Below are 72,089 nucleotides of genomic sequence, written 5' to 3' on the forward strand. Positions count from 1 at the left end.
GAGAGTATACCAGGCACTGCAGAGGACAGGGTCAGGCTGCTGGAAGTTTGTAGGCATTTAGGTCATGCCAACGAAAGGAGATCATGGGGAGGCAGCAGTTACTTATCCAGAAAAGCCTCTCATTGACAAGGAGTTGATTGTTGAAAAAAAAAAAAAAAAAAAAAAAAAAAAGCAAAAAACCCCCAAACTTTAATTTCAGTGCTCTAAACTCTGATCCTCAAGAGTGTTGACAGTGAGAAACCTGAAAGGTAGCACTCCAGTCCTGGCCCTGCGTGCTTAGGCAGGTATGTACTTAACGGCAGGGGTGCAGCGGGTACCTACAGGCAATGCAGAGGGAGGCTGGCGTAGGTGCAGCAAAGGGTGAGACGGATGCCAGTTTCTCATCTGGATGCAAGCGCCAGAGCACCGGGGTGCAGCATGGGTGCGGGAGCTGCTGGAGCAGAGCAGCAAGCCACCAGAAACGGACGGCTTCAGGTGCCAGCAGCATGCCGTGGCCGAGACTTGCGGTGCCACTGCTGGAAAGTCGTCTGCATCCGTGCAGCACAGACGTGCAGGATGGCTGCTCGGCAGTGGCACCGCTGCCTCACATGGTAAGCAGGTCTTAAACTCCAGACTTTGCCTCCAACGTGATACCTGGTCATTGGGATTTAACTACTGAGAAGGCAAAAATGAAATGGGATTGGAGAAAAAGAAAACAAGAGGTGTGGGTATGCATCACTCAGCTGTGCTACAGCAGTTAAATTTGATGCTAAGAAGTACTAAAAAGGATTTAGGGTCTTCCTTAACCCTCTGTGGGAGTCGATGCTGCCACACCCGATTGCCACCAAAAGCAAGTCTGCTGTCACACGCAGGACGGCATAAGCAGGGCCAACAGAAACACGGGGAGAGCGAAGCGGTAGAGAGGTACAGGGAGGAGGAGAGGGTAAAACTGCCAGGGAGGTCTGAGACTTGGACCCAGCTCACAGGAAAGAGAGGGAGACCAAAATAATTTCCTGTTTATCGTGAAATAACGTGGAAAAGGGCTGGGGAGGGCACGCTTCCAGTAGATGTGAAACAGCCAAGGGACGGCGGGGCTCTTCCCCCTTCCCTCCCAGCACCCAGAGAGGGGACACGGCTCCAGGCCCCACGACACGGTGGCCACCCGTCGCGTGGCAGCGGTGGGCGAGGGAAGAGGGCGGCACGCACCGGTGGTGCCGTGGGGTCGAGGGCGGCTGAGGCCCAGGGGCTGGTGGCGGGAGAGGCAGCGAGAGAAGAAGCTGAGGCAGAGACCTGGGTGGGAGCCGAGTGCTGCCGGCGGGCTAGGCAGGCTCAGGGCTGCCACGGCACCCTGGCCGTGTGAGGTGGTGGCCTCCGCCATCCCGCCGGGGCAGCTCGTGGGCCACCAGCAGGGCGCGAGGCTCAGTGCTGGCTGCAAAATGGCGGCAGCTGTGTGGGACAAGGAGGAGGCCGAGAGCTGCGGCCCTGGCCCGTGGCAGCCCCCGGGGTTGGGGCAGCGCAGGGGATGTGCGTTTGGGACCAGAGGGTGAAACGCGGCTTTGTCTTGCTGAGGCTTTTGTGGCTCGTGTGGTTTTTTTCTTTTTCATGCTGCTCATGCGAGCCTGAGTCCCTGAAACGCTTTCTGTGGGGTTTTTATGGCACCATGGTGGTGGCACCATAGTGGTGGCCATTGTTGGTGTACCCAGGGGTAAACACCAGTTGTTCAGTCTTTTGAAAGCTCTTTATCAGTGATAACGTTTAGTAGATTTAGCAGTGCATCAGCTATGTTATCAAGTGCATTTTGTATGTGTGCAATGTGTCTGTTTTCCTCAAGGAAAAATGCAGCCGTTAATAATCTGTTGATGGTGAAATAGCAGAAACAGGGTTTCCTTGATCAGTGGATGCCAGCATATCACTTACAGCAATGGGAGATGAACAATTACTGGCTTTGTAATTAATTAGATCTGTTGAAATATTATCTTTCTGTTCTGAATCTCCAATGAGAATAAACCAACATTGCTTTGAGGGAATGGTAGTCCTGGGTGGTTTTAGTTAACTTTTGGAAAGTCAAATCATTGCCTCAGATAGCTAATGAAGTTCATTTCATAACTTTTTTTGTTCACAAAACACTTGTTTCTGCCTAGCAGCATCTTTAGTCATTTTTACACATTCTATAGATATCTGGCATTAAGAACAACAAAACAAGTCTGATGAATTGCTTCAAACAATTTCTATTTACTCCATATAACAAATGAGCAATTTTAGATAATTTCTTCTGAAATACAGTCACTTTTAAATTATATTCTTATAATATGATTGTGTGGACTACATCAAATGTTGCCTACGTTCCCTTCAAGGTACTACCATTGGGTGGTGTATGTCTTGCTAACATGGAGGTGCAATGTACAATAGGATTCAGGTCACACTTTGCGCAATTACACACATGCTTAATAATCTACCTCCGTGTTTATGTAGAGTCACAGGTAAATATTCAAATATATCATGCAGAAATACCAATGGCAAGGTATCTAAACATAGTTTTGGAAAATCAGGTGTTCTAAGCTTACACTGGATATAAGACCTGCAACATTTATTGATTATATTCATTATAGTTACTGTTAATACAACACCTGTTTGACTGAAAGTAGCTTTGAGACCAGCAATTAAAAATCCAAAGTCTGTCAAAACCACAAAACTCTGCATATAAGGCTATTGTGAAACATTAGTGATGCACTCCCCCTTTTTATCATAAATGATTCAGGACATTCGGGCTGCATCACAATGCCGGCTTTTGTGCTTCTGACATTGAATTTACAGTTCAATTGTAAATAATCTGTAACAACTCTGCTGTGTTAAAGTGCCTCTCCCTTGTTCCAGCTGAACGCAAACACATCCACGAGGTTAATGTAGTAGATCTCATATCTAAACAAGGACTTTAGAATTTATGATAAAAACCTCTAAACTCCAAATATGAGCGAAGAAGGAATGTTTCAAGCCTGGAAGAAGACATATAATGAAGGCAAAATTGCTGTGAGGAGGTAAAACAATATTTTAATGATTATATCAAATTAAACTGAGTGGTTAATATCATAGCCATCCAGCCAGGCTGAACAGGTGAGAGCAATGCATGCAAAGACATGTTAGTACTCTGTGGAATTAAATATCAACAGGTAATTATCAGCTTATATCTTTTCTAATTGGAGCGCTCAAAGGGCTTTTATTAATTGATGTAACATTTGTTTTCATTACAGTTAAGGCAGGACACTTGGGAGGTAACAAACAGTAGGTTCAAGTAAAAGCCTTTAGTCTCTTCCAGAGCATGTTATTTTGCACTATAGTTACACCCTGAGGATGCTTGTAGATATGTAAGTATCCAATTCATTAACTCCATTATTAGTGTAATTTCTTCAACATATTTTTTGTATTCTCTGTCTGATGCTGGTTTTCATTATTAAAGGAGTAGTATACAGTAGAGAGGGGGATTTTTGTTTGGCTGCTTTTCTTTTCTTGGTACTGATCTTTCTCTTCCAATTTAGTTAAGACTCTAGAACTGTAACAACCACATCAGTACTTTCGATTACAAACAGCATTTCTTATGCACCATATTTTCTAATGTATAGAAAATGTTTATGCAGATTGAAAACTTCAACCTGAACTTTGAATAATTCACTTACCTTGTTTTCTCTAAATGTAGATATAAATAAACTGATGGTATTTCAGGTCGTATCCTTCATGATAGTATATGTTGACCTTAATTAACCTTTTGTGATGTGTGGCGTTTTGTATTTTTCAACCAGTAAAATATCTATTGCAAATGTATTTTTTATCTGGCATTTTAGATGAAAGTAGCATAACTAATCTTACACATATGAAACAAGGAATTCTTTACCTATTGATATGAAGGTTAATTTAAAAATCTGGAAAGGATTTGCATAGACAAAAAGAAATTTAGAAATTAAAGTACTTACGGAAATTCTGTGGAGTTTGTAACAACATACCTAAAAGAAGATAAAAAATCTGTAAGTTGTTACAATTTGCATTGATTGAAGGGCTATTTTTGCTGTCTCACAGCACTGTATTGTTCTTTTTGACATTTGAAGTGATTAAATTTGAGTGAAGTTTTTTAAAATTTTTTTAAAACAGTATCTGAGCAACAAAAGGGCAGAAGCTAATGTCTGATCATGTTGTTCCATTAGCCCTGATCTTCTAAATAGGTGTGACTTGACCTTTCTTTTATGATGGACAGAATGCTAAGTTTTTTTATCAAGGTCTACTATTGTTCAAGGAGAAGTAGCAGAAGGTACAGTTAAGTACATGAAGTTAGTGGAGAGAGTTTCTTGGAAATCTCCTCCCTACTCTGCAGTAATAAAACAGAACAAAACATAGTCTGTATTTGTCAAGGACAAACAATATCAAACTGATTTAATTTCCTTCATTAGTGTGACTGGCTTGGTGTATAAGTGAACAGCAGTGAATGTAATTTAATGTTTAGTAAGGTATTTGTGCTGTTCTGCTATGCAGCTGCTGTAAACTATTCCAGGAAATGTGATCTAGATTAAATCACAATTGTAGAGTTGTAGAATTGACTGAAACACTTGACTAAGCAGTAGTCATCAGGTTATCAAAGTGAGAGGGCATAGACTGGGACCTGACAGGAGTTTATTCTGGTGTTGCTTTTGCTCAGTGTGTTCATGAATTAGTTGGATCTCAGAAGAGAGCATTATATTATAAAATATGTGGCTAACACCAAGTTTCAAGGTCATCTTGGTGAGTTGGATAGTTCATGATTGCCAGGCTGAATTTCAATAGAGAAGCACCTTTCCACTCATACTACTACTGCTGAATTTTCTTTTGATGATTATACTGATGATTAGATTTTCTTCTAGTGATGCTGAAATTAGATATTTGAAGAACTGACATAATTGCTCTAAAATGGTAACCTCAGAAATATTTCAATAGTGATTATCTTCCTTAAGTACATTAGTTTGAAATTTAGTTCTCACTAAGCTACCCATCAAGGGAGAACAAATTCTGCCACATAGGTAAGAACCCAAAATACATGCAAAACCACCTCTGTTAAGCACTTCCCTTTCCCAAGCCCTTCACTTCCTTCATAGTTCTTCATGTCTGAGAATGTGCTCTTCCTCTGTGCTTGTTGGAAAAGAGAGAAAGGTGAGACTAATGGGGTAGAGTGGGGAATTGTCCCAAATTTTGCTACTCCGTGCTGTAGCTAGGAGAGAGCACACTGCTAACTTTTTGAAGGGTTTTTCATATGCTTTTGCAAGCTTTTTGTAAACTATATATTTCAAAAGATTTAGGAAGAATCTCTGTGAGATTGCACTTTCCATTACAGGACATTCCTGTAGCAGTTGTGCCATCTGTGCCATAGGAAATCAGGAAAACAGTTAAAATATGCTTGATTGTCTCTACTGGGAGTCAGCTGGAAACTAGGAGAACCGTGATTGTGGCTTCTGCGAATCTCTCCTTCCCTACTCCATAAAACGCTGTGGAAGTCCAATGGCTTAAGCAGTGCTCAGCAAAGGCAGATTATATTTTACTTCTGTGATGGATTGTAAACCAAGAAACAATTTAAACTTTTTTAAACTCCTTTTACTTGGATTTCATGCAAAATCAGCTTAAAAGAAACAAGTTTCCTTTGTGCCTTTCCAGCTTCATTTCCTTTTACCATTCCTATTGCAGATAAACACCTTGATATCACTTTATTTTCTTCTTCTGGGCAGTATCTTAACACAGATGTTCATCACAGGGCAGTAGGCTTCTCCTGGTTATGGGGACAAAGGAGTTTCAGGCTAGAATACTTTCTAAAACAAAACCAGGCTGCTCTGGTTTTTGTTATTTTTGCTCAGTATCTAGCTGTGTTAGGGCACTTTGGATAGTTTTAATTCGTAACGTTGTAACACATACTCTGAACAAGACTCTGCTTTGCCACAGTAAGATTTCTTTCATGGAGGGTCAGCTGGAAAGTAACAGGGAAACCTAGAAGGTGATACATTGGTGGTAGTTTGTTATCTGTTTTGATGTCTTCGTCTATGCTGATGTTTGATTTGTCCTGTAATTGGTGTATCAGAAAAGCAAAAACATGTACTGTGCTGTGAATCCAGCAGGAACAGTACAGAAAAGGCCCTCTGCCTCCCCCAGCCTCCCCCTGGCCTGAGGAGCATAAGAAGCTAAACTGGGTGTGCGCCTTCTTGTGGGAGTCTGGAAGAAAGAAACTTAGAAGTCTGTTACACAGGATTGGTTTCAGTCTTTGGGGCTGAACATGGCTCATGTAGACTACAAGAATGAATGTTCCTTTTGGGAACACTCATATTCATGTAGAAGATAAAGAACACAGGATAACTTTTTTAAAAAAATAAAATTCACATTATATTTTTTTGACAGTAGAATGGATGAGTTGCAAGTTCAATATGCAACACCCTGAAAAGAAAAACAGAAGATAGGTAACTCAGCATGATGTTCAGCTTTTGATATTTTAATAAAAATAGAAATCTTGCATTTGTACTTAAGTGAGGGAAGCAGAGTTGATTTTTAGTTGCTTGTAGGCATTGAAAACCAGTCTGAGCTGTTAGTCGACATTTATTATATTCTTAAATCAAAAGAGCAGCAAATTCCAGATAAATCTAGTGGAGTACTGCTTTCCTTCTTATGACACGGAATATTGGCAGCTGCACCCTTAGCATCCAGAGTACAATGAAGGCCAAGGTCTTTACTGGATTCACCAGGGCCACTATTTCACCTCTAGTATATTTTCTTCCTCTAAATGAAACCTCCAGTTTATTTCTGTCTTTTTTCCTTCCTCAGACACACCAGTAAGCCTCTGGTGGGAACTCCAGCTCACATGATAGTTCTTAAACTTCTTTGCTGCTAATCATGCAGTGGGAGATAATGTGAATGAATACTAAACAGCACCTTATACTGATCTTCAGCAGACACCAATAGTAATCTGCTGGACAAAAGGAGACTGGCATATTTTTTCAACACTAGAATTGAAGCTGTTATTTCTGACTTTGAGCCTGCTACTGAGTGTAGTATTGAAGATACCCTCTCTGTTTCCAAACGTAGTTTTGAGTTACAAAATGGTAACACAGAGGGCAGTCTTTCAGTGGAAGAAAATAATGTTTCTGCGAATGAAAAGATAAATGCTGGTTTACCTAAATATTTCAAAAGCATGGATTTGAAGTTAAAGCCATAAGCAATAGTAAACAACTTAGGAACTAATATCCAGACATGAAAACAAAATATTCCTCTCTCCTCCCTTCCCCACCATTCATTAGTCTTTACAAAAGATAGTCTTCTCAAAAGAGGATAACCACAAGTTAGGTTTTGATCTGTCCCCAGAAGGCTCTGACGTGAAACTTTTCTCTCATCCACTGGAAATGGAAGGAATGCAGCATCTGTCTACATTCCAGGAGAAGACCGAGACCTCACAGCTTCTCCCCTGATGGTTTTCAGCAATTGACCTATTTCTTCAAAGTCCATGCATCCGTCAGCCAGGGCTATCTCATTCTCCCTGTCTTCAGACAGCTTTTAATCAAGAAAAAATTCCAGTTGCGGTACATGTGAGCCGATCTGTTCAAAACCTGTTTGCCAGCGCTGTGGGTCAGGCAGGTGTGCAGTGGAACACCCGCTGCCGTCAGTTCAGCCACGAGGGAAGCTGGAGCATCACGCGATGCTCCCGAGAGCTCTGAGACGCCCACAACATTAAACTCAAACCATATGCCCGTGAGGAGAGCTTCCTCTTGCTCTGTTGCTGAACCAAGCTTTCATTTGGCTGTTCTAGCAACTTCAAAGTTACAGTCATGGAATACAGCTACCACCTATTCTTTCTATACCATTGTATATGAATAATATAGGACCAAAACCTCTTCAGAAAGAACTCAACAATGAGTCTTGTCAGAAAGGTCTAATCTCCATTGTGCTATGGCAAAGCTGAAATACACTTGAATTCCTACTTGTTGTGAGTGAGTCTCAGCACTGCTGGTTTAGTGTAGTTTATAAATTAAGTCAGTAAGTGTTTTCTTACTGTTTAGAAGTGATAGCTAATACCTCATCAGAATTGAATACAACTGTGTTATAAAAAAAAAAAATTAAATCAAATTTCATTCATTTTATGTGCCAGGATCTTGAGACATTTTTTAAGACTTCTTTATAAAACAAGCTGGCAGGTAACTGTCTTCCAAAGGGCTTATCCTTGCTACAATTACAGCTTTTTTCAACTATTTGTAAAGCAGTAATAAAATGTAGCATACAGACTGCATGTTAATTACAGTTGTATGACTTGGCATAAGTACATTGAGACAGTGTAGAAGTGGTGATATGTCTTAGATATACCACCTCTGGACCACATTCCAACTGCCTGAAACTGGTGTGGCCTGAAAGCATTTCAGACTCTAGTGGAATTACTCGTATTTACCTTGGTACAAATAGAATAATCTGTAGAATAGCTTACTAATAGCTTCAGTGTTGCCTAAGACGAAATAATGGGTGGCCTTGTAAATCAAATACATGTGTGATTTAAGTAAATACATTTACCCCTCTCACAGAATCTAGGACTAGAACATGTTCCTGTGGACTCTTGTGTTTTGGAGGACTATGACGACTATTCCAAGAAAACGTCCTTAAAGTTTTACGAGTAAAAGACATCACACTTTATTTAATCTTTTTGTCTATAAGAGGGTTGTTTCCATTAAATATATGTTTACGCTGCATTCATTTCTCTGTCTGTGTACAGAAGCTTCCCACGCATTAATTTTGCTAGTTTTTGTCACTTTAAAATTCAGCTGTTGCTTCAGGTATGCAGATCGACTGTGAGATGTCTTAAATTGCTCTTGATTGCATATATGCAACTACTGTGTAATTTACCACATGGTAAGAGAATTTCTGGATTATTTTTAAGGAAGAAAAACGTAAAGAAAAAAGCATGTTGATCTAGGCATTATTTGGGATTCTCATGTAAACATAGGTGAATTTTTTATTAAGCCTTTATGAACAGAAATAGATTAAGTACTTGCAAATAAGAATGGACTTGGTATATTAGCTTTAATGAGCTAGCAGAGCAATTTGGGTCGGGTTGTGAAATTACCCGTTTCCTATCCTGTCAGTACCTGGATGTTCTGTAAAAGAGACGGGGAACTCTACACCTAAATTTGCTCTGCCAGATCTCTTTAATTTAAGCCTCCTAGGGGAGGAAAATGGCTAAGCATTGTGCATGTTTTAGATTTAACTTAAAAACTCCCAGAAAGACTGACTAAGCTGCCATTTTCCTGTGTGTAGGAGACCATTCAAAGGACGAGTGGTTGCAGGTCCTCTTGTTCAGCCATGGTGAGAAGTATTCATTCAAGAGGCTAAAGGGAAGGTGCCTTTACCAGATTCAGCCAGCTGGCTTAATCTGTCTGGATATTGAATCCAGAGTAAATTTTGTAAAATTGTGTATGGAACTCTGTGTGTTATCTTTCTGGATGTCTAGTAGACACACAAGTAAGCATGGTATGAAGGTCAGCTTGGCTTCAGGTGAGCAGAAGTTTGTTCTTGCCCATGGAAAGACTGCAGCCCAAATGTAGGGCTGTTCTATACTGAGTATCTATCTCATCTGGGTAATGTTTTTAGGACGAGCTTTATGTTAACAAAGCAGATGATATATTTGTAGAATGTCTGAGCTTTAGGTGTATTTAGATAAGTGTCCTGGTTTCAGCTGGGATAGAGTTAATTTTCTTTCTAGTAGCTGGTACAGTGTTATGTCTTGGATTCAGTATGAGAAGAATGTTGATAACACACTGATGTTTTCAGTTGTTGCTACGCAGTGCTTAGACCAAGTCAAAGACTTTTCAGCTTCTCATGCCCAGCCAGCAAGAAGGCTGGAGGGGCACAAGAAGTTGGGAGGGGACACAGCCAGGGCAGCTGACCCAAACTGGCCAAAGGGGTATTCCATACCATGGGATGTCATGCCCAGTATATAAACTGGGGGGATTTGGCCTGGGGGGGATCGCTGCTCAGGAACTAACTGGGCATCGGTTGGTGAGTCGTGAGCAATTGCATTGTGCATCAACTGTTTTGTATATTCCAATTCTTTTATTATTATTGTCATTTTATTATTGTTGCTATTATCATTTTCTTCCTTTCTGTCCTATTAAACTGTTCTTATCTCAACCCACAAGTTTTACTTTTTTTCCTCCAATTCTCTCCCCCATCCCACTGGGTGGGGGGGAAGTGAGTGAGCAGCTGCGTGGTCCTTAATTGCTGGCTGGGGTTAAACCATGACAATAACGTAAAGCTCCTTTTATAGATAGCATGTGAAGTTCAGCTTCCTCATTTGAGAAGAGGGTTTAGGAGCAGAATACAGGTAAATTCACAGACTGGCAAGTGTGACAGCTCAAAGCCAGTCAAGAGTATTTGCAGGAGAAACTTGTTTTTGTCAAAAATCATGAATATTAGTTCTGCTGCTCCTGCTTGTAATGTGTTCAGTGCTATTCTTACTCTTTGCTAGAGTTCAGCTCAAATTCAATAAACTACAGGAAGAATATTCTCCCATGTATTCTAATTGAGGGGTTTTATACATTGGGTGAGAATTATGGCAACAGTGAGGTATGGGACTTATGAAAGGATAAGACTTAAACATTTTTATTACTTTAGAACCAAAGCCTCATTCATTGCAAGGAACTTAGTGTAAAAATCAATGCTGCTAGTAAATGAGCCTTTACATATGACAGAAAATAACCCCAAATCATAGCAGTCCTCTCCAAGCTATAGGTCATCTGGTCTTGCCACACGCTTAAAGCAGGGCAAACTGTGGAGGTAAATCAGGTTGCTTGGCATCGCATCTTGTTCAGTGCTGCCTGCCTCCAAGGATGGAAATTTCACAGCCTGAGTAACCTGTTCCATACATGCTGCTGGCCTCCCATTACCTCACCATAATTTCCAGCAGCCTACAAGACAGGCTACTTTCCTGAGTATTTTCCTTCCGTTGTTAATCTGCAGAAGCTGCACCAATCCATTTTTAGACCCTTACATTCCAGTCAGGATGCAAGGAATGAAGGGGCTGTATTTCCAGCTTGTGCTAACTAAAAAAGTCACATTAAGCCAGGGAGTTTTCGAAGTGGCAGAGTTAAGAGCAGCTATGGAACTGTTAGAAAAGTGGATATGCAGAACGTCAAAACCAGACTATTACCGTTTATTCTGCTTAGACAGCAGATGTCCTAAGGTGGTTACTAGTCTTTCCATGAATGCAGAAATTCACCTGCAACCTCTCTCTAAGAAATAGTACTTCTGCCCAATAGTGTACCAGATTCTGTGATAAATCTACTTACCCAAAGGGACAGGTCTATTGTAGCTGCAGATCTAAATAGGCTTTCAAAGACTTGTAGAACATGTCAAAGAGACAGTTTAACTAACAGTCTATGAAAAATCCATTTCCTGTAACAATACAGGACTAGGGTTTTTGACATGTTACTGGAAATCAGTGCTCTCTTCTGAAGAGGATTGGTTTGCCCCTTGTGAATGCAGAGAAGGTTTGGTGGAGGGTACGACAGGCTCCAGGTGCTGGCAGTCTGCCTTTGCTCTTAACAGGAGCCCTTGGAGAGAAAGCAGCCCCCCAGAAACACCAGGCACCTTGCCCGTGCAGCTGGTGGCAGGGCAGAAGAGTCAGAAGTTTTCTTCATTCCAGCATGATGGAAGGCAGATGCCTTCTTGTGCCCAATAACCAACTCCATGTTTCTTCTTAAAGCCATATGGGCTTTCTTTGTTTATTATTCTTGGTAGCGGCTATCAGTCCCATTATTTTAATAGGGTGTACTTTAATTGTCCTCAGTTACCCCCTCCTAGTTTCTTTTTACAAGAACACAAAGCCACGTTTGGTGCACTCTCACTTGAGAAGTAACGCTTTTGAGACTGAACCATGAACAGTTGTAAGTAGACAGTAACTGTATCAGGATCTACTTTCTGGGTTGTGACTTATTTATTTCTACCTGCCTGTAAGTAGCTTTACATTGTTTCTCATTAACTTAAACTGAACATTGAATCTTTGTAAATATTCTTCATGTGTTTTCACAATTTCACAAATAATTAGCATGGCTACTTTATAGAAAGATCTGGGCCACAATCATCAAAATCTGTGTTTATGAGGAAATAATTGAGACAATGAAGAATTCAAAAGGTGTATCATGGAAGGAAGGGCCAAGTTTTTCATTTAGAGAAAGTAATTATTTGTCACAAGTTTAAATTAAGTTTTAGTTATTTAAGTATTTAGATGAACAAAACTAAGAAGCCTGGGAGACATGTTTGGTAGTTTTGCTTCTGTACCCACATAATGAGTCTAACAAATATACTTACATTAATAATTTGATACATAGTTTACAAGTTAAGAAATGAAAATATACACTCCATCCCACTTCACCATGCTGCTTCTCCCATGTGACTAGCGTCAATTTTTTTCTTATAAAGATTAACTTATAAATATATCTGGCTTCCCTTCAACTGTAATACAATGTAATTCTTTCAACCCCTAACTCATACAGGCTAGTACCTCTCTATAAAGGATAAAAAAAAAGCACGGGGAAAATCAAAGTGAAATCCACATGAATTCTTTGGTGCTGATGGAGCTTCCAAAACCAGGAGAGAGCCAACTTAAGAAAAGACAACAGCTCCATTTTACACATATTCAGGAAGACTTTTTCACAGATTCTTTAAGACCTCTGATACCTAAGGAGACAACCCCATTCAAAGAACTATACTTTGGTTTTAGCGTATTAAAAATTTTTCCTATATTTAGCAGCTTTGCAGTATGACATTTGCAACACAACAGAAGACAGGATGCAATAAGTTTTAAGCGTACTTTATTAATTTCAAGCAATTGCCACTTCCCAACATCCTCCGCCCGAGTTACAATTTTACACATACTGTAGAAGATCGCTCTATCTCCAGCGGTATCACAGACTGGTCTGCCTTCTGTGTACGGGTCAATATACACATAAAGTTTCTTCAGAGGTTTAATGCCACTTACCCTATGTATGGAGATAAAGTATTATTAAAAAGTTTTTAAAGGAATCATTATATTCTATCAAAAACTCTCAAACAGTTTTTAATTTTTATCGTAGTATACACCAAGGTAATAAAATCACATTCTAACTGCACAGGGCTGGTATCTTAGTTTGCCACACATTCAGAAAAACAAGTATGTTAAACGGGAAGCTCCTTGTCACCATGAAGGAGAAGGAAACATGGTAGATTTAGCCAAACTTTCTATATGTGGGACCTCAGGTGAAGACACAAATTACATCTTCATGTACAGGAGGAAAAGATAAATTATCCTCCCTCTTAGATCAGCTGAGAAATAGTTCCAACACGAAAACTCTGCTGCACAGCTGTTCTGTTTGCACCAAGCTGCAACCATTGGAATTCAGCTGACTGCAGTGGCACTAGCAGCTGCTCTGCTCTCCTCAGAGAGCACAGGCTACTGGGACAGGTATTGCCTAAAACTGGAGACGTTTCTTAACAGCACCAAAAAGTCACCAACTGCAGAGGCTTTTGAAGCCAGAACTAAAGATTTTCTATTGTTGCCAACAACAAGTACCAGCTGAAGCCGATACTGGATGGAGGACTAAAATCCACTTGTTTTGAGTAACCCCTGTCAGCTAGTCTCTGTATCAACAATAAAGTTTGACAGAATAAAACAAATAATGAACCTGCTGAAGTTAAAGAAAAAAGTGCATCATCTGCTTAAATATTTACTAGTTAAAACACATATATTTTAACCAAATATAATGGCAGATTTTTTCCTAAATTTTGTAGGTTTTGTACTGATCATTCTATCATTTTAAGAAAACTGGATTTAAACAGTAATTTGCCTACATTTAATCGCAATTAAAAAATCTCTTCAACCAGAAATGAAACAAACACATCTATGTAACAAATTCTAATACAGTAAGTATGTTTCAGGAATTATCAGTACTGCAGCAGTGTTAATCAATTCTAAATTGGAATGCTGGAAACCAAAAGATTAAGACAGAACTACACAAAGAGTACTTTTCATATCTTTTATAGGACAGAAACCTTTGTTCATGTCTTCTGGTAGCCGTCATCTTCTTTTGAGCTGCACCTACAACACAAAGAACAAGTAAACGAGCAACTTTATGCTTCTCCAGAATAGTTTAAAACAGTTCTGTAGGCATTAAGGGGCATCTTTTCTACTGCTTTGTTTCTGTATCACCAACTCATTTCATTGTTTTATATTCCTATTTTAAGAATAAAGTACAAAGCAACAGAAAGAATAAGCTATTACTACATCTGTGTAAAACTGCCCTCAGAAGTGCTGCCTGAAAAATTGCCAGAAGTGCAAGTTATTTTCTGTATTTAACTAGCAAGCAACTAGTACTTCATTAAACGTGAAAGCTAATTTTTTTATTTCCTGTATGAACAAGATACCTTAATATGTGGAAATAAGGAGAGACTATTTTTCATTAAGAATATTACAATATAAATTGAGAAGAGACAGGCTGAAGGTTCCAAATAGGCATACAAAACCACCCATCTCCTGCTTGTTTTCGTAGTTAGTTCATTACATCTCCTTGGTGGGGTATTCCCCACCAGCAGAATGACTGCTTTGTGTCATTTTTCCATTCTTGAGTGCACTAAGAGTGCATGATTGTTGCCATTATGTACCTAGATGGATACAAAAACCCTTCTTAGTTCAAAGAAGTAGTATAAAGTACGTGAAACCAGTGGGGTTTTCACAACTTGTCAGAATATATTAATAAAAATGAAAAGACGAACTTCTTAACATTGTCAAAGAGAATATTAAAGCAGCAGTATGAACCTGAAAAGTTTGATTCTGTTGTCCTCACCCTGTATAACCAATTCAAATGTTTCAAGCTCTTTTAACTTGTTGCTAAATGTTTATCTACACATGCTGTCAGAAATAACCTTGTTAGGAAGGTGAAGTTGGTGTCTCAGCAAATCAGACCCATGGAGTAGGCGTTGAGTGGCCTGTGACTCGCTTTCCTTTTTCTCTTTCAGCACCATCAAAAGGAAAAGTGAGAAAAACAGCACAAACATTAGTTAAAGCCTGAATTTAATCCCATGTCCTACAGGAATAATTTCATTACAATGAAAGCAGACAGACAGTATCTGTAGGGTTTTTTGCTTTGTTTTTGTTTAAGCAGTGATAATTATATATCTAATTAACATAGCCTATAGCTCTCCCAAAGATCATAATGTTTAATAATCCCTTTAATTAAATGATTAATAGGAAATGCAGGGGTGGTTCTTACGAATTACCTGATTTACCATCACTGAAGACAGATTCTTTTAAAAATGGCTACAAATGCCTTGTTCACAAAAGACTTTATTATCTAATGATGCATACTGAAAACATACAGAAACCTGCATGGTCCACTTTACATGCAGCAGAACAATCTTCACTTTACAATAAGTAAGTGTCAACTGTTTTATGCAAGAGACAACACTTTAAAGTCACATTTCTTAAAGAAAAGCTTCATTTACAAAAGAAATAAAAGGTAAAGAAGCAATTACCGCTTTTAAAAAGCAGCTGCTTTGTTCAAGAGTGGAAGGTTTATGCCTGTATTGAAAGACAACATGATCACAAATAATGAAAACAATGAACAAATGAAACACTTTTAGCATAAAGCAGTACACTTTCAAAATGACATACAAATAGTTAAAAATTTCATTATGTTGTCTATCTATCCTTTAGATATAAGGTCTTTCGAATGAGATCCCAACATACGTAATTACTAAATGAAAACTCTTCTGTAAGTATTGGTTCTATGTCATAGTGAACTGTATTTAACAAAACGTATACAAAGTCTATAGCAAGTTGATTAAAAAAATTAAAGTAATAAGAAACAGTACACTGAAGGCGCTCTATCCATCAAGTGCGCACTCTCAAAGTTTTAAATGTGATGAACAGAACAGAAGTTGTAACTATGCCACGGTTGCAATGCCAGAAAATAAAACAAGATCATTTATCAAACATGCAGGGAATTCTGCCACAATGCTATTGTCTCTCATTTGTCAGTTGTTCCAGAAAAATAACAGCTTAAACACCGGTGATGTTGATGGGTTAGCTTACCTTCAGTGTACTGAAAGTTGTACACAACCTGCTTTAAAAGAGGAGACCATCCCTGCGGGCAGGCTCAAGAAGGAACAGACCCCCTTCGGCACTGACTACACCAAGGGCATGCTGCTGTGGCCTGCACACACACACCTAGGAAAATGTGAATATAAACAGCATTTATGCTGGCCATTTTTTAAAGACAAAAATGAAGCCAAGTCTGCTAAAAACAAATCAACCACCCAGTATTACTGCTCTTTTTTTTTCCTTTTTTTTTTTTTTTTATAACAGATGCTTTTTTCTTTTTATAATATATACGAACTGCAACCATATACATTAGCATTGTACTTCTGTGCAGTCTTGGCAATTAAAACAGTTCTACAGTGAAAATTTTCACATAAGACACAAAACAGAATTACTCTAACATTTCTAAAAGAAATATCAGCCTTGATGTTAATTCAAATGTATCATTTCTTCCTCAACTTTGCAGGGGAAATATTTATGTTTATATACATTAATAACTGCTGTGAAATTTCTTCAGTCTTTGTATCTTAATTACTCAAACCCTTTGAACTTCTTCATCTGGTTTAAATTTTTTCCTGGATGAAGGCGTGCTGCAGAGCCTGGTTGATGCTAATCCGTTTAGCTGGGTCTAACATTAGAATCTGGTCCAACAAGTCCTTTAGCTGGTGTACTTTTTTACGCTGGTCTTCAGGGAGTCGTTGGCACCCAATCAAGTCTGCTAACAGGTCCTTGGTTGGATTAATGGTGCTCATAACAGTAACCTTCTCCTACAAATACAAAAATGGCAACCTTGTAGAACAGAAGGCACAAAACCCCTATCCCTTTTAGAGAGCTTCAGCAGCAACTTTCCTGCAGGGTTCTCTTGTATCTGATCAGCAATGCCCTTTGTCATCACGTGGCCTCACAAATCCTCATGCAGACAAAGGAAAAGAGTGGAAACAACGCTGTCAGGGGTAGGCCCAGGCTGCATCTTTCACCAACAGCAGGTGTATACATGAACTTAACATCCCAGATAACTGAGAACATCAAAATTCCACGTGGAAAGTTCCTATATCTGACCACCAATTCTGTGATTCTTGATAAATATACTATGTTAAAATGGTGCAGAAAGTAATAGTGACCTCCTACAATATAAGCACATCATACTGAAGTTGGACATCCTTCTCTAAAATGAAGTAATTTAAGCATAGATTATGTGGAGATAACCTGTATACCTACCAAGATTAAACTTAAGATTTCTCTTAAACACATTCCTATATCATAAGAAAAATATCAGTTGCCAGTTTGTAACTATGTAACCTGTCCATACTGCTGCAAAAGGACATTCTAATAGCTTATAAAAACTTATTTTTAATTAAGATATCAAGATATGTTTGAAAGACGTAGTAGGAAAGCTTGGAAAAAAGTAATAGGCTAGTCGACACATTGAGGACTTACCCTTTCGGTCACTTTATCTACTTCTATATACATAAAGTTGAGATTTTGATCAAAGTGCTGATCTTTGAACACACCTTTTCGAATCATCTGGAAAATGAGGGAGAGGCAAGAGTTTCAGGCAAGTCTCTGTGTCTTACAAATTCCACAATTAGCATCAATGTCTACTAACTTATCGCAACATGAATAATTTAATACTAATGAAAAAATATCAAAAGGACAGAAAGAAATGTCTAGACTGAGTAAAAAATACAGTTCAAGCCAGTTGAAAAAGGACACAGTATCTTCCATTGACTTACGTATTTTTTTTCAGGTCAGTGCTTAGAAGGTTTCTGCTTTCACTTTATACTTAGTCTATGAAAAAGAAGCTGTATACTTTCACATCATAAGATTTTAAATCAATATAAATTATACAGTCAGAGCGATGTCTGATATTTACTTGCTGTTAAGAGAAGATGTATATTATAAGAAACAGAATTCAGGGAGAAAAAAGAAAGTATGTTCTACTGTTCATTATAGTAGCTTCAGATATTAATTACAAATCATATACTTATTTTTCTTACCTTGTTTGGCATCTTTCCTTTGAGATCCATAGCTAGTTTCAACATATGGTTATTGGTTTTGCCAGGAAAGAGTATTTTTCCTGTATAAAGTTCATATAATGTGCAGCCTACAGACCACATATCTATACCATAGTCATAGATTTTTCCTATAACTGAAACAGAGCAATTCCAGTTAATTCCATAAAGGTAGCCTTAAACGATATAGTATCACAAAACCAGACAGATGAAAAAATGCTGATTTGTAAACTATATTGGTGCTCCTCCTCTTAGGAATAAGAATTCACCATAAAAGAAGGATGCAAACCTTTTAACTTTTACAGTATTCCTATTTTAGAAAGGGAGGTTTTTACCTAACAGCAAAACTAATCAGCATGAATTAAGTTAGTAAAAACAAAGAAGTCAGAAGAATACCTCTGAATTAAAACATAACTATAACCAATCAGAAAGACTTCTCCCTGTCCTCACTGAGCTGACCACCAACATACATGAAGAGTCACCCAAGCATGCTTTCAAAGTCTGAATTTTTGACTGCCATATTTCCAGAGTGATGTTTTGCTAAGACCAAGCACAGAGTAAATTCAAGTCAAATTCTCATTTGCTAGTACTGGTATCCTGCTAGTACTATATGGTACTATAGTACCGTATCCTACTACTGCTTATGTGACATGTAGCCAATCCAAATGTACTTACTGATTTCTGGAGCTCGATAAAATCTACTAACTAGATACGGTGTGATGTCATTATCTGCAACATGTGAAGCTGATCCAAAATCGCAAAGCTTTAATATTGTTTTAGACTCATTCACCTGAAAGTTAAGCATAAATATCTGTTAGCACTATTTGTAGACAGAATTGCCAACAGCACTGTGCAAGTGACGATACATTTAAGTCAGAGATAAGAAAAACGTTCAGCCTTTAAATTGGAAGTTCTTCCCATATTTCAATCCTTCCTTTCTGTATTCTAAGGAAATTCTAAAACTTTCTTAAATTTAAAGTGACACTTAATGCCTTCAGATCCTACAAAATACAAAAAAAAGGTCAGTTTCCCAAACTTTTCCCTTACCAAAATATCCTTGGTGGACCCGGATTTCATTCCAGATACTGTAACTGTACCAGTTTAGACTTCCAACTCTAGTATCCAGACTACCACTCATAAAACAGCGTATTATTCACGTATCTCATGCTTACATAGTAAATTTTACTGTTGTGATGGCAAGAAGAGAACATTTTAAATAAAATAAAAAACTGAGTTTGTCACAGGGATGACCACCAAGAAAACAGAAGGAAACACGTTTGATTCCTCTGATGTAGCTCTCATGCCCTGTTAACCAGGATGTTTAATGGAAACAGAAAAGACACATTAAGGGTTTTTCCCCATTATCTCATTCACGTAAACAAAATCTTCACCCAGACTCAACCAGCCTACTTCCATTTGGCAGAAAACAAGAACATTTTTCAACTACTGATGGAAAAAGTCCCAAGATTTCTCCTAAGAAAGGATACTGTCTTTCTTTGGAAGATCTGCTTTCTATAAAGACACAAGTAGATGCAGGTTTGTTTGAAAAAGACTGTACTAAAGAAAAGATTTTATTTAGATGCTGTATTATATTTATTTCTTACTTACTATTTACACCACGGTAGCATTTTATATCAAAATGTGAACCCTTTTCAGTTAAAGTAAATTTTGACTTCACCTAAATTAACAGAATGGTATTTATTTCAAATACTTAATTTTACACTATAGACTGTGCAAAACAAGTTTCGATTATTTCTTACTTACCAAAATATTATCTGGTTTAATATCTGCATGTAGGATATTGCATCTTTTAAGAAGCTTTAAAGCCAGGAACAACTGCTGGCTATAGGAACGCACAGCTTTAATATGGAGTCCAACATCTTTCCCATACTTCTTCAACACCTCTCGTAAATTCATACTATTAAAAGAAAGAAAGTGAAAGAAAGAATAGAAAAGAGCTTAACAAAGAAAAATATAGTGGCCTCCTAAACTGTAAGACAAACTTGAACAATCCATTTAGCTTTAGACATTTTTGGAGAAATGCAGCATTCAACTTAACATACATACTGCTCTGTTATCTACAGCAATGAAACGAAAATGCTCATCTATCCTATAGTGTATAATTACTTACTGGACTGGACTTACTTAGTTCAGAACACATTTTTAATCGAGATTAATTTGAGAGGATTTATTTGCACACAAACAGCATTCCTTAACAACTGTAAAGCCTTTGTACTCGTTTTCTTCAGAAATCAATAAACAAGGAAGTACGCAAAAGATACAAGTTGAGGCGGCAATTTTTTGGCGACTTAAACAGCAGATAAAAAGACCACAATTGCAGGACAAAAACATCATTGGATATAAATAATGTACAAGTGTGTTATAAAGAGATAGTGCAGCAAAAGAAAATAATTTGTTGTATGGCTTATTAGTGAAAATATAATAGTAATTTCATAATATTTGCACTGCTTCAGCATATAACTTATCTTCACCTCAAACACAGCAAAAATTAAAATAGGACATACACAGAAAACTTAGGCTACAACTGATGTCTCTAAGCAGAAATGGGAACTAAGGCAATTAATATATCCAGATCTATCATAATACAGTGTCTACAATTAACCTGTCAAAAGAGCTTAATTATTTAAAGAAAAAGTGAGCATGCAAAGAAAACACTGCAACAATTTTCTTCCTTAGACTGTTGTTATATATGTAGTCTTCACAGAATATAGAGCATTTGCTGAACCTCCCTGGGAATGCATTCTTAACCCAAGAATTCTAAAATACAGAATTATGAAAGCTAATAAAAATATTGTGACACACACACACACACAAAATCCATTAAGAGCAGCACTGGTGAGATGAACCATTTTTAATAATAAATTATTTTGTTTCAAATATTGTCCAGGCAGAAAGTTCACAATGATGCTTTAAATAAATTAGAAATAGTTCAGTAGCCTGTGGATTTGTGCCTCCAGATAATTTTTTTTTTTTAAAGTTCCTTGCATTCTTGAATCTTGGCAATAGAACAAGGTATCAAAACAATAGCCAAAAACAGAAAGGTAAAGATCACTCAATAGTACTTTACTTTTTACAGAGAACCCCAAACATTTGTCATCTTACCTGAGTGGCTCAAATACCAGACAGAGATGTTGTTTGTGGTAGAAATGCCTGAACAACCGTAGACAATGAAACTTGTCATCAGGATCTGCATCATTGAGCTTCTTCAAAAATTCCAGTTCTTTTAGGCCAGTTTTTTGCCTGAAAACAAAAAAATATGATTATAAAACAAAATCAGTGAAATTCTAATACTTTTTTTAAATCTAGACATTCACTTGAGCAGTTATAATTATCTGGAAATGAGAAGTGTCTTGTCATTACTTAAGGTACCACAGCTTAAAAAAAAAAAAAAAATCACAACAGTGGCTTGCTGTCAGTGTCTACACATGGGATAAGTTTATTTAATTCTTTGATCTTCAATGTGCCTTTGTAACCTACTTATCCTTTCCTCCTCCCTCCCGGCTGCATGTAAAGTTAAAACTAGATTTCCTCCCTTAATATAACACGTTAGTTTCAAACAGCACTCACTTGAGAAATTTACTTTTTTTTTAAAAAAAACCACGTACATTATTAAACTGACTATAGGGTCAAGTACACACCCAAACGGATTATCTATACAACATACCAAACTGAAATAGCTTATCACCCCCTCTTTTTTTTTTTAAACTTTTCTAGATACCTATTCATATAACTCAAAATAACCCAGTTACACACACAGCAAGACAACTTTTAAAGCTTCCAAGGTAAAATGCACAGAAAAGATTTTCATTTAAGTTGTCTTTAATGGAAGAGGACATAATACATGACTGTAGAAATACTGCAGCAGATACTGAAAATGAGTATTATAGACAAGTCCTCACATAATGTAGTTTAATAGATCATACTTGTTAATGGCCACTCATTCTGGAAGACCTCAACATTTTTTTTCTTTCAGCAGGGAGAGTCCCATCCCCTTTTATGTATCTTATAGACATGCAGACATATAGAGAATATACAAAAATAATTCATGTATGGAGGTCTTTTTGTAAGTCACAGATGATCGGTTAGGATCCAACCCATAGCCTGCCCAATCGATTTGGTCCATCAAAACAAGATTTTTACATCTCAAAAATTTGATGGCTGGGCAGGACTCATAATTAACTGTAACCTTGTTTCTTGCTACCACTGTTCCCTGCAGTTTTGAAAATGAGAAAGTGCCTGATGAAAATGCAAGTACCCTTCTCCTGTGATAGCTGAAAAGAAGCGTGGATACATAGTCCTCAAGCGCTTCCCATTATCTGGCTCTTATTAGCAGAAAAGGCAGGAATCACAGTTGTAATCTGTTACTTCACTTGAAACAAAGGGAGATTCAAATCACATCATGAAAAACTTCCAACTGTTACATATGCTTTATTATTATTAAACAAAAACATTACTTACATAAGTTCATTGTTCCTGATGATTTTAACCGCTACTTCTTGGTTTGCTCTTGCCATGTCCCTGGCTCGCACTACGTTACTGAAGACTCCCTGACCAGTGTAACCATAGACATTGTAACGTTTATCTAGAACTTCACCTATATTAACACCTGAAGGATAAAATCAAGCAATTTAAAGTTATGAGTGACATATATAATGAAAGTTTTTATGAAAAATAAACCATTCTGTATAATTCAGAAAAACAAGATAAATGGTCTAATCACTTAATTTCATAGTGTACAATGTTTTATACCACCTAGCTTTGTGGAAATTATGGGGAACAAACTGTGACTCTGCAAGCCTGGAGTCTTTTTGTAACTGAGGTTAAAACCTACGTGCTCATTTCATCCATTACATTACACTCAAGTGAGCGCACTGTGGTACATTTACATTAGAGTAACATTTCAGTACTTTTACATGAGGATCTTTTCCATTCAGCACCCTCATTCTAGCTGTTCTTGCGAATCAACAAATACAACTTACGGTAATAGCCTTCTGCATCAGTCCAGTTATCCCTGAGATTGGGGTTTTCTTTGAAGTCTTTTCCAAAACCAGCAGCCCTTAGACGAGCACTCTGAAATAAAAAGCAACAGCTTTGCTTGTGTTGTCTATGTTCTTCCTTGACGTTTACTTACCAAAACCCCTTTTTTCCTACTGAAACACTGTTCCTCTCCGCAATACAAACACACTTATTTTGTAGACAAGAGAAACTATTGACTCAAAATGCTATTTACCTACCAGTATCTAAAGACTGATGCGAGGAAAGAGGATGAGATCAAGCAATAGAACTATTATTAAACATAAATGGGCAAAGTTTCAATTAATACCCACAAGGAACTTATACAAGTTATGTTAGAATGCACAGAATGCAGAGGCAAAAGTCTGAATAAGACTTTTTACTTACAATATGTTGTATTAAAAATGTTTAGCAATTTGTGAGGAAAATGTAACTGTTTAAGCCTTGAATTTCTGTTCATTCAATGCCCCTTCACAGATTTCATACTATTATACTTACAATCACAAAATTACAATTGCTGTTGACATCTCTTAACAGATTTGGTAATATAGTGTCAAAAATTCAAATCTATGAGTAGTAAAGAATATCTTCAATTGAACAACAGTTACTGGAAGGGGGAACGGCTCACTTACAAGCCATGTAAATCCCCACCTGCAACTTTCAAATTTTTATAAACGGACTCCCCCACACTATCCTTCAAGTATTTATCTTTTTCCAGGTCAAAAGGGTCTTGATTTCTTTTTTAAAATTTTATTATTATTACCAGTGTTACTAAAGTGACACCACAGCAGCCTTTTGTCACCAATGCTTCTGTCTTAACTAATAGATTGTATCTCCCATAAACCAAAATTAACTAGAGAATTTCTGAGTTAAGAAGAAAGTTGTTGTCTTGACTTATTTCTCAGTGTTGTGCATCAGCAACGAGGTAGATTTACAGAGAATGGCAAGTAAAGTCTCAAAACTAGTCACTGGACTGCAATATTTGCAGGCCACTTCAGCACATTTAGAGAAAAGCTGCTGGAATAGTGCAAGAGTAAAAACAGGAAATGTATCTCTTTGTCCAAAAAAACCCCCAAACCACCCACCAAACCACCACATTACTCCAACACAGCATCATTAGCAAATTAAAATATCTTACACAGATGCTTTTTAATTAACCATACACAAACTGCTGAAAAAAGCACATATTTAGAACAGTGCAGCATGGTAACATTAACATAAAGCTTAACTTATAAACAGGTTTGTTACCACGTGACATTATAGGTCCTATTCAAACAGGAGGTGAATTCCCCAATTGCTTTACTCTGGTAAAACTACCACTGTTTCAGCAGGCTTTCTTTCACTGAAATACTAATTAAGAACTACTTTGTCTGCCTTGGCTGATCAAAAGATTCAGAACATACTATCCACTCAGTTACACATGCTTTTACAAATCAAAGTTCCCACAAACCTCAAGTGACAGTAACTCTAACAAAAATCAAGCAAAAAAATCATACATTTAATCTCTAAGAATTACCTACATCAAAGTATGCAGCAAACATATCATCTGATTCTGTGAACATATCAGGAGCTAGCAGTTTCTTCTGAGCTGAACCTTAAAATGAAATTTAGATTACTCAACATGAAAAAGACAGCAAACTAATAACTCTGTTACCAATATAATTCATGACTTGGTATCTTTACAATATAATCTAAGATCAGTATGTTGGCAAACAGGTAGCTCTACTAATGTTTCTAGCAAATACATTTTACATTCTAGAAATACATAACCCATATCGGTTAAGTTCTTCAAAGCACTCAAAAATTTATACCTCCTTGAAAAATTAAGTATAATAGCTTTCAAATAATTCACACAGCAGAAAGAAAAAAGTACACACTTCTGTGATCCCTACAGACAATGACTCACTCTTTATATATGTATAAAAAGAAATACAAAATGACTGTGTGTATATATAAAAAAATAGATATATTTTCAATACACAAGTTCAGGCTTTTCTGCTAATCACAAGGTATTTTACTAAAAATCAAAGCTGTAAAGCCCAGTTGCTGTTTCTTTCGAAAATGTTTTCTTCAACCCTGTCAAAAAGGACCTTGTGCATAACTTTTAGTCAAAGATAATGTTAACTATTATGTTTAAAAGAAACATTTTTAATGTGGGCAAGATTATCCCCTTCTCACCTTTTAATCATCTTTAAAGTCCCAAAGACATTTTACTTGGTTGATAAGATAAAAGCAAAGAAATATAAATTAAGTACACGTTAGTGAAAGCAAGTAAACTTCAAACTACTTCATAACACACATTATGGTAGGATCCCTTCATGACCACGGTCACAACAAACACTCCCTTTAGGGTATGAAGCAATGGAAAAAAATAAACGGTTAATCTCAGATGCTTCAGTTCTCATGATGCATATAGCCAACCACTTCCATACAAAATAACTAGACTGAAATCTTCTGACAGCATCAAAAACTCCCATCCATCATGCTGACACGGCTGTTTCAAGGTATAGACCTGTCACCTGACACTATAGGGAGACAGGTTACACTGTTGTTTCAAGATATAGACCCTTCCAGCAACTTCCTCAAATTTTCTTTTTAGTTCCAGTTACTCACACTTGCACTGGGCTACCACGAGTTATTAAACTAGTTCCTTGCAAATTACTATCCTGGCCCTATATGAGGTCAGGATATAAATAAAAAATGGCTCTTACAAAGAAAGATGATTCATTGCGTCCATCTGTTCTTATAGCCACCTCCAACCCAGAATCCTACCAATATATGAAAATTCCCAGATTTGAGTATAACTGATCTGTTTTTAAAAACAAACCTTTTTCATACCTTAAAAATGTCTATGTAGTTAATGGGTATATTTTCATATACTTTAGTGGACAAAATTAGAAAGCAGTACGTGCCTCAACAAAAATGGAAAAAGATATTGTCTGTTAAACATAAGAAGACTAGGTCTAAACTTGTGGTATGCAAATAAAGGAAAAGTGCATAAGAGAGTTCTTTCCACCTACATCGCAGGAGAACAATCTGAAAACATACTGCTCAAGGGAACACCAGAACAAACTACAGAGCAGTACACTAGTCCCAAAGAGATGCAGTTTTATTACTTCAAAGAGAAGCATCCACTAGAAGATAGCATATTTAGCCCCCAAGGATACATCTAGCACATGACATGAAATACAAGCTAACTGTCCAACTATTTCCTGAGGGTTTGGGCAGGTTTCACAGCCCTTGTTAAAACGGTGTGATGTTGCAATTAAACTGTAAAGAGAAACTGAAGTAGTTAAAACTACCTCAAGTATGACCACTCAGCAACTAGGCACTCCTTTGACTACTTGGAAAATGTACAGTAATACACTTTCAAAAGGCGAAAAAATAAAAAAAAGCAGATTTTCAATATTACAGGGTGCACTGGGACATGGTCTATGTTCCTTTTGCTGCAGCAGGCACAAGGCAGGTTTTATATCAATATGTGTTTCATTTCGATATTGCTGTACAACAGATTATGTGCAGGGAGGAAGAGGAGGAAATAGCCATTTCTTCAGCAAGAAGTTATGCCACCAAAATAGACTTACTAGCAATGACTCTCAAAAGCCTTAATCATTCTAAATGACTACAGACCCACCTATGTTCTTCTGACCCAGTGGCTTTGACAAAGAAATGGACAAAAGGCGCATGGTTTCCAACCCACCCCAAAATAAAGACTAGGACTATATTAAGCTTCTAAGAAAACAACATGCATAAGTGAAAAGAAAAATTTGGAAGTTAAAAAGGGTGATTCTTAACTATAGACATTGTTATTTGCTCTTCCAAATGTATAGCATGAATTGTGTTAAGAGTTACTAGAAATATAGAGAGCATGTTCCATTCATATCGTCCTGCTTAACGAGCAAGCTTTATTTTAATGTTATGTTTTAAGTAGCATAATATTCATGGAAACATTCTCAAATTCTGTCCAAAAAGTCAATCTACTTCCAAGTCTGGAAGTATACAAGGAAACTAAGGAAAATGCCTGAGCTTTCATAAATTGCATTATAAAGCAAGATTTCAGATTCTTACCGTTGTTCTGTTCAACTGTCATGAGGTTGTGCTTGGCTTTCACTGATGCCTCAAATGTGTCCACATTTTCCCGTTCGTACTCCTTAACATCAGCAGCTACTCTTTCTAGGATGTCATCCGGCGAATTTGAGCGACTACGCGTACTACTTTGAGGACTGCTTGGTTCAGATGGTACAGATATATTACTGTCTTCTGTCTGGCCTTTGTATTTCTAAAAAGAAATTTAATTATTAATCTCACCATCACAGCTTATCACAATTTAAACATTTTTATACTCACCCTTTCAAACCTTAACCTTTGCTTTTGTAACCACCTACATCTCTGAAGGCAACAGATTATTTGCAGAATGGGATATAGCTTTTGAAAACTCATTTTGCCACAACGCACCACAGGCCAGACCACAAAAATAAGACTGAAAAATTCATGTGTGTCCTTTAGGCTTTTCCATTTCTGTAAAAACCAATTTTTATTGAAGATTAACTATGTTGTTGTGCGTGACAAAATGTCAGTAGCAATAGACTTATTACTAAACCATTCTGGCACACAAGTCTTGAAATCAAGTCTTTAAGGAAAAATTAATGATTTTATATCTTAACATCTTAGAATCTTTCCCACTTTTATTAGTGTTATGGTACAGAAAAGTAGGTTTTAGATTCAAGTTTTTTATTTGAATTGGAAACCCTCTTGTTGAAAAATTTCAGATGCATTAAAAAAGTTCAAGACAACACCTTTACAAATTATTTTTTTTAACTTGTGTGAAGTTATAAAAATGTCACTTCCTCTCCCAAAAGTTAAAAACCAAAATGAATAAATGCTGATACCACTCAGTTATCAAGGTCAAACTATTCAGTAATACAAGCAGAGGTTTCCCATTTAGGGAATGAAGCTCTGGAATTTGCTTCCTGTATGGAGGAGCAACAGGTGTAACTGGCCTTTAAAAATAATTGACTTTAAATCATTTTACTCAGTCATAGTTCTGAAGGATTTTACAATGAGCTTTGCACAAAAGTCAAATGATGAACGGCATTTTTAGTGCTGTTTAAAATAAGCAGCACATTATAACTGGTGTTTTTACAACTAAATATTAAGCAAATATGCTGCAGTATTTTGCTTATTATGTTCTATCTGTGTGCCAAATCCCAACTTTAAAAAGATAACTGACTTGTGCTGTAGAATTACATACCCCTTGGCTACAGCTCCCTTTCAGGGGTCTCAATCACATATTACCTGTCACTACTGTTACCTTCTTACCAGGAGTAAGAAGTTCATGGGAACTCACAGGTGTAACTGAATACATTATCTATGTTCATGAAGGGGGAACCCATCTCAGTGGCTTTACGAAGTTTTGGAAACGGACAAGGAGAACCTCTACTTGAAACAAACTGATCAGTTGGGTTAATTGATATGTAACTTAATGCTATATTGACATTATGATATAAATGGTACAGCTACAAAGAAAACCTACAGATTAAGATAACCGAAGAACATTTTTAACATGTCATAGGACTGTCAGAACGTTTAACTGTAGCACAAAAATGACTCGCAGAAGAGTTGCTTCAGTCTTAAAAGCAATGCTCTTGCGATGGAAGTGTAAAGTTTAACTGAGACCAACATTTACAATAAATTAACTGGAAAAAAATATAGTAATAGTAATTCCTATCATAATGCAGTAATAGGCTAAGAGCCCTCCTTTATCACAACATTTTACACTAAAACCAGAAAGTTAGTTTCTGTAACCCGCATGATAATATAACCATGTACCTGAACAATTGCTTGCCGCTGTAATCTTCTTTGCCTTATCTCTGCTTCTTCATCCTCTTCTTCCAAATCAAAGTCTTCAAGACTATAAAAATACAATTTTTTTTATATAACATCATAAACATGAGATTATCTACTGAATTTTACCAAATGCAGTTCTTTGGCGCAGAAAGAACACAAGATATTAAATAGCTGTTCAACTGACTCAGAAAGCAAAGGTGTATTAAATCCCAGTGTGTATATTTACATCTCCTTACAGAGAAAATTTATCTTTTGGTATCTCATTGAGACTTTGCATATCTAATTTTTAACTGCAAACAATTAAGAGTAACTTTTTTTAAAGAGAAAAACAAAAAAACCACCCTTGTTCATTTTCCTTCCAGCATCACTCTTCTTTAATAATTTGATTAAGAATGCATACTTTTGTGCAATTGGATTAAGTAGATATTTAGCAAATATAAAAACAATTTGCAGATAGCAATTAATCCTTTCAGCTATTACAGTTTTTCCTCAAGCTTATTGCTTTTTCACAAGATACTGATCAAGTTGAATTTAGAAAACTAACAACATATCATTCCCTCAGGTCTGCCCACTAGCCAAAAGGTCTTGATATTTCTTGCATACTCCAAAGTTTTTCAGATCATTCCAACAGTAATTTGACAAGATCACAAGTACTAAAACATGATTAAGGTTTTAGGTGACAACCCAAAAACTACACCATGAAGGTAAGTGTCCATTCACTCTCAGTATCAGTGGATCTGCCTTTTTAGATAATCAGCCCAAGTTAGAAATTAATTCTTACTTTTCATCTGATGAAGACTCCTGTTCAGCTTTCATACCCTCAGAGAGACTACCTTTAAATTTGTCTTCTTTAACTTTGCTTCTGCTCCTACGTCTATGGCCACCACGTGACCTGGACCTCCTTCGAAGGCGAGATCTACTTCTTCGGCCTCTATCCCTGGTAACAGTAAGAGGGGTTTGGGAGGGGTTGGTTTGGTTTGAATTTTTGAAAAAAAGGAGGAAAACCTATTCATAAAACAAAAAGGTACATAATGACTACAAGTAATAAAACAAATTAATTCATGGAGGACAAAATGAATTCAACTATGCCAGCACATATCAAAGTGGACAAAAAAAATGCATCATCTTTTTACAGGTAAGATAGCAACCTTTATTCTTTTAGTAATATTTTACAAAATATAATAAAAAATGCAGTGTGTCTTTACCTCCTCCGAGGAGACCTACTCCGCCTCCTTGGAGATCGGCTACGTCGAAGGGGTGAACGAGACCTCCTTCTAATGGGGGACCGAGACCTTCTTCTGGATGGGGACCATCTACTGGGTGGGCTAACATCTTTTGATCTTTCACGTCTAGACAAAATATCATCTCTGGTCCGCGTTCTTAAAATAGAGGAAGAGAATGGTTGTAAAATCAGGAGCAAACAAAAACCAAAAAATCACACTTCCCTCTAAAAGCTCACTTTAAAATCTTACTGCAGGTGAGGGACCACCAGATGGGCTTCTGAAGGAGGGATGGATAAGTATGTTTGCAGAGATGGCTGCCCTTCCTGTGTGTGTCTCCCCACCCCGGGAAATATGACCCCACACATAGGTCTAGTTCAGGACAACTCTGGAAACAGAGCTTATTAGTTACTACCACAAAGCTAAGAGAGGTTTTAAAAAAAAGCTTGTGTTTAGGTCTTACATAAATTGTGGCTGGTTTTATGTTTATCAGAAACAGTATTTAAACCATAAATAAAACCCCAAAACTAATTCTTGAGAATTTTCTCAGCAACTTTACAACACAGTACTGAAATTTAGGACCATGCTACTCCACAGCAATGATTTTAATGTCTATTTCAATTTGGGCACTAGAACTGGATGGCTTCAACATTTCACACATTCTAATACAGCAGTTGAAGACTAAAATTCTTAATTAACATATAAACTACCCCTTCGCAAATTAAAAAATAAATCAAGTTTGACACTATATGCTATTCAAAATTTGCTCATTCTTGTCTATACAGATTCACAATTATTCAAGAAAAAAAATCCTCGATGAGACAACTACATTAAAAAGCTTAATTGTATTCCACGACAGCAAGACTTCAATCATAAATTGGAAAGCATACAAGTTAAAAATATTTAACAACTATTCTAATAAGGCTGCAACAGAAATTCTTGAAAAATATTTCCACACCATTGTTCAAAGAAAATGTTGCTACTCTGAAATTGTCTGGCAGTCTGAGTAATTACAGGTAGTTAAAACTCCAACATAGTTGGAGTTCGTTCAGGATGTCCCACAAAGAAAGATTATTCCTGCTGATTTACAAACACTTCCAGCAGAAAATATTTCTTAGTAGTCCCCCACTCACATGGTGCTCACCACAGTGTTACAGAAGTATGAATTTGATAGCAAAATTCTAGACACACGCATCACCTGAAACAGTGTCTAGACAACTAATTCAAACTGGCTGTGATGCAAGCTGTCATGAGAAATGAAAACTGAAAGATGCAAAATGCTACAGCAGAAAAGTCAAATACCATCATAGGATCATAGAATAGTTTGGGTTGGAAGGGACCTTACAAGGTCATCTAGTCCCAACCCCCCTGCCATGGACAAGGATACCTTCCACTAGACCAGGCTGCTCAAAGCCCCATCCAACCCGGCCTTGAACACGTCCAGGGATGGGGCATCCACAACCTCTCTGGGCAACCTGTTCCAGTGCCTCACCACCTTTGCAGTGAAGAATTTCTTCCTTACATCTAATCTAAATCTACCCTCTTTCAGTCTAAAACCATTACCCCTTGTGCTACCACTACATGCCCTTGTAAAAAGTCCCTCTCTGGCTTTCCTGTAAGCCCCCTTCCAGGTACTGGAAGACTGCTATAGGATATTCCCAGAGCCTTCTCTTCTCCGAGCTGAACAACCTCAACTCTCTCAGCCTGTCTTCAAAGGAGAGGTGATTGCCTTCGTGGCCCTCCTCTGAACTCGCTCCAACAGGTCCATGTCCTTCTTATGTTGGGGGCCCCAGAGCTGAACACAGTATTCCAGGTGGGGTTGTGCCGATACGCTCCTGATTCACCAGAAAGCAGTCAGATAAACTGCTAGCATTTACAATACTTGCTTAATCTGGTTAACACCACTGGGGCCATCCTCCAAAGTAGCTGCAGTATTGCTACGCAGTAGTACAGACAAATAAGCTGATAATGTGCCTGTAGAAGATACCCCATACTCGAAACCTGAGTAACCTTCAGTGATACAGGCAGAAAGACTTTCACATCTATCAGGTGCTTATTTACTGAGCTTGATCTTTGTGGTTCCAATACATGGTTTTAAATTCATATTTCTTTGTTCTTAATTCTTGGAGTGGGTGAAGCTAAACACCACGATAAAAAGTTTTAAATTATTCATTATCCAAAAGTAATGCTGAACTCTTCTGCCTGCTTAACTTCTTACCTTCAATGAATTAACTTCCAAAAATGTATACACTTATATTGTTCTCTGCTTGGGAACTTACCATCCAGGCCATATCATCTTCAGAGAAGGAGATGCTAGTAATTACTGTCTCATGGTTTATAGTAAATTTCAAGGTAACTGCTTTCATAGGCTAAATTGTCTTTTAAAAAAAATGCCAAGACTAAAAATACATTAAAAATATTTCGGTCTTTCTCCTTTAACTGTATGCAAAATATGGTAATGATATACAGCAGACCAATAACGAAGCAACACTACCATACCTTTAGCAGATGAATACAAAATATTTTTAAGAAAAAAAATGACTGTGAGAAGGACATCTTGATATAAAAGGTTTGCTTACATTCACATATGCTGACTCTAACATTAGGGGTTTTTTTTGAGGGAGGAAAGGGGTTAATTACCCACTTTTAGCCAACACTGATATATAAGAGCAGAGGGGACTCTCACTCCACAGAAATTCCTGAAAGCAACAGGACTATTAACTAAGAAACAAGACAGAAGCCAAATTCTGAATCCAACCGAGCAACAAAAAAGAGAACCTGAGCTACAAAACTTGCTCCCTGTAGTGGTGTGAGCAGCAAATAACTCAGCACTTTAACAACCAAAACTGAATTTGCATGTCTGACAGCTGGGGGAAGTATTTTTAAAAAAACAAATACATACAAAGTAAGCTCATAATATAATGTACAATCTGATTATCTTTTTTAATAGCTATTGTCAGAATAAAACTGAGAGATAAAGACCGAACTAGAAGATAGTTCATCCTGTAATGCATTTTTGCAATGGTTCATGACATCTTTAAGTTACCTGGGAGAAGACAGACGCCTCCTTTCTGATTCTCTTCTTTTCCTTTCTGCAGATCTACTCCTCACTCTTCTAACCGGAGACCGGGTTCGAGAGGGGGATTTACTCTGTTTAGATCTACGATCATTGAAGAGAGGGGATCTGCTTCTTCTTGACTTTTCACGTTGTTTAGGAGATAAGCTTCTTCCTTTTGGGCTACGGCCAGGTCGTCTAGGGGATCTGTTTTCTTTCCCTGAAGAAGCATCTTTAGAAGGAGATTTAATTGGCTTTTTTTCTTTGTCAGTCTCTGATCTCCTAGGTTTTCTATCTTTGGACCGTGATCTTCTATCTTTGGATTTGCTTCTTAGTTCTGTTGGCGATTTAGATTTTCTGCCACGATCTCTGCTTTTGTTTTCATTTACAACTGGAGACTTTCTGCGATCTCTTGATTTACTTTTATCATCAGCCTTATTTCTATCCTCTGGGGGAGATTTAGACTTTCTGTTTTTCTCCTGAGATCGCCTTTTAAGCATTGGAGACCTAGATTTCCTTGTCTGATCTTGAGACTTACTTCTCTTATAAGGGCTTTTGGATTTCCTCCTCTCTTTTGACTTGCTTCTAGTTGTCTTCTCTTTGATTCCATCAACTCCTACCTTGCCTTTCTTTTTGTCAGATCTGTGCCTAGTCCTTTCTTTTGATTCACTCTTACTTCCTTTCTTGGAACTAGTTTTATTGTCCACAGGTTCTAATTTCCCCTTAGTGTTTGACTTAGCTGTAGGTCTCGTTCCATTTCGCACTTTTTCATTAATCTCCCCCTCTTCTTCAGATCCTGACTCATAACCTTGTAATATTAATCCCATCCCAGACTGGACTTTTCCTTCCATTAATTCATTTTCAAGTTCAGCTTTCAATAATGCTCTTTGTTTCTCCAAGTCTTCCAGAGGAGCTAAAAAATCAATTTTAGTTCTTTTAGCTGGTCCATCTTCTTTGTCAGAGGTATCAGCTACCTCTTTCCGTTTATGTTTCTTATGTTTGTGTCTGTGTTTATGTTTTTTGTCCTTATCTTCTTCTGAAGAATGTTTATGTTTCTTGTGTTTACTTCGGTGTTTGTGTTTCTTTTTTTTGTGTCGGCTGTGCTTGTTCTGAGGTTGGTCTGCTTCTGATACTTCCCCATTTTCTTCATTTACACTTTTCTCGGATGCATCAGCATCCTCAACCCTGCAAAAATTAAAACTAGAGATCAGTACTATTAACTCACTGCAGTCCGTAATCTTGTGTTAACAGTCTTTTTTATGATAGAAACTAACTGGCATTTAATTACCTACCTTTGGGAGAATTAAAAATGTACAACTAATGTAACTAAGTTATAACTGCAGATACACTTTGTGAACAGACAGCTATGAGTTGAAAAAGAAATACTATGGAAGGAAGATACAGCAACTGCACTAACAAAACAAAACGTGTGGGTGAAATCAATGCTTATGCTTTTACGTTCAATATTGACAATATCTGTTGACAGTATTCAATAGTGCTGCATATTTATGCATCCTGTCAGTCCACCATCTCTCTTATTTGCTACTCCAGTCCTATGCCTAATCCAAGCTATGACTTTTAAAAGTATTTTCAAATGGCAGAACACAGTTGTGCTCCAAAGATCAAAACTTATTTCAAGGGATGATGCTGACCACCTAATGAGACCATCTTGCCACATCTCACGCAGTTGACCAATTCTCTGAACTGCAATTTCTTTCTGTAAGTGTACGCACCTGTTGGAAAAATCAAGAACTGTTCTTACCATGCATTTATAGTATTTCTGCAATACAGGGAACACTGCTGAAGAACAGGACAAATTCAGAAAGTCTAATTTCAGAAAAGCTTTCTGATAGTATACAGCAGACTATCAGCTTCCCAAGAAAAAAGCAGTAATCTTTAGGCCTGTAAAATGGCATTGGCCGAAAAAGCAGAACATAAGTCTACAGCAAGTTATTAAAATAATAATAATGTACAGTGTTTCTTCTAAAAAACCACAATCATTTCAGTTAGCTAGTCACAGCAATAAGCAATTTAAACAGTGTACTTAATAACTTCAAAAATTATAAAATTCAGTCCTAATGTTATGCATTCACTTATATGAACTTACTTAGATGCTGAAACTGGCTTACCAATTGGTTTTTTAGTGTTTAGCAAATACCTCCTAATCTCCTTCAGAACATCAATTAAGTTACTGTCTGTGGTAAGACGGATATTTGCCTTTTGAAATCTGTTGCCAAATATTATAGGTGCCAGAATTCACCTTTCTACAAACTCACCCCATCTAAACTACAGTTTCAGAATTTACTAGCTAACACTTTAATAACTTAAACATAGCTCTTTCTGTACCCCAAGCCTCATTCATTGAAAAGAAATTCCCTAAACATGATGGTCAGGAGTGGTGGGGGGATGTACACAGAAATGTAGAAATATCTTCCGAACTCTACTAGTTTCATACGAAGGTTGTTTCTGAAGAATATAATCAATGATCCAATAGAATAAGTATACCAGAGGTATTCTAAGCCAGGCCTAAAGGGTGGCACTTCACTATAAATCAATTAGCATCTTCCTAATTAAGGACAGGATCTTCAAACAGCGCACAGTTACTAATTCTCTCCTGCTTGAGTTAATGCAAATTCTAGTACTAGTAAATAATACAGACTTTTCTGCAACATACAGTAAAATTATTTGCTAAAACCATTAACACTTTAGTGCTCTGAAATGAGAAACTTCCTAAGGGAACAGACTGTTTGGGTTAAAAATATGCAATATTCACAGACTTAAGACAGAATGCTTTATGCTTTTTCTTTTACATCTGTCCTGGTTTCAGCTGGTATGGTGTTATGTCTTGGATTCAGTATGAGAAGAATGTTGATAACACTGATGTTTTCAGTTGTTGCTAAGTAGTGTTTAGACCAAGTCAAGGATTTTTCAGCTTCTCATGCCCAGCCAGCAAGAAGGCTGGAGGGGCAAAACAATTTGGGAGGGGACACAGCCAGGGCAGCTGACCCAAACTGGCCAAAGGGGTATTCCATACCATGGGATGTCATGCCCAATATACAAACTGGGGGGGGATTTGGCCTGCGGGGGGGGGGATCGCTGCTCAGGAACTAACTGGGCATCGGTCGGCGAGTGGTGAGCAATTGCATTGTGCATCAACTGTTTTGTATATTCCAATTCTTTTATTATTATTGTCATTTTATTATTGTTGCTATTATCATTATTATTTTCTTCCTTTCTGTCCTATTAAACTGTTCTTATCTCAACCCACGAGTTTTACCTTTCCCCCCCGACCCCAATTCTCTCCCCCATCTCACTGGGTGGGGGGGAAGTGAGTGAGCAGCTGCGTGGTGCTTAGTTGCTGGCTGGGGTTAAACCATGACAACATCCTTACCGCTACTTCTGCTTACTCAAAGCATATAGAAAGAAAGGTGTTTTTCTTAATTGCTTCTTCCTGACACTCCACACCATTAAGACAACAGAATATCAGAAAGAAAGAGGCCAAAATGCCTTAAAATTAGTTTGCTCTATGTTCCATTTGGCACAAAAGACATGAAAAGAAGGAAAAAGTATTAACTGTAAAACTTTTTCAACTTGCGTTTGCAATGCAGAGCAAGTACATCAGTGACATAAGTTGGCTAAAGGGCAGAAAAATGTCACAAGGAGAATTTTAAGGGAACTATGCATCTTTCAAGATTTCTTTTAGTCAGATAGAGGATGCTGTATAAGTCCCTGATTAACGCATTAATGGTACTTCAATATATTATAAAAATGTTACAGGACAACAAAAATCACACCCATTCAAGTTGCTTCAGATAAGTCTTCCTTCTCTTAATAGCAGTAAATGACACTGAAATCTATAAGGAAGTTATTTTGTTATTGTTAAGTATTTTAATATTATGTAATAACCTCACCTTCCATTCTGTAAAAGCAAACTGGTAGCGGAGGTGCCAGATGAGATACCTCACCACAGCAGTATCTCAGGCCACAACAGACTGCTAACACAACTGCCAGCTTTCTTTGCTTCTGTGCCTCAACTACAAAATTACTATTAACTTCATTAATATGCGTTAAGTATTTCAGAGTTTCTTCATGTACAGGAATCTGCTTATTTCAAGTAATTCCATGGATAAACTTTTACTTCATTTAAATGCTTCAGAGGTGTAATGACATGCATGAGAAACCTTTTAAGATTTCAGAAGGTGACGAGGCAGATGGGTATCTACATGTTTAGGTGATAATGGCTTTAATTGGAGAGGAACTGTGACGTGATCCTGTTATAGCCCCACTTTTTCTTACTTTTGAATTCAAGAAGAATGATAGGAAGTTCATGAAGATTTGCAAAGAGATTTCACCCATCTTTTCCTACATTCAGGCTTCCTATCATCAGTTTTTACCTTATTATGCTTAGTTATGTTTCTCTATGCAATACTAAACTCTCTTCTTCATCCGCTCCTGTGTTTTACGTGGTTCACATGTACATCCACTGCTTCTCCTCAACTCCCAGGATTAACAAGCAAAAACCCCAAGCCTCAAACCGCAACTTCTTAAGGCAGAAAAAATATAGAAAGCGGTTTATATAGCCAAAACATTTATATAGCAAAGAGGAGCAATAAAGTAAGCCTTAGGATGTCAACTCTGGGCAAAAGTTCCAGAGAAGAAAGAGTTCACGAGCTCGTGAGCGCCGGCAAACCCAAATCTCACGACGCTAAGCGGGGTGCCAGGAAAGCGCACCCCCGGAGCCCCGGTCCGGCGGGGAGGCGGCGGCTCGATCTTCGCTTCCCAACGGGAGCCGGGAGTTGCCAGTCATTTCGAGGGCTGGAAGGAGGGGCTGGCGGCAACAAATCGCTTTTTGCTTCCACCAGCACAGGCACTTTTTATAACGCGAGAGCGCCCGGGACTCGGGGGGAGGTGGGCTCGCCGCAGGGCGGGCAGCGGCTCGGCGGCAGGGCAGCCCCGAGGCACTCGGTGGTCCGGCTCCCCGCCCGCCCCTGCCCCGCTCGTCCGGGGAGGCCTCGCTCGGACGGACAGCCGCGGGGATCCCGGGCAGCGCCAGACCGCCGTCGCCTCAGGGATGCCCGAGCTCTGGGCGCCGCCGGGCACTCGCCCGGCCCGGGAGGGCAGCGCCCGCGCAACCACGCGGAGGACAAGGATTCCCCCCCCCGGGGCAAACCCGTTTCCCCGGGGAGGGGCAGGAGAAGCGGGAGCGGGGACGGCACCGCCGGAGCCCCCCCCCCCCCCCCCCCCCGCCGAGGCGGGAAGGCGCACGCGGAACTGAGGACACGCGCCCGCCGGTCCCGGCTCCACTTCCCCTCCCCCCGCCCCCAGCGGGCCGGCTGGCGCGCGCCCGGCTCGCGGCCTCTCCGCGCGCCCCCCCCCACCCCCCCCGCTTCCCTTCCCCGGTCCCCAGCCGGCGGGAGGCGGCTCCCGCGCCCCAGCCCCGCTGGGCCGCCTCACCGCGGGGCGACCGGCGAGCGGCTCCTATAGCAACCCCTCTTCGCCGGAGCGGCCACCTTCCCCCATCTCTCTCCTCCTCCTCCTCCCTCACCACCTCCACCCGGGCCGCTTCTCGTCGTCCTCCCCACCTCCCCCCCCACCACCGCCCCTCAAGCCCGCGCTTCTCCCTCAGCCTCCCTCCTCCCCGAGGCGCCATCGCGAGGAGCCTCCCAGCCGGTCTCTTACTCGGGCGCTCGCAGCTCGGGCTCCGCCGCGGCGGCCATTTTGAACTTCCAAACTCCTTCGCTGCCGCTGGGGAGACGCGGGGCCGCGGCGCACGCGCACGGAGACGCCGGGGGGGGGGGGAGAGGGCGGGTTGAGGCGGGGGCAGCCGGCCGCCGGAAGTGAACTCCGGGTCCTGGCCAGGCGGCGGGGCGGAAGCTCCGCCCCTTCCGCCTGCGGGGGCGGTGGGAGCGGGATGGGACCGGCCCCGCCGCCGCCGCCGGGTGAGGGGGCGGAAGGCGGAGCGGGAGCGCTTCGGCGGGTGCTCGGCTCCAGCACCCGTATTCGCAGCGGCACCTCCCCCCCCCCCCCCCCCCACCTGGGGTGGCCCGGCCGCGGGCGTCTCCTCAGGGAACGTCGCCGGGACAAGGGTGCCGCTTCCAGCCGGTCGAGTTCGGAGAGGGCCTGACGGCGGGAGAGGCCGCAGCCCGGGAGGGGGCTGCCAGGCGTTTCGGTACGGGCTCTCCAGAGGCAGCTGGCGCATCTTGTAAGGCGTCGCTCCGCTTAATTTGCTTTTACAGGCTCCGTCGTCTGATTGCGCCGAGTTGCACGGTGGTGGGCCTTTAGCGACGGGGTGCTGGGCTGTATGAAGGGTGCGCTTGTGAAGGGTTGTTGGGCTGGAGGCCTCTGTGTGTTAGCGTGCAGATTTCTCACCAGCTTTCTTTGCTTTCAGATTCAACAGCCTGCCTCTTAACAGGACCTGTTAAAAACTTAACACAAAAATGCCGTAATGTTACTGACCTGTAGTTCATTTTTAATCTCAACAAGTGATTTGAGTAATCGTTTATGGCATCGTTTTTCTCCTGGCAAAACCCTCGCTTTTTTCAGATAGTCTTAAAATCTGCAGACATCCCTAGGACCAGAATCTGAATCTAGATTTCGTTGTGGCCTAGAGTTTTGACAAAAGACATTTGAAATCATGAAGTGGATCTTAACTGTTTTGTTTATTGTCTTCTGTAGATTTTCCTACCAGTAACTACAGAAAATTAATGAATTTAAACACAAATACCAATGTGTTCTGTCAATGAATGTGCATCGCCCCGAGGAAATCGCAACATTCCAGTTGTATGCTGCTGCGCTTGAGGGTACTGAAGCCCAGATTGCTGGCCTGGTGGAAATGTTTCTGGTGGAGGTATACAGGTACAAGCTCTGTCAGTTCACAAGCAGCATCAAAAGTAAGATCAGGACACACCTGGCTCAGGTGCATGAAACGGTTACAGCGTGTCAAATTTCAGGCTGTCCTAAAATGGACCAAGATGAAAATGAGTCATATAGCATGGGAAATGAAGCTAACCAAGAAAAGAAGGAAAACAAAGAAAATATTGCAAAAAAAGTCTGTCTTATTATCTGTGTATCAGATGCTTCAAAATACGAGTACTCACTGTTACGACGTGAGCCCAAGGAGTCAGAGCAATAATCCTCGTGTCTCTCACTCCTGTGACGTGAACACCTTGTTTGGAGAAGCAGCAGCTCATTGCAGCTGGAGAAGTCCTGTTCTGTAGTGCCGACTTCTCTTTCATATTCCAAGAGTGAAGATGAAGAATAAGCCCAGTCTGTGCATCTTGGCCTCCGTTGTGTTGCCAGTGTTAGAACTCGGACCTTAGCTTAGATAAAAACCCCTAAAGCTGAACCAAGGTGTAAAAATTACAAAAATCAGAAGAAAGCTAGATGTGACAGTAAGGGGTTAGCTCATCCTGTGAAAGGTGCTTGCACCTTAAAGCTGAGTTCTGAGAGAATGCAGCGTTTCTGCAACACATGCAACATAGCACTGAAGTTGAAAGATGGTCATAAAATCCATGAAAAGGGTCCTGATGTGGATCATGGCTTTAAATGCCTTTATTGTTGCATGACTTAGTGGGACTTAAGAAAAATCATTTAAAATCACACAAGCAGATAAAGGAAACCTACCAGTGCCTCATCTGTGAAAGTGTTTTTATGTCACTAAGTGCCTGGAAAGTGCACAGAAACAGCCATCAAAGGAAACCTCCTCTCTTTCATTGCACAATATATTCATCATCTTTCGAAACTGAGCAGATAAGAAATCTTCATGTAGCTTGCCGTTATCAGGATCCGTTTAAATGTCCGCACAGTGATTTTACCAGTAAGTCAAATTTTATTTTTTATTCTCATACAATTGCCTCAGCTATAAACTTCTCTGTACACATAACTTTACTTGGTCAATGCAAAATTCATTAGAGAGTTTCAGCATAAGCTGTAAATGCTGTCGTGAGAAGATACAGTAAAATATCTTCATACTGGTTTAAACAAAGAAGATATAAGAATTGCAGAAATGCTAAAAGGTGTTGTAAATGTTCACTTTTTGTTGATGTTCCTTCATTCTGCAAAATCATGACTCATTTCATATTGTGGATTCTGAATATTTCTAGGAGTAGTTGACCATCATATTCCAATAACTTCAAAATTACTAGCTTTTTAATGGCGCTCTAACATCACTGTAAAGGTACTTCTATCAAGGTTAATGTTTTTTATCTCTTAAGTTTTGTGACGCTGCTAATAGCTAAATATTATCGCCATTTATAAGCGGAGGACCTTGGCAGAGTAACATAACCTGTGTCTCTCAAATCACAAAAGGACGTAATTCCAGTATTTTAGTGCTGTTCTCCTTTGCATTGACTACAAATGTTGCTTTTGAACCAATTGTACTTTATTTAAGCAAGGAGGGAAAAACGTAAAAATGTTTCTGTTACTAATTGCAGGTGTTTAGCCCTCAGTAAACCATTTAGTCCTTACCTTCAAGTCTGTAGGTAAAATCTTGAAAGATTTGTGTACAAAGGTAGTCTGGGCATTTTTCTGTTTAACCACTCAGTGTTGCAGGTGATTGCAATGATTGATTTCAGCAAAGTTTCCATGGCTGCTACTGCTAATATAGACCAAATTCTTGCTGTCTGGGTTGAACTACTGATTTGGTTCTTGACTGCTTAGTAAGGCCAGTGCAAAACCAGGTAATTTATGTGAAATAAAATGATGGCTCACAGGAGTGCTCTGGAGTTTGTGGCAGCAGTCAGATAAGAAAACAGGCAATGTTAGGAGCATTGGGGAATGTGGAATAACAGGGCTTCCTGTGATTGTAGCGAGGCTGGGCATTGCATCTGTGTGGCGGTTTCGGTTTTGAAGGGTTTAGACTAGATTATGTGTTATGCAGTCTAATTTTGAAGTCGTCTTTGGGATAGGTGGGGTGGTTCTGAGTTTTTACTGTTTAAAAGGGCAGGAGGTAGAACTTTCATAGAAGGTTATTGCAGAATTTGTGCAGGAAAAGTAACTAAAAGCAAAATGAGTATCTTATTTGCTTCACAACGACATACAGTGTCTCCACTTAATTGTATGCAACTGTAAGCCAATAACAAGGTTGCAGTCCAGTCTAACTTCTTCTCCAAGAGGTCGGGAGGGAGAGCACATAGAAAGACAGCTCAAATTCACAGTATTTCAAAACAGAGATGACTACAACAGTGAAAAGATTTATGAGTGCTTATACGAACAATGTTTTCTTAAGTGAAAGGAGAACTGTTTTGTTTTGACAAATTATAAGTTGTCTCTTGAATAAGTAATGGGGGGGTGGGAGAGAAAAATAAATATATCTCCCTTACAATTGTGGTGAGAAAACAACCTGGTACTAGGTTTTCTGGGATACTTTTTTGATAATTTTCATCACATCTGGGGGCAATGAATTTTGAAGATTATAACTTACCATTCACTGTTACGTTAACATATGCAGAAAGTTTACTTAATTTTGGCTTCCTGTTGAAAAATTTAGTAGGTTAAATACTTAATAACTTTTTAAGCTCTTGGTAGTATTATAGAATTATAAATATTTTATATTTGTTTTGAATATTGTTTGCATTTTTGTGGTAAATGTGAGCAAAGGAAGCCTTTCTAAATATCTGTTTAACACCGTGCTGATTTCCATACATTTTTGAGATGGAGAAGAAACATTAAAGAAATTGAGAAGTCTTCAACTTGATAGTATTTTTCAGATGTTTCATTCCATTAAAGGGAGTTTTGCTCTAACGTTACGAAGAACTGTTGTCTGCCAATTTATTATGCTTGTGGAGCTGATACAATGGGTATGCGAGCCTTCCTGCTTGTTGTGGGGATAGTTTTTGAAATAAGTTTTACAATTCTTAGCACTAAGCTTGTGTTTAACTTAGTGTCGAGTTTTAGCTGTAATTGCTGACGTTATTTGCTACAGTATGCTTGTTATAACTTTTAACCTACATGAAAGCCAAACTGGTTAGTGGAAAAAAATGTACAAACTGCTGAAATGCGTCGGTAGAGTATACTGAAGTTTCTTCTTAATTTCTTGTTTAGGACAAAGCTATCAATTTGTCATGCTGAGAGATTCTTTTATGTAATTATGTGATATTATTTGTTGTTTACTTGTCTGAATTAAAACAGTTGTTGATATTTGTATAGGCTGTGTAGTGACAGTTTACCATCTGCATCAGGGAAAAAGAGGCAAAAGACCTGAAAGACTAATCACACTGCTTGTCATCATTTTTGGTCTTTGAATCTTAAGCCTCAAAAAATGAGTCCAGGAGTTGCTACAAAGTTGAGTGATTTTACATTGACATCTTTACAAGAAAGGGTTAGTGGTCTTGATTGCATTTCCCATTAAACAGAAATCCTCTATGCAAAACCTGCAACCTCCAGTCAGTACTTTCTCCAGACCAAATTTAGACTGTCAGCAGATGTGCTTAGAAGAAAATGGACAGTAAAGTGTATTGCATCTCGCCACTAAAAACGATCGTTTGAAGCTTGGGTATATTGATGTTTCCTAAGTATATGATCCTTCAATATTTTTCATATGCTCCATAATTCACATCAGAATAACTCTGCTGCAAGTATGTATTTTGCTAACTCATTTTAAATTGTGGTTTGAAATCTTTGAGAACTGATTGTTATCCTGGTATTTCTTTGTTCTGTTTTGACATTGGGCGAGAGGAGTGCATTGAGCATCCTTAGAGCTGAGCTAACCTTGCTTTTGCTGCCAGAGGCCCCATAGCTCACATTGTGTCTTTATAATTAATAATTGCTCTTTCATCTGAAATACTGTGCATCTCAGCTAAATTCAGCCTCATATTGCTTAAATAAGCACAAAACACTTTAAAACTACGTAGGAGTTAAGTTTGAACTTTTATGTTTGTGATGGGTTAACCCTGGCTGGATGCCAGGTGCCCACCAGAGCTGTTCTATCACTCCCCCTCCTTCTCAGCTGGACAGGGGAGAGAAAATATAACAAAGAGCTTGTGGGTCGAGGTAAGGATAGGAGAGATCACTCACCAATTACCGTCACGGGCAAAACAGACTCAGTTTGGGGAAAATTAACTTGATTTATTACAAATCAACCGGAGTAGGGTAATGAGAAATAAAACCAAATCTCAGAACACCTTCCCTCCACCCCTCCCTTCTTCCCGGGCACAACTTCACTCCCGGATTCTCTACCAACCCCCCAGCGGCACAGGGGGACGGGGATGGGGTTTACGGTCAGTTCATCACACATTATTTTCTGCCGCTTCATCCTCCTCAGGGGGAGGACTCATCACACTCTTCCCCTGCTCCAGCGTGGGGTCCCACCCACGGGAGACAGTCCTCCACGAACTTCTCCAATGTGGGTCCTTCCCACAGGCTGCAGTTCTTCACGAACTGCTCCAGCATGGGTCCTTTCCACGGTGTGCAGTCCTTCAGGCACAGACTGCTCCAGCATGGGCCCCCCACGGGGTCACAAGTCCTGCCAGAAAACCTGCTCCGTGGGCTCCTCTCTCCACAGATCCGCAGGTCCTGCCAGGAACCTGCTCCAGCGTGGGGTTCCCACGGGGTCACAGCCTCCTTCGGGAACCCACCTGCTCCAGCGTGGGGTCCTCCACGGGCTGCAGGTGGATATCTGCTCCACCGTGGACCTCCATGGACTGCAGGGGGACAGCCTGCCTCACCATGGTCTTCACCACAGGCTGCAGGGGAATCTCTGCTCCGGCGCCTGGAGCATCTCCTCCCCCTCCTTCTTCACTGACCTTCTTAAAAATGTTATCACAGAGGTGTTACCACTATCGCTGATTGGCTTGGCCTTGGCTGGCGGCGGGTCCGTCTTAGAGCCGGCTGGTATGGGCTCTCTCGAACACAGGGGAAGCTTCCAGCAGCTTCTTACAGAAGCCACCCCTGTAACCCCCACCCCCCCCGCTACCAAAACCTTGCCACACAAAACCAATACAATGTTAATAGTTGTTTACCATGGAGAAATGTCTGTCTTCTATTTTAAATTAATATATTTAATCTAATTTTAACCTATTATAACAAACTGTGGCTTTTGGCTTTTAACACAGCTAAGGAATGGATCAAGGTCTACAAGCATCTGCACAACCGTGGTTACAATTTCAGGCTGCATGCATGTACTGAATGTGAGAGATGACAGAGACTTTTTTCCAAATGTAGGTGGATTTTTTCGTTATTTTTTTTATTCACCCCTCCCTCCCTTCAGTAGGTCTCTTTTTTTTTTTTTTAACTGCTTAGTTTATAAAGTGCAACAAATGCTTTGTAAATACTGCAAACGTACTGGATTTCTGATGAAATGTTTTACTTTTGTCTGCTTTTAGAGTGGAGGTGAATTTCCCAGTGCTAAGTATTTGCTTAATGTAAGTGTATGTACAAGTAAATTTGTTTTAATTAGAGGAAGGCGGCTTTAAAATTCATTAAGCTAGGCTAAAACTGGTTTGAAGGGGGGAAGAGGATTAGGGGTGACTTACAGTTTGCTTGAAGGCACTAAGCAAGGATCTCCATCTTCAAAGGCTATTGGTGGTGGTGGGTGTAGCAGCTGCATTGAGCTCGCAGCTGAGCAGCTGTTAAGTAGGTAGAGGAGAAAAGATGATGATGCTTGGTGCAGGGGATCTGGATGCAGGACATGATGAGATACTTAGGTTTTGGATACTTCTTATGTTGATTTGAGTTTCTAATGGGCTTATTTTGGCAATTGATAATTGCTTGGTTGGGTAACCAGTTGTCTGTTAGTTTAAAAGGAAATTATTCTTTATTAAGTTAGTAGCAGTAAGTTTATCTTCCTTCATCAGTCTTGCTCTGTCTTACTCGGCGAGAGCTTTATTTCCATCTGTGATAGGTAGAGATTCTTGCTTCATGCAAGGAAGACTCTGTACTACCTCACAGTTTTATTGGGTTTTGTTATCAAACATCCTTTCACTTGGGGGGGCTAGGGGTGTGGGATGCTGTACTGCTTAAAACATCAAGGCTGAAGGATGCTTCATGTCCAAAACTTTTCTGACTTTAGCTTTGTGTCAATAAGGCTGGAATAACACCAGAATTGTAATACTCTGAATGATGGCCAGCCAGGTTCAATCTACAGTTTAGATCTTTTTTGACCAAGAGTTTGGTCTCTTTCTGATTCCTTTTTGGACATTTAATGATGTCAAAAATGCATGTTGCAGTTCATACTATTAGCAGTTCCAGTTCCTCAGACCTTGACCTACAAAGTCCTAGACTTGTGGCTAGAACAGAGCTATGTGGAGAGGCTTGTCCCTGTGTCTCTGATTTCTGACTGTTGCCTTTGGTTAATCTCCTTAACTGAAGCAGGGTGAACCTGATGGGGAAATTTATAAATTTACTTTAGTTTCATCAAATGAGCAGTACTAATGGCTAACTTCCAACACTTAATTCTTAAAGCAACTTTCAAAGGACTATCCAGCTTTGTCTCGTGTAGGGTGAACAAAAGGGAGGGGGAGCTGTGCATTCTTACACCATCAAATTTGATTTTGTGATTTATCTTTTAATAGTGGTAGAGACTATACATCTCTAGCAGCAGTTCCTCTTCATGCTGATCTATACTTTCCCCAAGATTATGTTAAAGGCGGCCCCTTCCTCTGAAAACAGAAATTAAATGAATTAATGACATACGCCTGCATCTCACGTCTTCTGTATTTTAAATGCTTACTTCATATTTAGTGTTATAAAACTGCACTGCATTTTTTTTTTTTTACTACTGTAGATGCTCTGCTTTGTTACCAATGTTGTTGTTTGTTTAAAAGATACTGTTTTCACTTGCTCTCCTGTCTTGCTTTTTTGTTTGTTTGTTTAAACCATGTTGGCTGAAATTTCTCATGTTGGCCTTTGCTTCCACCTGATAGTTTTCCTTTAAAAACAGATCAACCAAAATGATTCAACCAATTTTCTAGAATGCATATGGGGGAAAACTTTCTGTTGATAATGTTTTCAAGTGGAACCAGTAAGACTGTGGATACCTTTTATTTAAAAAGCCCTAATAATCCATGGCTTGTAGGAAAGATCTAAGCGGTTTTCAGATGGTGTCTTCTGTTACAATAGATGAAAGGCACACTCCTGATGCAGAAGTCTGTCGAGATTTCGCCTCTTCACAGCCTCTGAAAAATGCAGTGAATAGTGAAGATACCTTACTGCAGGAAGCTAATTGTGACAGACCATTTTAGGGAGGCAGGGACAGGAACTAAGAAAACTTGCCAGTTTTCTTTGATACCTGGCTGAAAGGTTTTTTTTATTCTTTCATAGAGAGCATATAAAAAAAAGTTGGATACTAAAGACCGGTGGGGCTGTGTCATGGTTTACCCCAGCTGGCGACTAAGCCCCACACAGCTGCTCACTTGCTCCCCCCCCCCGGTGGGATGGGAAAGACAGTCGGAAGAGTAAAAGTGAGAAAACTCATGGGTTGAGATAAAGAGAGTTTAATAGGTAAAGCAAAAGCCATGCGCGCAAGCAAAGCAAAACAAGGAATTCATTCACTACTACCCGTCAGCAGGCAGGTGTTGAGCCATCTCTAGGAAAGGAGGGCTCCATCACCCATAACGGTTACTTGGGAAGACAAACGCTGTAACTCCAAATGTGCCCCCCTTCCTTCTTCTTCCCGCAGCTTTTACTGTTGGGCATGATGTCATATGGCCTGGAATATCCCTTGGGTCATTGGGGTCAGCTGTCCCAGCTGTGTCCCCTCCCCACTGCTTGTATCCCCCAGTCTGCTCGCTGGTGGGGTGGGGTGAGAAGCAGAAAAGGCCTTGACTCTGTGTAAGCACTGCTCAGCAGTAACAAAAACATCTCTCTATTATCAACGCTATTTCCAGCACAAATTCAAAACACAGCCTCATACTAGCTACTATGAAGAAAATTATCTCTATCCCAGCCCAAACTAGCACAGGCTGGAAAACCTGTGAGAAGTTGCTAGAGGACACGATGAGATGAACTTGAGCAGAAATTGGCATGTTAGGAAAACTGCTACTGGGATAGGGCATAGTGGGCAGGGAATAAAATAGTGAGGAGTCTAGAGAATGAAAATAACTTGGGCAACAGGGTGGCCTCAAGTGGACAGAAAGGATTTAGAGTCTCAGACATGTGAACCAGCATTAAAATAACAGGGTACACTGTCGGTTCTATTTGCTGTTGCTGTCGTTACTCAAATGGCAGTTATTTCAAGTATCAGAGGTTTCTGGTGTATCTAGGGGTTTCAGCAATGCCGGTTGGCCCAAATATAATTCCCCATTGTGAAATCTGGAATTTATGTTTTAACTTCTTAGGTATTTTGTTTCAAAAAATAAAGCCTAAAACATGTTAAATGCATTTTAAAAAACCCACAAAAAATTCAAGAAAACTCGCAGTAAAGGTTGCAAAGTGAAACATTCATCATCTGTGTGGGTGGGTACACTTGCAAAGTCTTCAATTGTCTGACTTGACTGTATACAAATTTCTTTTCCCCCACATGATACTTCCAAAATTCAGTGTGTAGAATGGGTGGTGCTTCATTAGCCTCCGTTTATTGTTTCATGAGCATAGAGTATATACACAAAAAGCAACGAAATTAAGCTTACCAAGGCAACTTTAATTTTGGCAATTACTGATTTTTATTTCTTGACTTAGCAACCTTAATGAGCTGGCATTTTGTTTGTTTTTTTAATATAGGATTTATTTTGTGTTGTGGGAAATATGTTGAGAATCTACCTTAACATACTAAAATAAATTACCAAAAATGCCATCATCTTTAGCAGTATGTCCTGCATGTTCTTAGTTACTAGGCTGTGAGACTGTACAGTACATTGCTATAGGTCCTGCGACATCTAGACCCTTTAGGGTCACTGGCTTCAGCTCCATCGTGACATCCTAACATATACTGTGTTTGTGGTGATGTATTGACCACTGAACCACACTGGAGAAGCTGGTGTACACTGAATGGAGGGTCAGGTAAGTGGTTGTTAATTCATAATGCTGTCTTGAACATACTATCTCAAAAAAACATATGGCACTTAAAATCTTTTTTTTTTTTTTTAATCTGTAAATGGTTATAAAATTGGCAACTTATCCTCCCTTCTCACCCAGTCACTAGAGGCTCCATAATCCAGCACCATTTGTAATCTGGTACTTGCTGTGCCATCACATTAAAAGGAATTGGCAATTTAATAAATAAGGCTTGATGACACTGGGTAGGGAAAAATTTTTATTTTTTTCTTCCTGTAAACAGCAGTGTACTGAAATGTCTTACATTACCAAGTTTTTGCAGGGAACATTTGATACATACTGCTTAAGTTGATGGATTTTACAAGTCACCTTCAGAGTTGGTGCAATTGTTTTGAGATTGATTCATTTATATAACAATTAGCATCAGCTTTTATGTCTTGTTTGTTGTCTTTCGGGAGAAGGAGGGTGAAAAGAGAATTTTTGGTACTTTGTTGCTAAAATAATTAACTCATACAAAAGCAGTAATATGCAAACTATATCAGGGCCACAAAGATTGAGTCCAATTAAGTGATTCTGTGCCAAATGTTATTTTCTATGGATGAAAGTATTCCACTTACTCTGAAACAAATACTGGCTATCTTCTCAGTCATCTAATGGGCTTATATATTTTTTTTCCTAGTCTTATAAAATATGCTATATATTTAAAAGTGTACGCAGCACTGGTTTTTAAGCTTATAGTTTAGGTTGGAAATGGCTGTCATTTCACTGGTCTTGATACTAGTCTTAACAATGTAATTAGAATTTTACGCTATTTTAACAACAGTATATGAAAGGAAACTTAATATTTGGATATTCCCAACATAATAAAAATAAATCAATTCCTTGCAATGTAACAGCTATATTACGTAAATATGTTGCTTGTTCTTTATCTACATGCATAGTGATTGTTGGAAGTTTAGCTGAGCAAACTTAGAAAAGACAACTATTTAAAATGTGCATTGTTAGATAAAGCTTTTGTATGATAAATACATAGTAATCTGGTAAACCCAGTGGATTCAGGTCAAATGAGATACCTGGAAATCCTGTTTCTCCTTCCTGCTTTGTCACTTTTAAAAAACAGGCTTATTTGTTGTGGTGGCAAGCATGTCAAACACAGTAGTGACTTTCCAAATGCTATAATTTTTATCATTCTAGTTTGTGCTTATCTAATTTTGTTTTTCTCTTTCTTTGTGCTGAGCAGCACTGTGGCAATTTTATAATGAAAGTGTGCATCCAGGAATGATAATCTGTACTTCTAGGGTGTGTGTGAATGGCAGTTAAACACTGCTGTAAGTCATCTGCTTATTCATTGTATTTACAATATGTGCGAAAGTAAAATAGAGCAGTTCTTTCCTCAACATTACTTATATTTAACAACTTGGATCTAATTCTGCCCTACAGTTTAAAAATAACCCAAACAACACAAGCCAACCAAACAAAAACAACCAAAAACCCCAACGCAAACAAATGGCTTGTCTAGCTTTTTTGAGAAACTGGTTTTTTTTCCCTTTGTGCATGTATGTTTCACAAACATAACACAGAATGATCAGCAAGGGGTTTTTTTCCTCTGTTAGTGGACTGAATTATGAGTGTTACACTGTTTCAAAAGTCCCTCTGCAAGTTTGTCTTTTACCTGAAAGTATCTTACCTCAAATTCTTAAGCCTTTCAGTCACTGATGGTAATGTAAAATATTGGTTGATACTGTATTTTGGGTTTCTTTTTGAATTAGCTTATTTCATAATTGGCAATGCAGAGAAGAGTTGAAAGAGCATATGGAAAATCACAAAACTTCTACAGCCCTTCTGTCTTAATTTTGGAATCAAGTATTCAAAACCAGTCATCAGGTGAATGGACATCACAAACAAATCCATTAGGAAAAAACAAAACAAAACAAAAAAACAAAAGAGAGCAAGGGAAGAAAGAAGGCTGAAGATAATCCTGTGTGCTCCAACACAAAAGCAACGAGAAAGAAGGAAGTAGTAGGTAGGACCTGTATTATAGCAAAACTTGCCATTTTGTTTGTTATGCTCCAAGTACTTCTGTAGATCTTGATTGCAGAACAATTGATAATGTGGCACATTTATTTATTTACTAATTTATTTTTACAAGAAAGTTGCCCACAGATAACCTGAACAAATATAAGGTACCCTGTTCAAATAGCTGTCTTCTACTTGGTTTGTGATAGTATCAGTCTTTTGAATGAAGTAAGCAGGTGCTGATCAAAAGGTGCTTCTAAAGGTTTTCTCTTATATTTTGTTAGAAACAATAGCAAAGGAGAGCCACTGAGATGTGCTCTATGAAGAGCCAAGAGATGTGCTGTGAGACTTCTTGGAATTCTGTCTGTAAACTAGATGAAAAAACTGTGACAATGTACAACTTCCTTTGCAGTCATGGCTACGTTTCGAAGAGGCATATTTATTGAAGCACCAATTTTATCAGTTAATGCAAAATTCTACTTACCTGCAGTTGTAAGAGTTAACACTAAGACTTTGATGTCAAGTGCATCATCTCTTCCAAAGAGAACTTGAGAAGGCATTTGAGGCTTTCCTGTTACTCAGAAAATATCTTTTTTTCTTTGATAAAGAAGATAATAATCTCTGGTAGCCACCTGTCCATGAGTTGACATCACACAATATTCTAATGATAGTTTTTCTAGTATTTAGGTAGAGAAGTTAGTGTACATTCTGTTTCTCTAGGTTTCTTCTAAGTATGTGGGGTTTGTTTTGGGGATGTTCTTTGTTGTTGTTGTTTATGGCCATACATATGTCTGTTACATTATTAGAAAACATTTTCACAATAGACACCTTCAGTTTAACTAGAGAAATCACTTTCTGACTCTTAAAGTTATGTATTATAATTAATTCATATTGTCAAAGTTTTTTCCCCAAATAGCTTCTTTACCCCACTGTTTTCTAGGACTGAAGTAATCATCTATACTGAATCTGGATTTTCTAGTTTGGTGTTGTTATTGCACATCTGGAAAGAAAGAAATAAATACATGTTTTAGTAGCTTGCTGAAATTGGTGTAATAAAAAGAAAGAAAAAAAGGAATTTGGGTTTGGATAGTCAAAGGCTTGATTACTTGTAGTGAACTAGCAGCTTTGCTAGTAGGTAAGGAGTAGACCAACGTGCTGATGATGTACCTTTCACATAAGTGTCTTTTTTTTTTTTTTTTTTTAAGTAGTCAGTTCACAAGCCTTGCCATAGTCAAAGCACAGTTCAGTCATTACAAATTCACAAAGCAGGTAGGCAAATTGCTCCCATGTTCACAGTGAGGTATGTTGAAATAACTTTTGTCAGTTTTAGAGAAGTTGAAAAAGTATAAGGTTAAGCACTTTACATCATTATATCATTACAGCAGTTGTTTTTGAACCAGTGGGGTATGGCAATCCAAATTTAGTTTGAGGTTTCATATGAAATGTGTCATGATCTGATGAACACATTACCTGTCTGTTTCGGAAGTGAAAAGAGCACTTACGGACTAGGTCTCTGGAGCTTTCCCTGGAACGATGCTTGTAATTACTGCAAAGATTAAGAACTTATTTGAACTTTTCATACCTAGTTCTGACTTGAGTTTTGCGGTGCTATCTGTACAGCAAAGCAAACTTCATGTTAAGACCGTTTCTTTCTTACAGCCTCTTTGAAGGGCGAACTAATGAAACTAGCAATTAGCCGTAATACCAGCATGTGGCTGTGTCTTATTTCTTTCCACTAAAGGCCCTCAGCCCATGGCAGAACAGAATCTGTTGGGAATGGCAGCCGGTTCAGTGTTGTGTCCTGCAGCTTACATTGAATAGCTGGTGGCAGAATGGCGTAAAGATAATGCTGCTATGCTGACTGCGACTCTGAGTGTGCAGTCTGCGCTGCTACGCAGAACTCCAGAATGCCAAAGCAAGTGGCCTCATTTTCTCTTCTTCCCAGAATCGTCTCTCGTTATGCCTAGATTAACAGATTCATTTGGGAGATATAGAGTCTATTGATACTTTAAAATTAAAGCTTAAAAAAAAAAAAGCCTTTAAACTGAAAAAGATCTGCTCTCACACGGTTGAGTTATCGGAGAGATGTAGGTAATAGTACACAGGGAACAGCGGTTCTCCTGGCTGTCTTACGGTGCTTTTTTGTCTGGTTGCTTTTTTCCCCAGGAGGGGGCAGCAAATGAACAACATCACACTGGCTTTTACTTCTCAAATGCTTTTTCCGTGTTCCTCTTTGCCTGTAAACCTCAGTGAAGACTACCTACTGATGTTAAAATTGTGATTTCTACCTGATTTGTTTGCTACAAGAATAGCTGGAATGTATGAATTAGAAGTCTTCATTCTTTTCAGTATTAGGCAGTAGAATTTATTTAGTAAAATCTATTTCAAGTTTATAAAGAAGGCAGTTCTATGTGAAGGTTTAAGATTTTTATGACTGTGGCATTAGGTGTGTGTATATTTTAAAGGTTAAAATAACCGAACCCCATGACATTATGAGTTAATGTCACCTAAGTCTTGCTTACATCTTTCAAATATTTATTTTCTATATTTAAAGTTAAATTAATGTAATTTTACAATTCAAAATAATGTTGTCATGGCCATTTTTCTTCCATCAGAAGATAAAACTGAGAATACACTAAATGTAGTGATGCTTTTAATTCATGTATTAATGTGTTCTTGTACAAGGATGGCTTGTGTATTCTGCTGACAGTGCATGTGAGTTAAAGGCCTCAATTCACAGGCAACACTAGTGATACTAAACAATATAACCAAATTTTATTGTCTTATTTCAGCAACGAAGTAGTTTTATCATCTAAAACTTTATGGAGTATTGGTTTTTTTAATGACTATGTGGGAAAATGCTGATTAATACCTATCACTGAATTTCTTGAAAGTGTGTGGCTATAATTCTGTTTTTAAGTTACAGATCAAATACTTAGCAAGAAGCCACAGAGAGAGGGCAGTCTAATCTTTTTGGTTGCTGAGTTTTATCCAATAGTTCATATAAAGAAGGGAAAATCATAGTGGCAGCTGTGAGGATCAGCTGCCTATAATCAGCGTTCAAAAGCTAACTGGGAAGAATGATTCCTAATAAGACTGATTTATTGATGGTCTTGCCTAACTATTTCATTAAAATCATAAGTGTTACAATGCATGTGGGACCTTTATGGAGCCTAAAACTTAATCAAGAGTACTCAAGACCCTTTGGTCTTAATGGGTTGGAATTTCCCACTGTCTCAAATATACCTTATTTACATCTGAAGGATGAAAGGGTAAATCATCCATATTACAATTCCAGGTTCCTTTGGACTTTTGCTCCTTAACCTTAGAAGATGAACCAACCCTCCTAGTAACAGTGTCTTCTCCATAAAGGAAAAGGAACACATCAGTATTTGTGGGGAGTTTGTACCACAAGCGCTGCCTGCAACATTATCAGAATGCTGAAATCTGCATTTAAAGCTATTAAATATGCTGGAAATAGGCAGCTATGCTTACGCTTTTTTTAAGGAGTAATTCAAATAGCTAGAAAATCCAAATAGCTCTACTTTTCTACAAAGCATTTAATTCCCTAACAAAGGAGGGTTCTATTACATCATTGTGAAAGACATCCTTTAAATGCATAAAAAGTACAGTTTTAATTCCCATTTCAGTGAGTAGAAATGGTAACAATTAACATTTTCCTAGTCTGTGAATTGACATGTTGTACCTTTTGAACTACTGTACTTGCATTGGATTCACAAAGATATTACAGAAATTAGCCTCTGCATTTTTGGTCTCTGCTTCATAGCTCTAAAAAAGTTCTGTCTGTCCTGCAGGAGTTTAGAATCTAGATCTTTGACAATTATTTTTTTTTTTGGTGATGGTTTTTCCTCTTGAAAGATCACAAATTTTTAGGGAAGAGAGGAAAATTTTCAAAAAATTTTCAAAGAGTTATTGAGAATGGCACAGCTTGCCTTTCATAGTTGGCTTTCATCTTGAAGCCCACTGTTTAAATCCCAAATTTTTCCATATAGGCCCTTGGTTCTACCGAGATCACTGTTTTAGCTTTCACACCTTCTATGCATCAAACACTTAATCAACAACTCTCCTGAGTACTTAAGTTCCCTCATGCAAGTTAAGAGCAATGTTAGCTTTATTTCTCTGGTGCAAGAAAGTGTTAATCCACACAAATAACTGAGAATTAAATCTCCTTTTGCATCTTTCTTGTTTTGAATACTATTGCATAAAATAACAGCTATATGAGTCACTCTTAATGTAGAATTAGCAGGAATACTTTTATCAGTAGAGGTATTGAGTATAACATAAACTAATTTCATTGTTTTCTAAAATACTTTGTTTTTAAAATAGCAGGACTTTAATTACATTCATGAATGTGTCATGAAAATATCTGTGTTTTCATTATAGAGTGTTTAAAGAATGAGTAATCCTGTTTATTACATCCAATATGTGAACGTAGTGCATGTATTTGGAAATAGTATTTACTTAGTAATTAATTATTTACAGGTATGAGTCAAAAGGACATTGTTTCCTTTTGCTGAGTGCTCATCAATAATCTGGATACAGATGTAAGCACTTTTTAAACCTGCTATAGTTGACTTCCACAGGACAAGGATTTAAAAGTTCTTCTATGCTTATATTTATCCCTTTGAAATTATTGTGTGTTAAAAATGTCTAAAAGGTAGACCTGTGTTTGAATTTGTGAACAGCCAGTTCTTCCTCTGTTGTTGCTGAGTTTTGAGGAACTTTAAGTGCTTGAGACATAGAGTTAAATGGTTTTGAGGTATTCTAAGCATGGTGTGGGGAAGAATCTGGAAAATCAGGGAATTTGGAACAGCAGATCTGTGATCTGTGTAGGCCTTTTCAAATGTTTTACAGTTGTATTGCCTAGGAATCCTCTCTTTGTATATAAGCACACATATAATTTTCATATGTATTATTTTTCCTTTTAAATAAATTCTGCTTGCAGGCCTGAAAGAGTAGCAGGTCATGCAGTGGAGAAGGTAGAATGTCTTTTTCATCCAGACAAAAAAATTCTAGAAAACTTAGGTGGACCATTCAAACATCAAAATACAACAATCCAATGTGATCATGTTGCGTTATGCAGTATTGGCTGCTAGTAAATTATTTCAACTCAGCGAAGTATGTCATTCCAATAATATAAATAAATAATTGAAACATAATGAAATAATAACTGCAGTATTTGATTGTAGGCAGGTCTGATAGGAATCTTTATGCTCTTATCTTTCCCATAGTGATATCAATCTTTCCTAACTAATAGGCTCAAAATACTCATGGTAAAAGGCATTAAAAGCCTAAATTAACACAGTAACCGAGAAATGTCATCCCTTCAGACCACTTATACAGGAAAAATAGATGCTTATTTTCCAGCCGTGACAAGGTTAATTTCCTTTCTGACAGGAAGTGTTCCTATACTTAGCTCTGCAGAAACACATGGGAATGCATGCTGGCATCAAAGCGTTTCACTGCCAGTATGAAACAAGGCTCGAGGCCTCTCTGATAGAGCAGATGCAAATGTATACATGGATTACATGTATGTCTTCTTCATGTTACCACTTAGCTAAACTGCTTAGGGAGGAAAAAAAAAAAAGTACTGTACAGTTAAATATTGAATGCTGTGTAGGAGTGCTGCTTTTGTGACATGAAAAGGATTTCTACAGAAAAGGGGTATGTTTTACCTATTGGTAGTTCTCCCTCTTATGTTGAATATGCAAAAACCAAACACTGTGGTCCTGATTTAATAAAACAGGCAAATTTTTAACTGAAATGTTTTTTGTGGCATTTAAGGATATTGGTCATTAAGGCTATATTTGATCCTGATTTAGGATCCATATTCAGGAGACATCTGTGTAAAGGTATAGATACTGCAAAGACAAGGACAGCTTATGTCCCTGACTTGTTAACTGAAAAGGATATCTTTGCTAGTTCAGAGGGATGTGGACTTCAACCAGTTCATAATTTTTTGTTCTGTACTGGTGCTCCATTGCCAGGAAAGAATGGGAGTGTCTTCTCAAAACTTTTTAAATCAACTTGCACATATTGGCCTATTCAAGATTTTTAATATAATAGATTGTTTGTCCACTTTGGCTACATTCCCTTTCATTTTCTGGAAAGCTTCCTGCTTCAGTTTTCTGTTTCAAAGTTTAATGTTGAATGTCTATCAAAGGCCCAGCCTCTCTGTGACTGATGCTCTGGGGTCCCTTCTGTCTCAGTCAAGTGATTTGTTTACATAGAATTTGTGTTGCCATGGTTATATTAAGTCCATCATTCTGCCAAAAAGGCACTTGCATTAGAAATTCTGAGTTTACACAGAAGAACGTACTTTGTAGCACTGTCTGCTTGGAACTGTTGGATCTGCTCCATCTTGTTGATATTTAAAAAGTGAAGCCTTTCTCCTTTTTTCTGAACTGAGCATTTTACAGGATTAGAAAATAAGTTTAACTGAATGAATAGGATGGGAACGTGCTACGTTGCATTAATGGCCTTCTGAAACATGATACTTGACGTGTGCAGTGAGTGGGTGGACAGGACAGTGGGGACCCAATTAGATGCTTGTGATAATATTTAAATAAATCAGCTTGCTGAGAACTCATCCTATAGGACCTGGCAGCATAGTGAATAGCGAATATCCGCCTTTGTCCACACTGGCAAAATTAACTTTTCAGCGAGTTGAAGAAATTAAATACTCTTGCAGTGGCCGAGCAGGAGTGCGGTGCTCCGGCAGTTGAGCGACGTGGGTGGTGTTCCATCCCGCAGCCTTGGAGCCATTGCATCACACGAGGCAGCAGAGGAGAGTAGGCAGATGTCTGGCAGGAAACAGAAGTGTGAAGGGGGCCGATAGACGTCTCATGCTATTGGGACAGATGGCTCTCAATCTCTGTGGTAGGAAGTATACCGTGTCTTCAAAGGCAGACGTTTTCTCTATTAAACATTCTTAGCTAATGTAGAAGGCAACCGACAGTGTTTCAGAAGCTACAGGAAAAGAAGAGTGATACCCAAAGAAGGGCTAACTGACTTCTAGGAGGCTGGCTAGGCAGTGTGGCCAGGCACTATTAATGATGTTCAGGTGCATAAGTACACAAGAGACCGGAAACATGCAAAATAAATTAAACTTTTGCAAAAAAATGAACAAAATAAGTCACTGTCTAGATGAAAGATTGCAAATCCAGAAGCGTCTCCTATTCCATGTTCTGCAACTGACCTGCTATGTAACCTACAGCAAACATATTTAATGAGTTTTAAGAAGCTGCTTATTACCTATGAAAATGTAATTTATTATCTAGATATCAAGCCATTGACAACTGCTCCTGAAAATGTCATCATCCTCTTCCTGTTTACTTCACCATTGACAACTGGGGGTAAACATAAAAAAATGCTTTGATTTCCACATCGTGCTGACTATGCAGTGATCACTCAATGTGCTATCTCCTGCATTAATTCTTAAAAGATAACTCGTAATAAAACTGGAGCTGGAGAGTTACTTGTAATAACATTGGCGTGAAATGCTGTCTTGAGGACAATTATTACTATACCAGGGTTGGTGTTCTTAGGACTTACATTCTTAAAATATGTTCACTTTTCATTATTTTTTTAACTGAAATGTATTTGTTTGGTTTGTGTTTTCATTTTTGGCTGCAAAAGTGAAAATAGGTTTGCCTATTTGAGGGTTGGACCAAATGACCTCCAGAGATTCCATTCAACCTCAATCATTCTGTGATTCTGCTTAATTTTTTTTTTTAGTCCGTGGTTTCTTTCTGGTTAGGTTTGTTTCAGGTTCTCCACTGTAAGGCTAATATTTCAGAATTTTAGTACATCAGAAAAATATGAAGATAAATATTGTAAATTAGAAATTGTCAGTGGGAATGTAGATGAAAGGGGAGGCTAGTCCTTTAGGAATGTACCTCTCAATGTTTTTGTTATTGAAAGTTATTGTTTTCCTTTGTATTTGTGAGGTAAATGTCCTTGCTGTCTTTACAGAAAATTCTTTGTGTGTTTTCTTCATTAAGTTAAAATGACTTTCCCTTATTATAATTTCCTTTTGCTTTTTGAAAATTTCCAATTCTTCTACATTTCCCCCTTCTGAGGGATTTTGTGTGCTTGTTTGTTTTTAATTGGTGATATAGAGTATGCTGAAAGTTGGCCCTCTGAACTTTTGATTCAGAAAAAAAAGATCAAAACTAAATTTGGAAGTGGTTCTGGCCAGTTTTTCTTGATTAGACTTAGGGTGGAAGCCAAATTTAGATGCAGTAGGTCTCCTGGTAAAACAGACTGTAACCTTTAACTGCTTAGACCATTATCTAAGATCATGCTTCATTAGAAACAAGATCATGTGAAAGATGAGCTGTGGCTTTGAGGATGTGCTGTAAATGCTAATCCACTGATTTTCTTTTGAATATCCCACACAGACTTTGTGTTCCCATAGAAGATACTACTTCCTTCATACTTGCTTTCCATTTCCTGGTAGGCAAGAAACCTTTCAAATGTGAGATCTGCTCTTACGCCTCCATTGATGCAAGCTCTCTGCAGTGGCATTTCAGACACCCGCTTGTGAGAAGTGCTACAAATGTTGACTGTTCATATGGTTAGTATGTGTAAATAATCCCTCTGTCAGACAAATTATGTAAATCTGTTGGCTTTAAAAAAATCCAAAGAACAAAAAAAACCCAAAACCAGAAAAAAACCCCCACACTTTAAGGTATGCCCTCCTACCCATTAATAAAAGCCAAGTCAAACATTTAAATATATTCCTGTTTGGAGCTTGGCTCTGTGAAGGCTTTTTTTTGTTTAAAGGGATCACTTTCTATCCCTTCTTTACAGCTCTTTCCGTGTATAACTACTGCATAGATTGTGCTGGAAGATGTATGGAATGCTAACGTGATAAATACAAAAATATCTGGTAGAGGAAGGTGATAGTATCTGTGTCTGAAGGGGTACTGGACAAATGGCAGTGACTTGTATAAAAACAAAAATGTGTTCATTCACTATCCGTATGTCTTAATTTGCTGTATTAGGTGTTACATGCTGCTTTCTCACACTGATTTTGTCTGCAGCTTTGCTTGTAGTGTTTTGATTCTACCCTCCCAGCCCTGCTGCTTGAGGAAATGATGACATTTCTGACAGTGCTAACACATTTCATTTTGCAGTGTTGGCAGAGTGTGTCATGTGATGAGTGGGAGCATTAGCTAGTCTTAGTAAAGCCGTGTTGAAAGTATGTACTTAGCCTTACAGGCTGTTTAAATGTTAAATTCTTGTGTGTTTAAAATCTGTACGCTAAATGATGTACTGTTTGCTTTGTTTTTCTTTTAAACTTGAAAAGTTTAAACTAAGATAAGCTAATGGCCACAAGTCACTTGTTGAGGTAGGTAGTGGTTGGTGGAGAGACAGCTTGATTAGTTTTGTTTGTTAGTTATGTGGGGGAAAGCTTAATTTACTGTTTCTTTATCTGTCATAATAAAGGGAATTCTGATTACAAAACTAGTGCTCCTTTTGGAGAGTCTTTTGGTGCCAGAACTAAAATCTGGAAATACATCTATCAAAAGTGGTAAGATACCTCAAGCTTAAACTAAATTCCTTCTTCACAAAGAGCTTTTCAGTATCCGGTAATGGAATAACAGGGAACAAGGCTTTTTCTGCATTTTTACACAGCTGCCACAAAAATTAGGAAGTGTAAACATTATCCAAATGTTGTAACAAAAAATAAAGGAAATTTGTATAATGGAATGTTCACTTACAGGCCTTGTTACAACGACAGATGTTTGTTTGTAGATACTTTCTAGGAAGTATCGTGTATGTCCAATACAGGAGAAAATAGTGGTTGGAAAATTTGAGGGGAGTGGTAGTGGTGAACTCTACAGACTATAGAGTGGAACACTGGTAACCTATTTCTCTTTATGCCTTATTGTAGTAGGCACAAGAAATCCAGTTTCCTCTACTATCAGATAAGCTTTAATTATAGGATACAGCTAAGTATGACAGGGAACTGTCATTAAGTCCTCTACTACTAAAAATCTATTTTTTTAATAAACCATTCTGTAATACCTGTCATAGTATTTTGTCTCTTTTTGCAGTATTACTTTACAAGCATATACTTTTTCATTTATTTGTAATAAGTTATCCCTGCTTACAGGGATCAAAGATTTTGTTGCTTGCAAATTAACAACGTGCCTCTTTCCACCAGCCTACTTTGCCCTGTTAGGTGCATGTAAGCATGTGTTTGTATTATGATGGCTAAACTTTTGCTGTGGAACTAGTTCCATTGAAGTTAATAGAATTGCTCTTTAATAAGTTAAAAACTTTTATTTAATAATGAGAGTCTATGACATCAGGAAGTGAATGTTTTAACTGATATCTGTAAGAATAAACAATAATACCGTCTGAAAGTATTCTTTTCTTATATGTAAAATCTGTACTTACAAAATATTTAGTTCTTGTCTACATAGTGGTAACTGCAAATGCCTGCCTAGTGTTCCAGACCTAAAATAGTTTGGATGTTTGAAATTGCCACTTGTGAAACAAGCGCCTGAATTGGGTAAATACAGTTAAGGTTTGGGTTTTTTTTTTCTTAAGTAATCTATTTCAGGTCTGTAATAGTCTTAGGATTTTTAAGTGCAATAGAATATAACACCCTCTATTTCTGTAACTATATAAAAAATGCAACAACATGTAGGAATACAAAAGAAGAAAAAACAGAAGGACCCCCTCCCCCCCAAGCAAACCCAACCCTTTTCCATTCCCCAGGCATATACTTTACACCCACATAGAACCCATTGACTGAGTCAGTGGGCTGTATTCAAAAGTGATATGTAAAAGGGTAGAAATCACACGTGAGCACACAGATCTGAGTGTAAGCAAGACTAAGGGTTGCATAACTACAGCGATGAAATACACGGAAAAGTGTCATCTCTAAACTTTTCCAGTATTCTGATTTAGTTTGTGAACTAATATACATCGTTTACTGATGTTCAATTAGAAAAGAGTTTCTTTATTCAAGCTCTCACCCATTAAGATTATTTGTGCTTTGAGTTTACCAGAGACATTGAATGAAAAACAATAGTAAAATCTGCAGTGGCAACTGCTCATCAAAATTCAGGATTACAGTGGAATTTAATTTTAAAGTGTATCTCTGTGTGTATTGATATACATACACACATAAATATATATACATAATGAACTCAGGACTTAAAATGTGTATGTAACTGGGCTGTTTACAACACGCAGAGTCCCTTTACTTTAAGGCTTTTGTCATATTAAGAGCTCAGAGCTATATAGAAAGAGATGTAAATTTGCTTGAGATACCTGCCTTGCTTAGTGACTGGAGAGTCAGATGACTGTTTCTGAAGGCACAGAATCTGACAGGTTCACATTTTCGGTAGTTTTGCTGTCAAAGACTGCAAGAGGATTTCCTGAAAGTTGTGTGTTCCTGATGGTGATACAGGTAGGGATTTAAAGAGTTCTGTGCTGCTTTGATAAGAATGTATGGGAAAATATTTCATTTTTTATGCAAATCTTAGCTTGAAACCCCAAGTTTTTCTATGCCTGTGTAGTAAAATACTTTCTTACGTGCCAGATCAACCAATTACATTTTTTTTTGTTAGGTGTGAGGGGAAGGGAGGGTTAAGGTATACTTACCTGATTAAGCATACTTTATTAAAGTCCTGTCTTTTGCTTGTTGCATTCATATGAATAACACCACCACCTAAGTACCCCAACCCGGAATATAGAAACCCTGTAAATATTTGCAGCACCAATCAAGAGGTTTTTAAACTGATATGGTGTATACATTACTGAGTCTAAGAATTCATTTTAGCCAACTTAGTCGGTTGTTTAATCTGATGTCTCTGTAGACCCCTTCTGTACTCAATAGAGAATGATGGGCATGCCTACAAGACATCTTAATTTCATATGAGACATTACTTAAATGTGTGGGTTAATTTGCCCCCATTAGGGTTACTTACTGCCTGCCTACAGTTAACTTTACAGAGGAAATCTAGGAGATAATATGCTTGTTGGCTAACATTATGTGGGATGAATCCTACTGTAGGTGATTGTTTTAATTTTCCTAGTTCATAGGGCTGCAAATAGTTGTTGCCAAAATAAACTGATCCTCAATATCTGTTTAAGGGAAACCTTAAATTCAGAGAAGCTTACATTACAAATTGATAAGTTCTGGAATCTGATTGACATTAGGTAACAAGTGCTGAGACTAACCCATAAGTCTCAGTCTGGATTCTCTTACAGCCTGTACGCAGTTGTATTCTAGGTTGGCCTTATTCAGGGGAAGCACCAAGACCCAAAGGTTTAGATCCTAGATTTGGTATTCCCTGAATCTGAAAGAACTGAGGTTTGATTAGGACCAGATGATAATTCCACTGTCTCAGAGCAGGATTTAAACCCATAGTAAGCATGTAGCATACCTCACATTTTAATATAGAATGAATCCTTGACAGTATTTGTGTTATGGTTAAGTTTTTTTATTTTGAGGTATATCCCTTTGTCATAATGCAAAATAGGTAGAATGAAACAACAAATGCAAGATCAAAACTTTTCACTATATTCAGACTGATTTGCAGCTTTCACTCTGTTGAGCTGGAATTATATGCAGATTCACATGCACATGCAAATGTATGCATCTGTGGTGTGTGTAGCTGCATGCTGGTGCAGTTGTATCCTGAGGATGTAAATGCGTGAAAAATAAATTGGTACACGAGCTTGGAGGAGTTTAGATTCTTGATGCCTGTACAGAGGTTTTATTTTCAAAGAACAGGTATATATCCACAGGTGCACAATTGACACTAAAATACAAATATTGCTGCAAACATGGTGCAAACTCCACAAACTTAAGCCAGTGGTAGGAAAAAAAAAAATGGTGAAAGGCGTTGTCTGTCTTGTGTAAAATGAGACATTTTAGGTCTAGAAATCCTCACGTAGGAATACAGCTAGCTGTAAGTGAAATCACTGGGCTACGAGTCAGGAGAGCTGCTTTCTGGTCTAGCTCTGCCACTAGAAAGAGCCATGAGATCTTGCTATGGATGACTTAACCCCTGACTATTTTGGATTTGTGAACACTCCAGCTAAAGACTGCCTGTGTTTGTGCAGTGCTCACTGCTATTGATGGTACTAATGACTGATACATTTTTAATTTTTTTACAGCATTCGGAAGAAGAGCTTGGACCTTCACGTACGCTGACATCACACTGGAGAGGCATTTGACTGTAGTTTTTGCTGCTATTCTACCTCTGACAAGCAACTTCTTTGAAAACACATAAGAAACAACACCTGGGTTCAGGAGCCTCGTTAGCCAGATCCCAGCCCGCCTTTACCCTCAAATCACTTCCTGTGGAACATTAGGTTCTTCATGTTTAAACTTCCACCAGAGCATCACAACAAATAAAGCAGCTGTTGGTATTGTCAGACTTTTGTGCTGAAAGCCAGAGGTTATCTGGAAGAAGAGTAGAAACCGTCCTTATGTGGCAATTAGAAGCACTTAGGATGGTCTTCTCAAAAAGCTTTGGGTACATTATTGTACAGGTGGTAACTCCAATCTGCTGAGAGGAACATGGAGATTTGTGCTGCACAAAGGGTGGACATGTTGACTTTTGTTCTGATTACCTCTTGCTGATACATTCCGCTTACTTACAAATGAAGAGTTTGGCATTTCAAGGCAGAATCTGTTGAAATGTACCAAAGCTGACAGTGAACCCTACAGGTGGTTTCTGTACTACATATCTCATTTTTAATACAGGTCTCTATATAAAACAGTGGATGATTCAAGAAAATCTACTCATGCTGTAGTACTCATAATATGGTAAAAAAAATTAATTAAATTTCTTCATGATTATTTTTATAACAAAACATGTCTTATTATAAGCTAATCTAGTGTTGAAGTAAAAATATAAACTATTGAAATATGACATCAAATAAACTTGATTTGAAAATTCAGTGATTAAATACATCTGTACCTTATTTAGCCAAATAGAAATCACTCACCTTAAAAAAAGAATAAATTAGAAGAATGGAATACTTTCTAATTTTAGCCTGTTAGAGGACTGGTTTTACTCTAAGGCTCCACATTTATTCTTTGACTATGGTGGTTATGTGGAGTCTGTTATTAGCTATGAATGTTACTCAAGAAATGTAACTCTTGCTAAAAATAAAAAACCTAACATCACAATTTCCTACCAGACAGAAGCAAACAGTGACTGAAGTGTGTCTACACTGTTCTCTTAAACACAATTGTAAAGAATATACTACTTCAACATAATAGAAGTTTCCCTTCAGGTAAGTTTTAGATTTCTTGATTTACAGGAATGTGTTAGTAAAAGAGTTATATGGAGAATAGCTACTGGCAAATTGTAGGTAGAATCCTTATTAAAGAGAAACTTTTTTCAGAGAAGAAAGAAACTTTTGAGCATCACAGACCTCATCTTCCTGTTGTACATTTGGAACAGAAAAGGTTGGAAATGTATACCAAACATAAACACTTGGTTCCTTTTCATCTGGGAGTGTAATGCTTGGACAATTGCAACTAAGCACATACATAATTACTAATGGGAAATATTTTCTTTCCTTAATACAGTTTACATTGCAGCATTTTAACTTGTTTGTACAGTAGTCTGATGGTTCTTTAGCTTGAAATTGCTTGACTGGTAAGTACTTATTTATGACAACAGCAGTACTTTACTCTGAAGGATTCCAGCAGCTTTTCACTAGCTTTGCATTGGGGAAATATTTTGATCCTTGTTGATGTTAGGCCCAGAGGACGTTGACTTAACATGTTGGTTGTTTGAAAGCATTTAGCAGTAGCAAAAGATGCAAACTGCAGAAGGGATGTAGATATGTGGAATTTAATTAATGAAACTGGAATTGAGCCAAAACTCAGATCAACAGTTTCAATCGTGCAAAAAGCACAAGGGGACTTTTAATAGTTGGTAAGTGAACTGAGCTTTCATTTTGATGTCACCTTGACAATTGTGGTGTAAGCAATCTAGTACCTACTTTTCTAGGGAATTTATTCAGTAATGTGAAGGATGGTCTACACCACTTACTAAATTACTAGTAATTACAAGAGATTACTTCTGGCAGCATTCTATCCTGTTTTCATGTCTTTCATATAAGCACCAAGCTCAACCTTAGCATTTGAGAACAGGCAGGAGTACAGCGTGGAACAGCAGAGCTGCAGGCATAGCATGGTGCAGTTGCATGCCCACTAGAATTTTTAATGTGCTGAGATTTTTTTTTTTCCCCCCATTTTTTTCCCCACTGTTGTTAGTGCAGGGTGTATAATAGCCTTGATATGTTAATTAGGAATGGGATCTTGAATATGAAATGTGCTTTATTTCTTTTTTATGTATTTATTAGCCTATTGTAAGTGGGCAGAAATACTCAGCATTAGCTAGTTTACTGAAAAGACTGACTACTGATAGCAGTTTCTGTACGTATAAGGTATGATTTATAGAGCCAAATTCTAATCTGTTCTTTATACTAGCCTCAGGCAGTAGTTATTCTGCAGTAAAGTGAAGGATTTTGGTATGTCCTTGTAAGTGATCGTTCAGTATGAGTATGACACGGTCTATCAGAAATACTTCCTTGCTCTCCAGAAAAGGAACAAAATTTAGATACAGAAAGTAATAATCTTGACATGTTTCTTCTTTGTTGTGTAAGACATCTTGGAATACTAGCCTTTTATGAAAAGTCCACACATCCTGGTCATTCAGGAGTAGCTATTAATGGAAGACTGAAGAGGCTATCATGTAAAACTATCATTTATTAATGTAAAACGTTTTAAATATAGTTAGATCGGTAGATAATTAGTTTCTAGTTTAACTGTTACATATATTACAGATCTTCCAAGTCTGCTTCCGGCTCCAAGCACAATTTTTCTAGGAATATCTGAGTTAGTGTGCTTTGTTTTCTTTCTGTGTAAGCCAGTAAACAGTGATGTGTGTGGTTTTTTGAGTGTCAACTTATGCGAGTCAGAGGGGAAACTGAGGTACGTTTTCTGTGTGACTGTTATAAAGCTGTTAAACGAACTGTGCTTCCCTTTGAACAAACTGTCCCTTGCATTCCCTTTCCTTCTTACTTCCCTTTGCTGTCAGGAAAGACCTTTCATAGAGCAGTAGTTCCACAAAGTGTAGCCTCAGCATAGGTTAGGGGCTGTAACAGAGTTGACAAAGGACTCTTTGTCTTGTTATATTCAGGCAAAGGTTCTACTGCTATAAATAATGCATGTTTTAATTGGAAACTGCAAATGGAAATATCAGTCTCTACAGGCTTGTTGTTTTCAGCATAATCTCATAGGGACAGATTCTGCTTACATGCTGAACACACTACATGTTCCCCAAAGTTGTGATTGGTTGTTTTTATTAGTACTACCTGTGCTAGTGAGTTCCTTCCTATAAATTAAGACAAATGTCATATCTAGCTAATAATCTCGGAATTTCCATCACCATATATTATGAAAGTTGCCTAAAACACTATTACAAGACTGGGTATCCACTGATGTTAAGAGTTCTAGATTCCACTTCCCTTGGTCAGTATTAATAGGATCGTGCACTATACCTACTGAAAGTAAATTTAACTATTAGTAGAGGATGAGTTTAAAAGGAGATAATAAACATACTAATTTCTTGCCAGATTTCCCTGTGATTAATCACACTGTGCCTGATGTTGGCTGCAGGTTTAGGCTTGCATGCACAGTTACTGTGGCTAAGCTGATACCTGGCTAATTCATAAAGCTGGAACACTAATTACATCTTAAGAGGATGAGCACAACTTTTTGTACCCTTTTAATTAAATTGGTTTAAAACTGCACCTTAAGGCCTCTTCTAAACATAACATGCTACCAACTTCAGTAAAGGTGTCTGACAGTTACCTCAGTGGTGTGTAAATGTGTGAATATAAATCTGTATGCAGGCTATTAGTTTGCTTTGGACTAGACTGATTTTTGCTTTAATTTGGATCATTTCTATTTGTATGCATTCACCAATCTTGTTTTAAAGTCATTTAACAGTGTCAAGGTGAATTTGCACATTTGTTTTTAGTTTAGTTTTAGTTTAGTAGTTTATAGATATTAAAATAGTAAATGACACCCCCCCACACTTGCAGAACTATAGAAAAAAGGGGAAACAGATTAGGGTGGCCCAATGTTATTTTATTGCTGTCCAGTTTGGGCACCTTAATCTCCTGCTGTTTGTGGGCAAGCCTGAGCAACATATACCTAGAATGCTTCTAAGAAGTATTTAGGATTAAAATAGAATTTAAATGTGTAGAACTCCTAAGCGATGTGGAATCCTTCCAGAAGCGACTGAAGGGTGAGTTCAGAAAATGCTGTAGGAACACCAGACCCCAAGCTTTGAGTGCTTAGAGCAACCCAGTGACCCAGCATGGGTATGTATTGAGCTACAGGTGAGCTGGTGCCTCAGAGTCCAATCCAGAAGATGCTGACGTTGAGCAGGGAGCCTTCAAGTTAAGAGACAAGGCTGAATGTAGGGTTGTTTTACCCCTAATCTTCAGACTTGGGTACCTCCGGCTGGTCATGATTCACTCGTGAACTCTTACCTCTTTGTTTGGTGGCTGGAGTTTGCTTTGACAAAACACAAGCAGGCAAAGTCCTGGGGCCCCCACTTTAATTTATTTGCCTGTGTGTAGGTGTCGCATGGCAGATCAGATCACACCTTTGCACAGGAGGACAGGGTTTCACATTCTGTTTTCCAAGAGATTGCAGGAGAGTAAGACCTTTTGGAAATGGGGTTTATCAAGGGCTCCTATGAAGGTGTTATTTATGCATGAGGAGACCAGGCTTCTAACGTCTATTCGAGAGAATATTTAAATCTTCTGTGTTAAATGAAACAGGGATTAGGTCTCATCACTCCATGTAGCATGTCTTAAATGCTATGTTGCATAGACATTCTCTTCTTTTTATGTCAGCTAATAATTGCTGAATTAGTCTGTGTGCATAGCAGTGGTTTCAGATGTTCTACTAGCTTTATGGTCAGGGCCCTTTCTTTAGGGTTGGTGGGGCTATCATCAGGCAGAAGAGGTTTTTTGAATTTTTTCCTTCACTGAGGTTACAAAGCAAGTCAGGAGCAGAAGTTAGGCAGGGAAAAATAGTTCTGTCTCATGCATCACTTTTTTCAAATATACCTGTCCTTTTTAGGACAGTAGTAAAAATAGAGGAGAAAGGTAACTTCCCTCCCTTCTTCCCCTAGAAGATTCTTCTTGAAAACAAATTCAGGATAGCTAATAAAACTAAAAGGGTAGGAAGGAGAAGTCTGACTTGGGTGGAATTGCTCTAAACCTGATTTTTGTTGGAGGACCAATAGTTAAAGCATTAACTTTATGTTCTGAAGGGTAGTGCATTGTATTAGTACATTACTCTTGATCATATCTAAACAGGACTTGGTGATATGCATGATGTACATTCTTGGATTGCATTGCTTGAACGATCTTAAATAATTTTTCAAGTTCATTGAAAACCTAAATCAATGTTTTTAACTTGACATTCCTCTTTTCAAAGGTCATTCCGCATATAACAGGAAATGTAAAAGGCCAACAGAAATAAATTGGCTAAAAACACAGCAGCAGTGTTGGCAGAAAATATCTCAAAAGCATTTATGGATTATGTTTCCTCATCTACAGTGTATTGATTATTTTCACAATAAGCAGCTACCTGTGGACTCTTGGATAAAGAAAACATGTGCCAAGAGATGGCATGTGAAGATGAACCAACAGACATGGGGTAGGTGAAAGTTCCATGCTGTAAACTGATACTCAGCGTTCTTTGGGTCATTGCCTTGATAACTCCACACCCAGTGAGTAATACGGTCAGTGGCAGTGACAAGCTTCTATAGCCCAGGGAGAAGGAAGCTCTTTTTGTGTTCCTAACTAGGCATATTCAAAGGAATGCCCATAAGCTGTGCTGACTGCATTTAATTGGTGTTAATTTATTCTGGTCTGAATTGTACTGATTAATAGCTGTTAGCAGGCGCAGAGGAATTTTCCTCTTTATAGGTGGGGCTCAGAGCCTTGTCGATTCAAGTCTTGCTGGAGAACAGTGTGCTGCTATAATTATTAGTAATTCTTATCCCTGGGGAAAGGAATCTGTAGCACTCCTCTTTTGTGTCATGAGGAATACTTTGGCCAGAATTTTATTCTTCTTGCCAGTATGGGTTGGCAAGAAATCGTGGCTCCTTGTCCTGTCTGTCTCTCCAGTGGCCCTGCCACTGGGGTTATGTGCGCTGGCAGCTCTCATCTAGAATGAGATTGCTCAGGGGGTTGTTCCCAGATTTTTGCTACTGACACGCTTGCTGTGGGACAGCATCTCTCTTTGGCACCTAGTTTTTAGGGGTGGGTGTGTTAGTGTTACAGGATTGGAAAATGCCATGCAATGGTAAATAACTGCATTATGTTTATTGTTGTTATTCTTTGTTCATACGCAAATAGAAGGGAACAACAAACTAATAGAATCTTTTTACGTACTAAGAAAGCATCATTTCCACAGCGTTAGTTGGTGTGACTGGCTCAAGGCGTTTGATTGTTGTCTGAATTTCGGAAATGATGTCTTGGTGACTGGAATGCCTTTTCTTCACTTGCCAGCTGCTGCGTGGAGGTGCAGCAGTTCCATTCTCATGTGGCAGCTTTAATTTCTGTTTCCTTAACAGAAAGTGAGCAATGCAGCATACCTTTCACAGGATGCAATTAAACCTGCCTTAGTCACTGCTGGAGGAACAGGCAGAAACAGGTAATTTAATAGAAACCGTCTCTAATAAAACTGAGACAAACATGTCCTGTTAAAGATTTGGGGAAATGTTTCCTAAGGATGGACTTTGCATGGCCTTCCTTCTATTGTACTTTCCTTCCTGTAGATGAGACATATGGTTAAATGCTGGTACCAGTCATGTTATTCAGAGCGAAGCCAGGATTTCGTGTGCCATGTCTGCAGGCAATGGCTTTACTCCCCACCCTGCTAAAGGGGGTCACGCTGGCTGCTACTGAATCTTCTCAACCTCATCTTGTATTAATTTCGAACTCTTCTGCAGCCAGATGTGTGATTGATCTTTTCAAACTTTAGTAGCCTAAGAAGTCGTGCTTTCCATCTAAAATTAGGCACTTGGATTCCTTCTAGAGCCAATGTATTTACTTCCCGGGAGGAATTAATCCCACCCTGACTGGGGGTGGTGGGGTAGCAAGGTGGTTGCTTCCTAGATGTAGCCACAGCAGGAAGCGTTCTAACAGCCAGCACCTCTGCTCTCTGCAAACCTGACATTGTGACAGGATCTGCTAAGGGATCTTTTTCCAGTTAGATTTTCAGTAAAATGAAATGCTGTCAATTGTCAAACTGGTTATTAAAACTCCTTTTTGGAATCTGTCTGAAAATTGCAGTGGTATTTAAAAAAAAAAAAACAGTCCCTGCAGTCTCATGCTGAATATGGAATTCAGATGAGTAAGAAAAGCAGTATTGTCCATCATGTTTTTCTCTACTGTGTTTTAGAGAGCTCCTCAGACTGAGATTGGTGGAAGACCCCTACTATATGACAGATTTGAAGAAAAAGTAACACACTAGTATAGATTTTAAGGCCAAAAGAGATCATCAGATCAACATCTCCCAGCTACCATACAGACCATGTTTATCTCAAGGTAAACTATCAGTAGCCACAGCACAAAATTGCTTTTGTAGTATTCTCACTTAAGCAATACCATGAACAGCAGAACTAACGAAGCCTTGCTTCTGAAGTGTGTATATGCATGTCTTGCCTTCTCCCATGTGGATTCTCTGGTGTCTAATGCTGTGGCCAGTTCCCCTGTGGGGAATACGAGATCCTCTCTCGTCTATTTTCACAAATTATTTAAGGGTTTAGTATTTTAGAAACCCCCTATCT

General features: G+C 38.5%; 1 protein-coding gene and 1 pseudogene across 5 annotated transcripts; one reads left to right on the top strand and one right to left on the bottom strand.

The window, feature by feature from the left end:
* Positions 1–12,807: 12,807 nt before the first annotated feature.
* On the bottom strand, positions 12,808–39,043 carry PRPF4B (pre-mRNA processing factor 4B). Of its 5 annotated transcripts, XR_008234120.1 has the most exons (20): positions 38,932–38,984; positions 33,244–34,437; positions 30,183–30,356; positions 29,759–29,914; positions 28,960–29,041; positions 27,199–27,409; positions 24,651–24,724; positions 23,097–23,187; positions 22,576–22,723; positions 21,220–21,357; positions 19,861–20,014; positions 18,772–18,886; positions 18,082–18,233; positions 17,522–17,608; positions 16,574–16,851; positions 16,079–16,213; positions 15,520–15,565; positions 14,911–14,996; positions 14,041–14,086; positions 12,808–12,992 (listed from the first exon to the last, which is right to left on the bottom strand). XR_008234120.1 is itself a non-coding variant. In XM_052780015.1 (15 exons), the coding sequence occupies exons 1-15, from the start codon at positions 38,967–38,969 to the stop codon at positions 16,648–16,650; spliced, it is 3,018 nt and encodes a 1,005-aa protein (XP_052635975.1). In that variant the 5' UTR covers positions 38,970–38,984; the 3' UTR covers positions 12,808–16,647. The 5 variants fall into 5 exon arrangements, 1 of the variants encoding a protein (XP_052635975.1); XR_008234118.1 differs by having other exon boundaries at positions 16,079–16,851; XR_008234119.1 differs by having other exon boundaries at positions 14,911–16,213.
* Positions 39,044–49,173: 10,130 nt separating this feature from the next.
* Positions 49,174–64,510, top strand: LOC128152158 (zinc finger protein 64-like; annotated as a pseudogene).
* The last annotated feature ends 7,579 nt before the right edge of the window (positions 64,511–72,089 follow it).

This window comes from Harpia harpyja, chromosome 1 (genome assembly GCF_026419915.1).
Source record: "Harpia harpyja isolate bHarHar1 chromosome 1, bHarHar1 primary haplotype, whole genome shotgun sequence".
NCBI lineage: Eukaryota > Metazoa > Chordata > Aves > Accipitriformes > Accipitridae > Harpia > Harpia harpyja.

Excerpts from the sequence above, each read along its gene's own strand:
- PRPF4B (XM_052780015.1), bottom strand. The coding sequence starts at position 38,969 with ATGGCCGCCGCGGCGGAGCCCGAGCTGCGAGCGCCCGA. Across the intron at positions 29,915-30,182 it reads AGTAGGTCTCCTCGGAGGAG|GGATAGAGGCCGAAGAAGTA; the intron begins GTAAAGACACAC and ends TACTGTTACCAG. Across the intron at positions 29,042-29,758 it reads GAGTCTTCATCAGATGAAAA|TCTTGAAGACTTTGATTTGG; the intron begins GTAAGAATTAAT and ends GTATTTTTATAG.